The sequence below is a fragment of the Cupressus sempervirens genome, chromosome 3, assembly GCF_028749045.1.
Source record: "Cupressus sempervirens isolate cs-2001-9-10 chromosome 3, ASM2874904v1, whole genome shotgun sequence".
Classification (NCBI taxonomy): Eukaryota; Viridiplantae; Streptophyta; class Pinopsida; order Cupressales; family Cupressaceae; genus Cupressus; species Cupressus sempervirens.
The window spans coordinates 19,755,047-19,827,135 of NC_143120.1; the positions used below are offsets into that span (position 1 = coordinate 19,755,047).

Below are 72,089 nucleotides of genomic sequence, written 5' to 3' on the forward strand. Positions count from 1 at the left end.
ATTCCTTCATAAAATAACAAATGCTAACACTTAGTCAGTGTCATGTTCCTTAGCCTTATTCATCACTAGATAACTCAATCTTCACTAAATGTCTTTCTTGACTTACAATCTCTGTGCTTGATCTTTTATTGGTGCTTGATCGATACTATATTTTCTTGACTTCTATTGTTTACTCAATTGACACTAGCACAACTTGGCTTCAATTATAAGTTCCTTAATCTTTTTCTTTAAAGCTCAATTATCCTATATATTTTTTTCTTTATTGATCATCTCTTGTAGGCTTTAACTCAACTATCTTCTTTACTTAGTGTTATGATTAAATAATACATTATCTTGTCAAAGTTCAACTAATCAAGTGTTTATGGAAGTTGCACATAACTCAATGTTTCCACTAGATCTTCTTGTTATCTCTTCCTATCAAATCATCTTCATCAATCAGCTTGATATGACACTTTACTTTGGTAGAAACTGTCTAACCATTAACATTTGACATCAATGACAACATAGAAGTTATTACAATTTGTAGTTTCCAGCAACCTCCCTCTTTGGCATTGATGGGAACACCTCTAGTTACCATGCAATCCAAAGAGTCATTCGAGTTCCACTTGATTTTCTTCAATTAACTCCCTCTATGTTTAGTGTTGTCACAAAATTTTTCACCCATGTCCAAAGTTTTTACCTAAGGACAACCTTGTGAAACATGGAAACAACCTCCAAGCTGTGGGACTTGAACTATGAGGTTGAGTCTTTAGAGAAGGCCGACTTCCTTTACTATTACGGTGTACCTAATTACTCTTGGAGAGGAAAAGGGAGAAAGAATGCATTAAAGAAAATCTACCTGCTCTAACCTAAGGTGGTGATGCACCAAAATAGAGTGTTCAAACCAATATCTTCCCATACATGCACTATTGAACCATCATCCCTTGCCCTTTTTTGTGAATTGTAATCTATCCCTGGCCCTTTTTTGTGAATTGTAATCTTAGTAAATTTTATTAATTGAAAAGGACTATTCATCAAAAAAAAAAAAAAAAACCCAAATGAATGACACAAGGAAAGAGAGGATTCACTTATATACCATTCATAGGCCAAAAGAGATACATTCATGCAAGATTGTAGATCTCTACAATACACCAATGAGAGGCAAATAATTCTTGCACTTTACATCAATGGCTGGAGGAGATAAAGCAGAATGTCATACAATTCAAAGGCAAAGGGAATTTACACTGAAGTTGCAAAGCAATATCAAAGAAACAGAGAAGAGTCGACCAGAATAAAATCTACAAAAATTGCCTTTATAATTCAAGCATAACTGAGATGTCCTCTAACTAAAGTTACTCCACAACCACTGCCATTAAGTCTTGATAAAGATCTGGAGAAAATTTGATCTAGGCACAGATTCAGATACAATGAAATTTGATAATTTGTTAAAGTAGGACCCTAACAAAAATGATGCCATTAATCCATTCTAACCAAGTAGATGGATAAACTGGGGCGGTGGAGTGTTCTCCTTCATTTACCAAGTGCAGCATTCACTCGAGAGTGGTTGGAATCGATCATGAAGATCAAATTGTGGAAGGAAACCTAATTCCCCTTGCTTCTGGCTCATTAGTCAGCAAAGTCAAAAAGTCACCAGAATATTGCAACAAAAATGGGCCATGTGGGCCAATAGTCTTTTATTTTTCTACCACGTCGCAAGGTCTTCCCAAGTTTGACCACATCTTCAACTAACTGCACCACCTCCCAACTTAATCATGACAGTCTCATAACTAGCAGTCTTAACTATTAATGCCTTAGTCGGGTCTGCTGGGACACGTGTCCATCAAACACTTTCCTGCAATGTTTAATTTCCTTGCAACTTCATCTTGCGGGAAAGCATCGATCGTTGATCTTTGAAAGATCAATGATCATGAAGATCCTCATTACACTGCGCTTGCCCACTAAAGTTTCTGGGCCCACGAACACACTCAACACAACCTGCCATTCGATTGGCACCACCTTGGCAACCCACATAAGAAACGGGTCCCATAGAGACATGTGGCAGTGAGGCGCTTGCCCACATTGCTTAATATCCTTGCAACTTCATCTTGTGGGAAAGTGCCAACCCTTAATCTGATTGCATTAGATGGTGTATATAACATGTACCCTTTTGAACCTACATGAATATCCTCCATGACATTGCTAGGAAATGTGTCACCAGGGTGCTTGCCCGCATTGTCAGGAAGTCTGACAAAACCAGAATGCGAGAAAGTAGGCACCAATCAAAATGCCAACTCACCTCTACCACCTTGTCCACCCTGTCCACGGCGGCGTACTGAAAAGGTTGGACCCATGAAACCACATGGCAGAAAAGCACTTTCCCCACTTTACGTAAAGATAGTTTGTTTTGAGAAAGTGGGAAAGTGCCTGTCGTAGATCTATGCAAGATTTGACAGCGGGGAAAGTTATGGGCCATCAGAAAACAACTTAGGAAAGAAAAGGAATACCATAAGGTTTTAATTGTTTTTTTTAAATATTTCCATGAAATTTATAGGAAGTGATCGTTGGGTGGGCTTTCCTTTGAATTCAAATTTTTGGCTAGAGGCAAATATGGTAACATTTCTGGCGACCCAGAGGGGATGCAAGCCAGCTATGCGTATGACCAATGACCTTATGCATCCATTAGGCCATAGAGTCATACAAGATTTGGATCAGTGTATTATGAAACCCTAACCTTACCTTTGTGGGAGAAGAACGCTGAAAACTATATCTTTGCAAATCTGCAAACTCAGCAAAACACATGTGCTTGTGCACTTCTTGGAAAGCTGGAAAACAACAGGAAGAAAACTAAGCTACCTATGTACATGAAACCTCAACTCTTGTTAGAAACATGGTTTTAGATAGATCTCATTAATTGGGATAGGCAAAATTTCACCACTAGGCTTGCTTAATTGAAAAGCATTGGCCTGCTTGCAACTGACAATCACATAGGGACCACTCCATAGTGCATCAAGTTTTGGGTGTCTCCCTGGTTTGGTTTTGTCTGCATCCCATTTCAAAACCAAATCACCCTCTCTGAAGATTCTGACCCTAGCCTTCTTGTCAAAGCTCCCTTTCACTTGCTACTAATGTGTTTCTAGGGTCCACATGGCCTGACTTCTTTTCTCTTCCAGCTCCATCAACTCTGTCATTCTTACTGTCATGGCATCATCTTCAATTAGCTCCAGGTGATGAGCTAGTTCTAGGGATGGAAATTCTAATGAAATCGAAAGCCTTGCTTCTTTGCCATATACCAACATAAATGGTGAATTTCCTATTGACCTCTTAGGTGTTATTATGTTAGCCCATAGTGCAGTCCTCAACTTTTGGTGCCAACACCTCTAGTTATCTTCTATAGTTCTTTCCATAATCCTAATTAGATTTTTGTTGGATGACTCAACCAAACCATTGCCTTGAAGATAGTAGTTTGAGGAGGTGCTCAAGTAGATATTATGGTCAACTGCCCATGCACAAATCTAAGCTTCCACAAAAGATTTTGCATTATCTAAAATAATGGTTGAAGGGGCACCAAACCTAGTCACAATTCCGTCAAGGAACTCAACAACTAAAGATTCTGTGGCATCCTTCAATGCAACTGCCTCTATCCATCTGGTGAAGTAATCTGTAGCAGCTAAAATCCATTTGTGACCAGAACTAGAAGAAGGATTGATAGGGCCTATGAAATCAAATCCCCATTGAGTGAAAGGCTGGTCCACCTGAATGGGATGAAGAGGAAGAGCTGCAAGCTTTTTCTTACCAAAGAAGAAGGCACATTTTTCACACTTCCTCATATACTTATGACAATCATAGAATAGGGATGGCTAGTAGTAACCAGCCCTCATGATCTTCATTGCAGTTTTCCTTGTTGAGAAGTGACCACCATTAGAACCATCATGAAGCTCTTTGATCATTCTTTCAACTTGATCCATGCCAATGCATCTTAATAGGGCTCCATTAAAATCTTTCCTGAAAAGGATACCATCAACTATGCCATAAGGAATCAACTGTAATCTATAGTGTCTCCTTTTAGTTCTATCTAATCCTTGAGGATATCCATTACCCAATAAAAAATTCTTCATATCATCCATCCAATTCCTTGGGTCATCATTTCTCATCTCTTGTTGTTTTGCTAGTATCATAGTGACTTCCTCATCCAATTCTTGATATGATATCATCTATTTACACAACCCCCTCCCTCTTACTAGCTTGGTGATCTAGATGTCAACTTTATATTCCATTACTTTAGTAATCCAACCAGCTCTCTTCTCACTAATATCTTTGCGCAAAATAAAATCTTTCACACTTGCATCATGGGGTGCTAACAGATGAATTTTATTATGAGACAGGAGGTGTCTAAATTTCTTTAAAGCTATGATGATTGCAAGGGCTTGCTTTTCTACATAGATGTATTTGTCTTCATACTCTTTAAGACCTTCACTAAAGAAGGTTATGGGTTGCTCTTCATCTTTATTAGTTGTTTGAGTCAAGACAACATAAATTCTTGACTCACCACCTAGGGTATAAAGGATGAAATCTTTTTCAAAATTTGGATTAATGAGAATAGGGGCTGAGGCTATTGCTACCTTGATCTCTTCAAAACTTTCCTTCCCCTCCTTGGTCCATGAAAAGGTCGTACTTTTCTTGAGCATAGCCGTAAGGGGTTTTGCCATGGTAGCAAGATTAGGGATTAATCTTCTCACAAAATTTATCCTACCAAGGAAACTTTGCAACCCTTTCTTATGTTTAGGAAGAGGGAGAGCAAATATTGCTTTCATTCTTCCTGGATCAATGGTTAAACCATCCTTAGATACAATGTGTCCTAATAATTTTTCTTGATTGGTAGCAAAGACATGCTTGCTTGAGTTAAGGGATACCCCAAACTCTCTACACCTTAAGAACACCTGTCTTAAATGATCAAAATGATCTTCTACACTCTTTGAATACACTATGATATTGTCAAGGTAAATTAATACAAACTTTTCAATCACATTTTTGAAGGCCATCTCCATTGCCTTCTGAAATGTAGCACCTACATTGGTTAGCCCAAATGGCATCTTACAATAAGCATAGATACTCCATTTGGTGGTAAATGCAGTCTTGTACCTATCATACTCCTTGACCAGCACTTGATCGTAGCCAGAAAATCCATCAAGAAATGAAAACCTCTTTGAACTACTGAACTTGGACAAAATCTACTCCATGGAAGGGAGAGGATGGTGATCTTTAAGGGAAGCTTGGTTAAGGTCCCTAAAGTCCACACACAATCTAATTTCTCTATTCTTCTTCCTAACAGGGACAAGGTTTGCTACCCATGATGAGTGCTTGATGGGGAAGATTATATTGGCCTCAATCAATTTGGATAGGTCTTTTCTCATTAAGGGTTCAATTTTGGGATTCACTAGCCTCTGTTTTTGTCTTACTGGTTTGACATTATCAATTAAATCTATGGTATGCTGAAACAACCTTGGGTCAAAACCTTTTAAATCATCATACATCCAAGCAAATACATCATTAAATTCTTGACATACATGATTAAAACTTTCGTGCTCAATCTTAGAACATACCTTCTCCATGTTTAAGGATTTTCCCTTAGCAACCATGACTAGGATGTGATTATCTTTGTCAGTAGTTAGGTTCATGACTCTGCCTCTTGCTTGGTCACCAGGATTGAAAACACTCTCTAAAGTAATGAGACCCTTAGGCAATCTGTTGGAACTGAGGTTAATGATTTGATCACCATACTAATCCTACAATGTCGACTAGTTTCTATTTGAAAATTCTGCTTCATTCTGCAAGAATCTTACAATTTGTTTATGAGATTCAAACACTTGCCAATGGATGTTGTTATCAGGGATGGCAGACCTTACTACCATCTTGATTTGCTGTTTCTTCTTCTCCTCAAGATTCCTTGGCACGTTATGAGATGCACCTATTGTTGCAAGTCTATCAGCATATCTATTTTCTTTTCTAGGGATGTTTTGAATATTAAATGCATCAAAACCCTCAAGCAAATCCCATACCCTATGTTTATAGGACTTGATCAAACTGTTCTTCGTGATATTATGATTTCTCAATTGATTAACCACCAACTCACCATCTCTGTATACACTTAAGGCTTGAATTCCTCTTTTTTGAGCAAGTAGGAGACCCTGAATCAAGGATTCATATTCGGCCATATTATTAGTGCAACTGAATTGGAGCCTAAAGGAGAAGTAGTACCTTACTCATGCAGGAGAAATCAACATCACACCAGCCCGTAATCCATTCTTATTCATTGTTCCATCAAAGTACATACTCCATATCCCACTCACATCTTCTTTAGTCTCTACAAGATTGGGAATTAGAGCATCCTTCTCTAATATACAATATGTATTATGGCCTGTCTCAAGGGTTTCTGACATAGGATCAAATTGATACGCATTAGCCCATTCATCTAAGAGAAAATCAAGTATCTCTGCTAGGGAAGTAGTAGGCTCATTCATTATTTCATTCTCATCCATTTCTAGGATAGTGCAATTCATGTTGATGAGATTAGGGGTGTAGGGTTCAGTATGATGGAGGGCTAGAGGCTATACTCTGATTGAAGCTTTGGTCCCATACCTTGTCCTAAAAGACATATATGACCAATCAAAAGATATGTAACCACCTATTTGGGCAGTGAAGTCTCTTGATAGGCAGATGGCAAAATGTGGCTTGACTTTAGCAACAGATATATCTTGAGTTACAGTACAACAAGGACATGCATGTAGGACCATTTCCACATTCCTAAGGATCCCTACAGTCTTGGTAGTTCTACCATCCAATTGTAATACATCATTAACAATGGGCTCATATTTCATTTCCAAAGCATCAGCAACACACCTAGGCATCACTGAACTACTAGCCCTTGAATCAATCATGCAATTGTGGACTAGTAGTTTACCCCCTATAATGGAGGGAGTCTAACCTTTTTACTTGTTTCTTCCTCCCTTGATGGTTGTACTAGGCTTGCGACACTTTCCATGTTGGGTGGTTGATCCTTTGGTTCAATACTTTCCAATTCTTGTTGCAGCAACCTCTTTTGCATGGGTATAATAGTAATAGCATCCCACATGGAAATATTCACATTTGTCTTCTTCATTTTCTCTACCACACTAAATGATGTAGTGGGTACTTTGTTAGAAGCCTTAGGAGCTTGGCTTAAGCATCTGGGTATTCCTGATCCACAGTGTCCATTTTGCAGACAACCTAAGTCTTTCTTACACATCTTTTGGTTTTGTTGCAGAGCTCAACAATATTGGCTCTGGATACATGACTTTTTCAGGCCCTTTAGGCCAGAGCTATTTTCTTGGCACATGACCTTGCTTGGGGATTCCACTAGGATACCTTTCAAATTCTCTTAGATTTGGCATGCTTTCAAATTGGAGACTATGTTTTCTTTATGGAAAGATAGAAATGCGATGTTTTTTTACTCATACTTTTTTTGATATTAATGTGTCTATGTATACTAAAGCTTGCATTTGCAATAATGTACTACTACGAATTCAAGTATACACCAACAAGGTGGCCCACCTATAGGAGTTGCTCAATCATTGGGGCAATGTTTTGTGTACGATTCCTTGGGTGTCGTCAGATTCCACTTTGGTGGACTAGACTCCACCCTTGGTCATTGCCACAGGTGTGGCTCCTCAGCCTGTTGCTCGCAGACACCTCGGTCCTATGCCCCACATTGCTCTCCTAGTGGCTGGGATGTTCAACACTGCCACTTTGCCTCTCTGCGACGTGGCTTTGAGTAGTCCTCGATTGCTCCTCCTGCTTCTGTTGGCTGGCCGATTCCTCCTGCCTCTGACCTCAAGTGGTCATTCCTCTGCTTGGACCTGGCCATTTTGCCTCCCCGAGTGGAGGGAGAAGAAGAGGAACAAGCTTCTATTGTTGCTGACGACGAGTGGGCTCCTCCTGAACCTTCTTCCAACCCTGCAAACAACTGGGGTTTTCATGATAGACAAAATCCTCCACCCTCGGCTGGCGCTGCTTTGGCTACCTGAGGGCAATTCTTATAAATTTTTTCAGTGAATAATTGTTAAGTGTTTCTGACTATGCGCTGCGTGAACTTTCACGGGGTCCCTGACTCCTGTTTTGTGAATATGTAACTTTAATATTTTATTAATAAAAAAGAACTATATATACAAAATTTTGCCTTAATTTTCCCTCCGACTCAATAAATTGGAATTTGGACTTTAATTATTTGATTCTCCTTGTTAACTTGGAGAGTACTTCCTGGGATTGTTGAGTATGAAAAATCCTCTTCAGTAACCACTCTCGTGGGTTGTTCATTGCAGTTTGAGTTTTTAATGATTGCTTGAGTTTGTTGATAAAGGTTCGAAGAAAATGTGAATATTTATAAGGTATTATGATTTGGGTTTCTTTGTTTTTTTTTCTTGTTTCTTGTTTTTGCTGTGGTTTATTTAATTTTTGAGCGCTGCTCAAATTTCAAGGATTTTTGGAAATATTTAGCACTGTTGGCTGTGCCATTCTATCTACCCTAAGATTCACATTTTGGCTCGTATCTCCGAAAATAAGACAAATATTTTTCTATTTGTTTTCTCGAAGGTTTACTTATGGCTAGACGATGAAGGTGCATATATAACATGTCGATTTTGATTTGGCATTTATATTTTTAGCCCAAATTCTTCCAGGCAGTGCCCAGCTTAGGCAGTGGCACGTGGGAATTTGTGAGACTGTCTGCAAAATCATCTTTTGGAGGTATCCAAGGGTTCCTAGCTGATCTGAACGAGTTTGGATTGTAAAATAAGTGAGTGGAATTTCTTATTTCAATCGCGCTTGGTGTATGAGGATTGTGGAATTGCTGCAGCAGAGTTTTCTGAAGGTATTTCTGAACTCAGGGAGACATTAAATTCTTCTAGTGTTTGTGCTGTTCACACATCTCAGTCAAATATGCATTCTACAGGTCTTCAATATGTGTAGTCAATCTATCTTTTGATGTTAGGTAACATGAATTTGATGAAACCATATGTTTATTGGCGATTCTATGCACTTGCTCTTTTACTATGCTATATTTTGAATGCTTTCAAATGTCATCGCAATGAGAACGCGAATGAGAACTGAAAACAATGAAGATAATCAGAAAATAGTGCGTTTCCTTTCCTTATGATCTTTCAAATCGGAAAACAACTTTCACAAAAGAAATCAGGGGTATGCATAACAGATTCACAAATCCAGGAGACATACTGGATTGGATTCGACTGCAGGTGGAAGCACACTAATAACTTATTTTAACAAATATACAAGAGACTGCAAATAGGACGGAATTTATTGATGAGGATAATGTTGGTCATATTTATAATCTCATACTAACATTAAGCACGAGAGAGAGCCCCAAACCCCCGCTCCCACGCCGCCCAAAATTCTCATGGACCCCTGCCTAAGGGCCACTGGCCAATCCTTTACGTGTCGAGACTTAATCATCAACACACAATAGATAACATAAAATTAAGAAATAAAGAAATTTACAATGGCGAATTCTTGAAAATGTGAAGATCTATTGTCATATCCAACTGTTTATTCCCATTACAACATAAGGATGCTTTTATATTCTAACTTGTTTTAAAGGGCATTATCACGAACATGTCTTTACCCAATATTAAAACATGTCCATCATTCGTAATAGTGTTTGACGAGTTAATTAAAACCTTCGGAAGACTTTTAAAATTTAAATAGAAGGTAACATGGAAAATGCTTGTTGCTAACTAGAAGGGTTGCAATATTGTCTTATTGGACATACAGATTCTTCAAAATATATTATGATACAAATACTCGTAGTAACAAATTTCAATAGTTTCATCACAGGAGAGAGTAGTGTTAACCTTATAAATTGTATCATCCTTCATAGGAGGGACCATTCTATTAGGTTTTTGAATTTTTCAGTAATTTGCAACTTAAAAATAAAATTTTTCAAAGTTAGTTCGTGTTTAGGGCTTGAACTAATATAACGAAGGCTTAAGAACCACAAATCTAATTCCTCTTAATTAGATTATACTCTTTAATTATAAAAGACATCTAATTGCTCCATTGTTATTTTAAAGTTTAAACAACAAGAAAATTAACCTCCAATTTGCGTGCCCAGTATACTTCTTAGAGCTCAAAGACGGACAATATTTGTATTTTCATTCAAATTTATTATAATCTCATCCTATACATCATCATCACTGAAATCTTAGGAAACCCTCATTTTTACAAAACAAATCAACTTTTACATTGGGTTGAAAGAGCTAAATCAAGCAAATCTTGGTCATCCCAAGAATCTCGAAATGTCTCTAGGTTAGACTCAGCATTAGCCAGAGTTGCCAAGCAAATTTGTTTCTTCCATTCCTCTAGGCGAGGATAGCAACATTGATCTGCCAACCAATCGCAATACTGCACAAAGAGTTCAAGAATTATAACAGAGGTTAACATAAACCTTTTTTGAAGCCAATGCTTGGGATTACATGCCAAATAGAAAAGAAAATATTAAAGAAGGTCTTTTTACGGTTAGCAATTTAGCTACTAGTCTGAAAGTCATGCTACGTTAGATCATGTGTAGCATTTTTATTTCTATCTACAAGGTGTTTTTTTTTGTTTCATGACTCATCATTGATATTGTAGCTTACCTTGATGTGATGTGAACTTCAACACAAGTCACATTTAGTGCAAACAGTGCATCAATTGGCAAATATAATAGCCAAGTAAGAAGATTCTTTCTTGGGTATGAAGACTTTTCAAAATCAAAATTTAAAGAAGAAAATAGAAGGTGAAGACGAGGAAATTGACATGTTAAGGATTATCATGCTAACTGAGAAGCAGAATTGCAAGATGTTGATAGAGCTGACAGAAAATCATAAGAATGCCATGTATAATCAATACCAAAATATACATGGTGCTGCAATCAACAAAGTTATTGATTGTTCCATGTCTAACATCAACACATGGCTTCAAGGAAGCACTAAAGAAAACTTTATAAGACTCTCATGCATCATGAATAACATAAATTTGATGAATTTCAAAATGGCAATTTTCAGAAAGTGGCTGACATGAAGAAGTTGGAAGTAAATGGTAATCTGAGGAAGTCATTGCCAATTAGCAGGTGCCATCAATCAATGGTCACAAGCTACCTTTAGGAGGATCTTCTAGTAATTTCTATGATTTCAACAAGATTCAGCTTTGTGACTAAAGAGAAATACTGATGTTATGCAATTTATATGATCTGGGATTTTGGCCAGAAATCAACATAAATTTTGGAGAGGTTGGTGATTTAGATGTAAGACTTGGAAGCAGAGATATTCTTTGAGATGTCAGATAGAGCTTATAATTCTTGTTCTTAATCCTGCTTATTGATGGTTAAGTAGTTGTTTCAATTATATATTTTTTTTCTTCTTCACTAAGACAGGAAACTCAATATATTCTATGATGGTTAGATGTAGAAGAAGGATGGTAGAAAGACAAGAGGCACTTTTATATTATAGAGTAAACGTATTCATTATACTTAAAAAGTTATTACTTGTGATGTGGGATGTGGGCAGTTGTATGTCAAAGTGTCTTCCATTGTGAATTATCACATTTTAAAATTATGCAAAGGCCATGTATAGATACTCATGATAGAATTGACTAGGATTACATTCAATTGAGTGAATATATCACCTCTTGCTTTCTATTTTATCAAGTAACTATGTTTGGTGCAAAATGCCATTATCATCATGTGAAAATGCATTGACTGTATTGCAAAGCCAAATTTAGTCACATAACATGTTGCTCAACACAATATTGGAAGTCAACATCTTCAAATTTTCGACTCATTTCCATAAAATATTCCTCTATACTTTATGGTGAAAACTAAACTAGATTAGTTTTTGATGAGACATTAATGCACGAAAAAATCAATGCACTTTGGAAAAATTGTGAATAATTAAAAAAAAAATCAAGGTTTGGAGAGTGACCTCAAAGTCAGAAATATCATGAGTATAATGTTTGGGCATGCCAGCAATGTCCTTAAGCTCATAGTAGTCCTCCACAGATTTATTCATGTCCTTTATTGATGGAAGAACTTCCTTGCCTGACAATATTTGTGCTATCCACTTTGATTGTGACTCAAAGAATGGAAAAGCTATGATCTGTAATGAGCCAGAAAATATGGTTATGAAATTTAAGAAGCACATATGCAGAAGAATTCAAGATCACTGTATGGAGATAAATACACACTCGGTTTCTTATGAGGGAGAAGAATGGAATCAATCTGGCATTCCCCATAACTGAACCTATTGTAAGGATCATACAATGAACATTCAAATATTTCAGTCTTACAAACCTTGCGTGGAATTCCAACAAATGAAAGAGATGGAGCTAACAAAGGTGGAAAAATATGTTCATATAATGGTCCTACACGATCATCATCCACTGTAACAATGCCCTTTGTATCAAGAAATGGGAAAGAATAAGAATACCTGTAAAAAAGAGATACTGTGAGCACAACTGTGGGTGTAGCTGTAAGTACTCTAAAGAATACAATTAATTGCAGACACAACAGACAGAGGACATAATGTACTGCCCAAACCATTTGTGTTAAGTGCTAACAATAAGACAGTGCATGACGAAAACTGTTCTCATTGCTTGCAGACACAACAGACAGGACATAGTGTACTGCCCAAACCATTTGTGCTAACAATAAGATAGTGCATGATGAAAAGTGCTCTGGAAGGAACATAGCAACTGGACCAGCCTGTCTTACCCGGTACAATGTATAATAGAGTCTGCAATAATAAAGGAACCATCCTGAAAAGCCACAAGTCCATTGTCATGAAGAGATTTCACCTGGATTGTGAGCAAGCACACATCAGTAGGCTGTTTGGCATCAAGTATATTGATTGTACATTAAAATTTTCCATGGTGTTTGAGAGTTATGGTAGAAAAAGGATTTGTATTTACATGTTGGTAACTTGTGATATTGCTATCAAGATTCAATTGTGTAATATTTGAAGTTAAACTCATTGACCCATGCTTCATGAGTAGTGGTTCACACGAACCCATCTCTCATGAGAATGAATGAAACACTTAGCACTCGCTAGATCCAATGAGTGCTAAGTGTTCCATTCATTATCATGAAAGATGGGTTCATGTGAACCATGACTATAGATCCAATGTGTGCAAGTGTTCCATTCATTCTCATGAGAGATGGGTTCGTGTGAGCCACTACTCATGAAACACAGGTCAATGAGTTTGACTCAAAAAACTACACAATTGAATCCTGAGAGCAATATCACAATTTGACTTACTTTGGAAAATATCACCTACTTATCAATGTTGGTAACTCTCAAAAATGAATTTGTTTATTAATTTTTTGTTTCATTCCACCACATTTAGTACATCCATTTCTATCTGAATGAGTTGGAAAAGTTAAGAATATTGTACCACAGGTTTTAGATAAAAATTTGGATGATTAGCCTGGATTTTTCGTATTCCCTCTGTGACATCCAACGACTTTGAAGACAAGTGCACTTCTTTGGCCACAACAAGCAACTCCAATGAGATATCTTGACCACTTTGTGAATTTCCTATAATCACTACAACCTGCATTCATGCCATCAAGAATATATCTCAAACATTTGCATTCAAGTAAATTATTGCTCCGCCTCTTCAATTGAATAGTAAAAGAATAATTTTATATTGTGATATTCACGTGCATATATTGGAGGAGGATATCTCTAAACACCAAAAAGAATATCCATGATGGCCATCAATGAGAAAATGTTTTTGGAAACATGAAAATATTATAGGAAACAGCTTATGTGAAAGAATTGTTTTTTAGCTAGAAATGTTATGAATGTAAATAACATAGAAGGAACATTTGCTAAGTAAAATCAAATCCAAAATTATAATGCATACTATCAATATTATGGCTTTATTGATAAGGCTATCCATTCCAAAGAGAACAAATGAATTCCAAAATAGCCTTGCTGAATTATTTCTACATGCTAGAGAACAAATTGAACTAAATGGATTATTTCTACATGCTAGAGAACAAATTGAACTAAATGACATAAACTTATCTTTCAATCTCAAATTCAGAAAGAGAAAAGAAAGGCTTGTTACTACTAGAGAATGGGACAGCAGTGAGACAAAAAACTAGCCAAACACTGTGTGTTGCAGATGGAAAGGGAATATTGTATTGCAACATCACATGTCAAAAATTGCATTTCCTATATTCATAAATGAAGAGCCCATTGCTACCAAAAATGTAACGATGTCTTTCTGTTGTTAGGGAGTAGTTTCTTCCTGATAAGTAAAGATTTTTTTTTCGGTTGTAAAATGCTATAGCCTTAATGCACACCAAGATTAGATAACAAGATATCAACTTGTAGTATAGCTGCTGTAATGTTAAGTATGCTTAAGCATATGCAAAGCATTTAGAAACATTTCTTTTGGAAAACAACTATATAAATGTTTTCGAGTCAACTTTTTGAATCATTCTTTGTGATTCATCATCAGAGCTTTCCCACCCTTCATCATGTTTTCAAACTCAATGGTTATTATAACAAGCAAATCCTTAGAGGCTAGAGCCTTTAAATGTGCTAAAATGGTACTAATCCTATTACTAAATTGCATGGTACCTCCAAAATCATGACCATCCCCTTATTGTAGGCCTCTCCAATAAGATCTCCAAGTTTCTTTGGTAAAACAGAATCACTTGCGCTTTTAAACCCATCTCAATTGCTGATAGACTAATCCCCTCTGTTAAAGATCAACTACCTCCTTTTCTCCACTCAGGCGTCTACAAGATTGAGTGCTTGATTGAAACCCTTTATATCAGAGAAACCAGGCAATTCAGTAGCATTACAATAAAAGAGTATAGTGTGTATATCAGGATGTATCCCATCTCCAAGACTGCCCTAGCCAAGGTTGCATGGGTACTTGCACCCCAAGTCACAAGATACACCGAATTTCATCCATGAAGTTTGAATTTCAGCGAATTTTTACTCTTTCCAAAATTTATCCGAATTTTATGATATTTGATATAATATTGTTATTTATAATAATATTATTTTATTTTAAAATAATATTGAGTTATTTAGTTTAATTATTTACCAATGTCAAACTATTTTGATATTTTTGTGGATATATTACTTATATTTAAAAATAAATAAATTTATATAAGTTAAATTTAATGTCAATTTTCCCCCAAATTTTACCCTTGCTGAATTTCATCCGAATTTTATGATTGATGAACTCGTATTTGAATTCAAACTTTGTGACTTAGCTTGTACCCACACCCCTAGTACTTGTACCCATATACCGAAGTACTGGGTACATGTATCACAAGTACCGGGTAGTTAGTGGAGAGCCTCATATCTAAGAACCTTGATTAAGATTTCTGATTTTTTGGGTTTTTTTTTGTTTGTGTATCAGCTTGTTGTTTATCAAGCTTAATTCAATACCTAATCAGTTTGAAACATTGATACAATATTGATCAACAATTAACTTTATTACTGTTCAAGTAAGAAGTTTATCATTTGCAATATGTCATTGTCATACGATTTATGATCTTCTTGTTCATGTTTAAAGTCCGCCTTCTCTATGCATCTAAACATCTTTCATAGATTATTATTACAAAGTCAAACATATAGCAAATCTGAAACTGAAAACAATACATTACATTCGTAAACTATCACTGTTCTTCTTTTGAAAAACCATTGTTATGACTCATAATTTCAGATTTTCTATACATTTAAAAGTATAATTAAAAATAAAGTTTGACATATCCAAGTACCCCTGTGTAATGATCCCATCTTTTAGCTGTCACGTTCCCCAAAGTCTAAGTGGAGGATAAGAAAATTAAAGTCTAATTAAAATTAAAAGGTGACTTTGTATTAATAGTTTTTAGGGTATGTATTAATTATTGGAAGGACGGAAGCCTCTCGTGATTTAATTAATTATTGCCAGAGAGGAATTTCTAGGGTATGCATTAATTATTGGAAGGAGGAAGCTTGTAGCTCTTGCAATTAATTAATGTTTTGGTTCCTTCCAGAAGGGTGAAGAAAAGGATAAATAGGGCTGAAAGTCTCATTGCTGAGCATCGGATTATTGTATCGGATGATTATGATTTGCATTTGATAAGAGCTTGGATGTGTGAATAACACTCCTTTTTTGGCAGTAGAGAACGTTCATTCTCTGTTGTAACATTCTAGACGTCATTCCCTTAGGGTTTGGCCTTTGGAATACATCTCTTTGTACTTGATTGCAGCATTTTTAGAATTAATATAATTTCAGCAATTGATTCAACTTTTGGGCATTCCTGGGTGTCCATTACAGTGGTATCAGAGCTATAAGTCCTGCCATCCTGTGGAGATCATATAGATAGCTGGATAAAGGGAAAAGTGTTTGAAAAAATGTATATTAGTCCAGATCAAGAGGTGATGTTTAGACAGTTATTGGGTACATTAGAGAAGGGGCAACGTATGCAACAGGAGCAGAATAGGATGCAACAGGAGTAGAATAGGCAAATGGATATGATGTTGCAGCTTATGGCTAGACAGATGGGCATCAACATTGACGATTTGTATGTTGCTCCAGAGCAGAAGGTAGTTGATTCCTCAAGTGGGATTGAGACACGTATAGAGCCAGCTAGTTATGATGTTGGTGATATGAGTGTTTCGGTGGAATCAGTAGAAACATGTGTGCAAAGTCAGGAGACCACATATGAAGCTTTGTCGGGATATGGTGCTGCAGTAATAGCGGGATTAGGAGAACATGATGATACTATCATATCAGCAACCACTTACGTGTCAGTTGAACCATCCAATGAGGAGTTTAATGGTATAAATGCAGTGGTTGATGTATTTTCTAATGAAGCCACACATGTTGATGATTATGAGTTTTCATCAACTACAAATTCGGTTCAATTTTCTGTTGCAGCAGTTAATGTTGTTCATATAGATAGCTGGATAAAGGGAAAAGTGTTTGAAAAAATGTATATTAGTCCAGATCAAGAGGTGATGTTTAGACAGTTATTGGGTACATTAGAGAAGGGGCAACATATGCAACAGGAGCAGAATAGGATGCAACAGGAGTAGAATAGGCAAATGGATATGATGTTGTAGCTTATGGCTAGACAGATGGGCATCAACATTGACGATTTGTATGTTGCTCCAGAGCAGAAGGTAGTTGATTCCTCAAGTGGGATTGAGACACGTATAGAGCCAGCTAGTTATGATGTTGGTGATATGAGTGTTTCGGCGGAATCAGTAGAAACATGTGTGCAAAGTCAGGAGACCACATATGAAGCTTTGTCGGGATATGGTGCTGCAATAATAGCGGGATTAGGAGAACATGAGGATACTATCATATCAGCAACCACTTATGTGTCAGTTGAACCATCCAATGAGGAGTTTAATTGTATAAATGCAGTGGTTGATGTATTTTCTAATGAAGCCACACATGTTGATGATTATGAGTTTTCATCAACTACAAATTCGGTTCAATTTTCTGTTGCAGCAGTTAATGTTGTTCCTATGTCCATATATTTTGATGCGACAACACCTATTGTTGATACAATTAGCATGAGTACATATGGTTCACCTGTAGCTACATCTTTTTCAATGCATGATGGTGATAATATGCATTCTAGTCCAATATATATTATGTGGATGGATACAGGGAAGAAAACATTTCATAGATCTTCTATGGAGTTTCCTTATGGTGACATTTTGACTTCATCAGCACAAGTTTTGAATGCTAGGCTACAAGGGTTGGTCCTGATGATGCGGGTTTGCAGTTGGTTTAACTTCCATATGGATATCACACATTACTTCAATTGGGATCCAGGTGGAGGTTGGAGTTCATTATGTTACTTAATTGATTGAGGACAAGCAATTTCAAGGAGGGCGGATTTGTAATGATCCCATCTTTTAGCTGTCACGTTCCCCAAAGTTTAAGTGGAGGATAAGAAAATTAAAGTCTAATTAAAATTAAAAGGTGACTTTGTATTAATAGTTTCTAGGGTATGTATTAATTATTGGAAGGACGGAAGCCTCTTGTGATTTAATTAATTATTGCCAGGGAGGAATTTCTAGGGTATGCATTAATTATTGGAAGGAGGAAGCTTCTAGCTCTTGTAATTAATTAATGTTTTAGTTCCTTCCAGAAGGATGAAGAAAAGGATAAATAGGGCTGAAAGTCTCATTGCTGAGCATTGGATTATTGTATCGGATGATTATGATTTGCATTTGATAAGAGCTTGGATGTGTGAATAACACTCCTTTTTTGGCAATAGAGGACGTTCATTCTCTATTGTAACATTCTAGACGTCATTCCCTTAGGGTTTGGCCTTTGGAATACATCTCTTTGTACTTGATTGCAGCATTTTTAGAATTAATATAATTTCAGCAATTGATCCAGCTTTTGGGCATTCCTGGGTGTCCATTACACCCTGCCCCCTATTACGAAAAATAGCCTTACTCATAATTACCCCAAGTATCCCTGTCCCCATGCAACCTTTTTAGAATTAATATAATTTGATTGCAACATTTTTAGAATTAATATAATTTCAGCAATTGATTCAGCTTTTGGGCATTCCTAGGTGTCCATTACACCCTGCCCCCTATTACAAAAAATAGCCTTACTCGTAATTACCCCAAGTATCCCTGTCCCCATGCAACCTTGGCCCTAGCTAAACACTCCCACAAATGCAAACACCACATTTGCCTGGAAAACCAAGGTCATTGTCAGAAGATATCTTTTGAAGTGTAAATACTTGGAAGCCATTACTATTTTTTTTGTGTTCAATCTTAATTGAGACGAGCAATGGAGATTAACCTCCCTTGGCAACCCCTCCTGAACTCCCTCTTCTTTGATTTGCTTGCATGACGCCTTTTCATTCTCCTCCTTGCCCTCTTTTTTGTCTCTTTGTCATATCTTTTTTCTCTTATGGTTGCTCTCACCCTCCGGTTTCTTTGCTTCTTATCCTTCCCCCTCCCACTTTCCATGCTTATCCTTTCCCCTCCCTCTTTGCATCCTTATCCTCTCCTTCTTGGTCCTTATTCTCCCTTCTCCATTTCTTCTTTTTTCCATTATCTCTTTCATTTTGTCCCTAGTTTTCCTTTATAATAGATATTTACTTTAGCCAAATTTTAGTTTGAATTGGTTTTTGTTCCTTTTTGTTTGTTTGGAGTTCTCCTTTTTTTCTATTTTGTATACTTTTCTTTTTCTTTTATTTACTTTTAATTGTTTTCAGCCACCACCAAAAATACCTCAGCCATGAATTATTGATGACGATAGTTTCCAATGATGATGAGGCCTTTTTGGCCCAAGCTGGCAAGATCACTAGGTCTTATGCTTCTAGATCCCATAATGCAGCCAAGTCCTTCGAATTCAGGGATCCCAGGATGGAAGAATGAGTTCTAACTCAAGATATCTATGCTGCCTCTGCTCTGGAAGAAGGAAGGGGTACTCAAGTTCCCATCCTTCTTCAAGAAGAACAAGTTTTTAACTTGGGAGGAGGGAATATGAATATAGATCCTGATGACCCTAGCATGAACCTAAGTTCAGAAGATCAAGATAATTTAATCAGATAATTAGAAGAATGGAAGAAGAAAAAGATGGAAGCAAACAAATTGCAGCTTGAAGAGCAACAAAGGAAACAAAAGGATATGTTAGATAAGCTGCAAAAAGAAGAGAAAGAAAGGAAGGAAAGGGAAAAAATGGAGATGTTGCAAGAAGAAGAGAAGAAACGAAAAGAAGAGCTGGAGAAGTCATAGAGGGAGGCAGAGAAGGAAGTTGAGAAAGTAGATGACAGGATGAGACCTCCTATGAGGAGCACACTCCCAAGGTTGAAGGAGAAGGCACAGATCAATTAGGAGCTGGAGTGTTACATCCCAATTTTCAGCCAAATTTAAAATGTTCTTATAGCCATTGAGGTTTACATGAAGTTAGTTGATAGTTAAATTTGTTATAATCCTGCGAAATTGTAATATGGGTAGTCATTATAATTTCATATGAAGATAACATGCTGGTTAATTATTTATCATCAATTCATGGAATTGAAAAGGCAGTTAGCCGTTATGATTATTTATGATTAATAACTTGTTATGGTAATATGATATAACTGCAGAGAATTTCCTTGTAGGGAGCACGTTGAAGGGGTGGAAGCCCTGTCAGAAAAGAATTGGGCACAGGAGCATCACCATCACCACCATGGTTGAGGACCTAATGACTGCATAATAGGATACACACATTAGACATACATGAGCTATTAAATAAACATTTAAAACATCAATTATTCTAATTAAAAATAATACGTACCTCAAAAGGTTTTTGATTGATCTTTCCTCCACATAGATATAGGGATAAAGTGACACTATAATATTATTTTTATAAATAATATGATGCCACCTCATAAGTATATCTACGTGCAAGTAGATAGATATAAATTATATTTATCCTCGATTTAAAAGCTTCAAATCTTTTTCCATATTTATTCATATCTTCTTGCTTAAACCGAAATGAACATTTGGCATATTTTATTGGCAATCAAGAACCAAGTCTCTTCTTGGTAGGTTACGGCTTCTTGGAAGCCAAAGAGACTTCCGAAGCCAAGTGAGTCGGAAGACAATATAACTCATCACCTGACTTCTTTTTTAGCACTCGACTTCTTGTTATTGCACTCGATTTCTTCTCCATACCATCCAACTTCCTCTTTTTGGCACCCGTCTTTTTCCTATATTACGAATACCTCTGCAGATATAGTACGATATCTTCGAATTTTACCATTGTTATTCATTGTATATTTCATTCACCAATTGCCATTGATGATTTACTGAAGACGTGATTGTTAATCACACTGGAGTTTGCATTTCTTCCGTGAAGGGTAGGGGCTGATTAATAGCATCCAGCAAGACACCATTCTAATTCCAGATTTAACCAGGTTATGTGGTGTTTATATTCCAAGCATTGCAATATGTTTTATTATCAGATATTGCTGCATTCCAATTTACTATAACAGTAAGATACAGTGTTGTATCATGATGCAAATTATCTTGCTTAAATATCATCAGTTAGACCTTCTCTAAGATAGAGCTGTTTATGATAAATAAAAGCCAAGTATCCACGACATGCTATCATATTTTATTTATACCATTGAAAGACAGAATTAAATAATATTTATTTGGCAAGTCTTAAAGATTACATTTCTTGGAATCATAGATTTGATGAGCCAGAAACATATAATATTCTTATATCAGCTGAGGATCAACAGAAAGAGCTGGTTCCTCCAAGATTCAATCACTTGGGATTCACTTGGCTGTATAGCCGAGGAAAAGGGTGAAGAGGTGAGAGAGAGGAATCTGCATTAGCATGAAAACAAAATTTAGATGTGACAACAATTATTTATTTTTCTATAAGGAATCATTTGATAGCTCATGCATGTCCAATTCATTCTCTGTTGTCAAGTCGAGTGGTTTGATCATGTACCGGGATGTTCAGTGGCTGACAATGTGTTCTATGTCTATTCCGGATAGGGAGGGCCTTTCCGGTTAGAGAAAGTGTGGGGGATAAGTTTGAGGTCCGTGGTTGGGTGGTTAAGCCCCTGACAATGTTTCCCCTCTCCATGAGGTGTTAGGATGTGCAACAGTTAAAGATAAGTTGAGCATTCAAATCTTTATTGGTAATATGTATTTTTACTTTTATGATATTTATACAAGTAGAAGATATGATGGATTAATTTATTTCATTGACTTCAAGTATTTCCTTTAATGAAAGCAACCCTTCTCGTCAATGTAATTGGTAACCATTTAGATTGGTTGACCTTCCAATTGAATATGGAATATATCTATATGATTGTTATTTCGATCTTTCATTTATAAGAGTAATGATTACGAGCATATCTTCTAATCTTATGTTATTGCCACAGTTAGCATTAGGAAGAAAAGAAATGAAACACAGGTATCTGATGCCCCGAATGATACAACAATATTTGATGTCCAAAATGATACAGTAGTATTTGATCCTCTAAGTGATACAGTGGTATTTGACGCCCTAAATGATATAATGGTATGTGATGCTCTAAATGATCCAATGGTAATTGATGCTCTAATTAATACAGTGGTATGTGATGCCCTAAATAATCCAATGGTAATTGATGCTCTAATTGATACAGTGGTATGTGATGCCCTAAATGATCCATTGGTAATCGATGTCTAATTGATATAAGTGGTATTTAATGGTAATCATCATTTGATCCTAAGTGGTATTTATGGACTAACTCGAGTGTTTGCAGAAGCATCTCTAGATTGATTTTAGTTTCGAATTCCATGGTATGTAGATTTTAATTTCCATAGTAAATTCATTGATGGTGTTTTCAATTGTTAGTTATGAAATTTTGTTTAACTGATTGTAACCGTTAATCTCATTCACTTGAACATAACTGATATAACTGTCTTCCTATGAAAATGAAGTAATAACTGCGTTTCTTTGATATGTTAGTTGTTAGTTAAGACCCAGGAAAAGTGGTTGTTACATGGAGGAACACAGGGAAATGCAATATCAACAGACCTTCTACATAAGGTGGTAATAGTCCTAGTGCTCCACAATGGCTTCAAACCAATTTTGAGAGGAAGAAGACTGTCTTGAAGAAAATAAATTTTAGGATATGATAGCAAAGTTAGAGACCTCTAGGAAATGAAAAAGGCCTAGAACCATATTTGACCTCAAGGAATGTACTAAGAGAAGTGGTTGTAGAAATTGGTGATCCACAGGCAGATAAAGAGATGGAGATGATTATTACTGATAATCAGGTACCAAATAAAGTTGGGGAAATAGACCAAATAGGGAGAGATGTCCACATTGGATGAGGACGTTGAAATAATAAAGCAGAGGATTCAGAAGTAGCATAAATCCAAGCAAGAATTAAAGGCTCATTTGGCCCAATAATAAATATGGGAAATTCATCAAGAGCTGGCTTCTCCTCTCGCTTTTTAGGCTGTAGGTACATTAGAACCTGCAATAATTCCCTAGACTGATATTGATTCTTTATATACTATGAAAAATAATGCAACAACTATTGATTCTTGTATTTCCAAACAAATGGATAATACTAGATTATTTTAATAGTTTGTTCAAGGTATATGAAGAAACAATGGCAGTAGAAGGGGTAATATGTGTTGATACAAACTGATGGGATAGAGCATCCAGCAAGTTTAAAAAACAGATCAATTTGTTGAAAGAGATAGAAGCTTTGGGGGAAGAAGACACAAGTCCTGACATTTTGGGAGATGAAAGATAGGACTTCATACAAGCTACTTGGAAAAATTACATTTCAAGGTGCTTATTAATAGAACAGTACAGGGCTGAAATTATATTGTGTCAATATTCATTACTGAAGGAACTCCGAGCTTATGAATCATTCAGACTCAAATATAGGCATTTCTCTTTCCTGGGCAGGCAGCTTGGAAAGCATTGACACCATGCTCCCCAAGTGGAATAAATTGGTAGAAGATAAATCTAGCCCAAGCTGTAAATTTTCTGAGCAGGTGCTCAATGATTGCATAGACTTGGTTTTAAACAGCCAACATAACTACTAAAGGAATTGAGGACTTAGAAGAAGTGCTAGATAAGTTGAAGAGAGCACTGAAGACAGCACAATCCAGGATAGAATGGGTGGATGAACCTGATGGAGTTTTTGACACATGTCTAGATAACTCTAACGAGTATAAGAAGAATTCTGAGCAGCTATCTCCCCAGTAAATTCTTTATTTTTGCATTAATTCATACTTTCATCCCAGAATCAGGGGAAGGGGATATATCTAGTCAACTCCCAGTTATGACATTGCACTGCACATTGGCCTTTCTAGGAATGCCACCTCTTACACAGTCAACTGTAGTTACTAAAAGAAGTTTCCTCCAATAGTGCAGTTCAGTTGTGTTCTTGTCTGCAAGTACATGTATCAACTTCAGCTTAGTGAAGTTCTCTCTGACAAGATGCAGCATCAACTACTAGTTCTAGCACATAACACCTCATATTTTTCAAGTGCCAAACTACTTCCCTTCTTAATGGGTAGTTAACTCATAGTCTCTTTGGCTGGTAACTTGCCTGTTAACTGGATTGCCTGGAACATAGAAGATTTTGGGCGAGAACTAGTTCCTTGTTTTGTGGAGCTCACCTCCTATAAATGGAAACTGAGGCCATTTTTATGGTCTGTAAATTGATGATTTGAGGTCCTAGCTAGTTATATGATTTAATTTATGTTTTTCAAGCTTTCTTAGTTTTAGAATATCATTTTTGTGAAGATTGTGAACTATGTGCTAGTGCATTTTGGAGAATTAATTCAAGAACAGCTTTTTGATTCATCGTCTCATGGGCTTTCTGTTTGGATGGTATATTTTAAAGTTACATCTTCTCTTAATTCAAGTATGTTCGTTAATGAATCACTCTCTGTATTTCAATGGTGTTTGAGGATTAAAATGGGAAGTGTGAAAAGTTAGTAGTAGTTGTGTGTAATTTTGTCTTCAGTGATGCATTTTGATTGATAATCTAGTGTATTAATGGATAAATCCATTTAATGCCTCCACGTATTCAATTGATAATGTAAGTTAGATTAAAATTTAACACTAACACTCATTTTATTTGTCACCCTGATCTATCTTTTCCTTTTTATTTCAACATGTAGTAGATTTAGGAAAATCTAAACTCTCAGCATGTACCCAGCATGCCTCTTTGTATAACACCCTAATGCACACTTGGCTGTTTCAATAATGTTGTGACCCAACCAAAGAGACCTTGGGAGGTCCGTATTCCCATTCCTTACCTCTTTCTGGAGAAGTTAGGTGGCAACACCTAGCCTGGGTTGAGTGTGTCAAAAGGTCCATCAATAGGAAGGAAATATGGCCAAAGTGCCCTTAATTGACTAAAACTTCTGGCTGCAGATTCTAATGTTCTCAATTTTTCTGTGAGTTATATCAGTACCCCTGTATATCTCGCGGGAGAGGTGTTACAATGGTGGTAATATAAAATAGTATGATGGTGGTAATAAGAAATGTTCTGGTCACTGTAGAAACTGAATCTCTGTTATATGCAAGATTTAGGAAATGGAGATGGGATTGTGTATGTTTTTCATGAGAAACATGGTGCCCTGCTATTTCTATTACCTACTGGTTCATTAAAATTTAAACCATATTGTCAGGATTTCATAAACACTGACAGAACCTTTTGTACCGGCTTTACCTCACAGGGTGAAAGCCCATGTATTGTATCCTTCAGTATAACTGTGTGTAATTGAAGTAAGCAATTTTTAATAATCTGGTTTATATTGAATATGATCAGTTTGTGCTATCATAAGACAACCTAATCTATTTAGTGTGTAATTAATTTTGAAGGTTTTGAATTTGAAGTTAAACTATGTAGTAATATTCCCTGTGTACACCGCGATCAGTCATCTCAAGATTGGGGAAAATCCTTTTTTTGGTCTACTGATGGTATACATTCTCATTTGCTTTCCTTCTTTCACTCTCTATGCAATGAAGATGGCTTTATATGTTATTTTTTCCCCTGCATTTTTGGCTTTCCCAATATTGCCCTCGTTTTTCTCTGACAAATATCTTAAGAAAATCAAAATATTCATTTATGCAGAGGAAACATTAAAGAGACAAATTGAGTCACTAGGCTAATGCCGAGTCATGGTGAGATACATGCTTATGAGGATAACAAGCGACAAAACATAGAAAATCTGTAATGATGAGTTGTTATACAGAGCATGTATGGGCTCTGCAAAATGTTTCCATTTCTTCAATCGATGATTTTACATTTCTAAGTGCAGTTATTTAACCCAAGATGGGCTACTTCATATAGATAATAGATTCTATTTCAAATGTGAATGAGTTATTAGTTTCCTGCATCATGTCTACTTTTTCATTGCTACAATGCCTCTGAATTAAAGAGAATTGGTTTATTTCGTATAACTTGGGCAAAGCCAAGAAAAAATAAGAGAAGAGAAAAATAATTCAAAACATGTCAACAGTTTTTAAGTCTAGGTAGTGAATTGATTTAGCCTGCAGAAAAGAGAATTAATTACTCAACTATAAAATTAAAAACACCTATATGAATTGATATTGAATTGTTCAGCTTGAAGAAGCCTTCACAATTTTAGATTATTGATGTAAACCATGCCTATAACATGTTGAGGAAAGAAACAATACCTCATTGTAGAATGGATCTGGAACACGATAATTATGACTATGTATTTGCTTTCCTGGCCATGTGTGCATTCCTACACATTTGTTTGAACAATGAAATCAGAAGCACAAGAACTTTTTTAAACAAAAAACAAATCCCAGGCAAACTGGTAGTTATTTCTTTAACTTGCTTTAAATAAGTGGGGCACCACAACTCAAATAACATGAACTAAAAACATAATACATAATCACTTCCAAGTAATTGAACAGAATAAAAGAGAAAATTAGAGTTCCATGTCTCGTATTTTCCTTCTATTCCGATGAACTGGAAAACAATTTATCTGTTTTCAAAACATTACTACAAACCCAAATAGTTGATGAGGAATGTACTACACACACCTCTAATATTGCACAGATATTATTAATAACTTATATTTTACCTTGGATAAATCCACATTGGGATAAACTAGACTGAATAACTGTAACAAAAAAGAAGCATCATATTTGATATCCTAAAGAATTGCATTCTAGGAAAGAGTATTCATCTTAAAAGTATGAACAATCCTCAAAGTAAACCATAGGGAGAGTATTAGATAAAAGTTTCTACCCTCCCCATTCAAAATCTAGATCGCAGGGATAGGAACATTTTATGCTACCCTGTATCTCAGGTCTAGGCTCTTATCCTAAGCCTTGTGGTTGTGCCTTTCTACCACACTCCTCTTGTGAATACTGTACTATTTTCTCTTAAAAAGTGCAACACTAAATGGGGTATATTCATTTAAAAAAAAAAATCTAGACTATTGGGACAGATGTTGATTATCATGTTTTTCTCTACATTTATAGGACTATCAACCTTGGCTGTTAGGAGCCTCATTAGGAGAAGCATCATGCTTTCGCCCACCTCTGCTTACCAAGCTTCTTTTCACAAACGTAGTTTTTCTGAGGACATCAAGAGACCAAACAACAGCCTTTTCAAGGTGATTGAAGATGAGGTTGTTCATTCAGCTTCCATTATGATTGGTTGATAGTATTAAAATATTTAGTATTAAGAATTTAAGGATTTCAGTGGACAGAAATATACAGAGGCTTTTGGAAAAGCCTGAGGAAAAGATGTTTTTAACAAAAAATTTGGATTATACTGCTTGATCCATACTTGGATAACAATAATGAGTTGGTCACAGAGAATTAAGATAGTGATATAGAGTAGCGTGGATGGCTCAATTTTGGTATTGGAACTTGAAAGATTTCTTGGAATGATTTTTTAACGAGTAATTTGTTAGTGTGACCCTACCTCGAAGGTTTCCTTTCGAGCAGTTCAATATTTTGATGCATTAGTACCTTTCACACAAGTCTTGCAGCTTGTATTTCTGCATATTTCCGCGAGTGGATGTTGACTCACATCAGTAAATAGGATGATAAAAATTGGGTATTGATCAATATTCACAACCAATATTCAAAATAGTGCAAGTGAAGTATGTTATTGTTGTGATGGCTGCTGAATGAGAAATCCACTGCCATAATGTGGGTATGGTCTTAATGAGATCCAATGGTTCAAACAGATTCATATATAAGAAATCCAATAAGACACAACATAGGTATGGCCTTAACAGATATACAGAGAGTTACAATGTACAACTATATACCATAATTATCCCTAAGAAGTATATGCCATACAAGGTGAGTATGGTTTACGGGGAAGCACAGAAAATGGACTCCATAATGTAAAATAGTGCAGAGGAGAGAGGCTGAAATTAACAACAAATGCGATTATACACATTGGTATATGGCATGTGCAAACAAATAAACATCAAAATATACGAGTGTATGTATGTGTAGCAAGAAAACTGACAATTAATAAGAATAATAAGATACAATGTGAGTATGTCGTGAACAGATTGCCAAGTATAAATATTGTCAACACAGTGCAGAGAAAGGGTGCTAAACAGAATTACAGTGAAAGACAAGTGGTAATCGAATAAAATTTTCTATCATAATATCCAGATAAAAATATCAAAATACAATGACTCGATCTGTGTATGGTCTCAGCCATCCTACCAGATAGGCAGTGTGAGTATAGAATCAATACACCCAATAAGTACGTGGGCTAAGTTCCACCATAGACAGGTTAAATGCTGCGACAATTAATTACATTGAGACAATGTAGGATGGTCTAAACCATGTAACTAGCAATGGATCGACCTATGAATATGATCTTCAGAGATATGGGTAGTTGTAGATGTCGACATACAAAATGTGTACGTGCTACGATTCCAATATTTTGCAGAGCAAGGATATTTAATAAACTGAAATTAGAACAGGATACAACAATAACGTGGCCTACATTCGAGAGGTTTGATTCAATGTGAGCACGGACCAAACAAGTCGACAATGCACATGTATGGTTAAGCGTGGTCTGACATGGTTCAGAGTAAGATGTTTCAGAAATACAATAAAGAACAATGAGCGTATGTCCTAAACAGACAAAATATTAGCATACCAACATTGTGCAGAGGATAGATACGATAAAAAGGGACTACCATATGGGTGTGACGTAAGCCATCCTATGACTCAAACATGCAAAAAAAAAACCAGAAGTAATTACCTGGAATTTGAGCTATGCGGGGCTGAGTGTAATGCCCATTGCACACAACCACACCATCAAAAACCTGCTCAATCATCTCGTCTGATTCAAATTTTTCCCGGCACACCAACTTCCTCTTGGATCGCACCATCCATTTCACATTCTTTCCATTCATCTTCCCTCCTTCAGGCCTCTGCAACCTTCGATCCCCATTCTCATCCTCCTCACACAGCATACCCACATACTCCACCCAAGTATTAAAGCTTATCATGGGCAACAGATTGAAATCCCTTGCAAAATCCTTCAGATACAAGAACAGCTCTCTGTGACCAGGAAATCTCCTCCCATCCCTGTCTTCTTTGACAACAAATGGATAATCAGAAAAGCCCATCGTCTCTCTGGAGGAATTCAAGCGAAGAGAAGCGTATAAACTGCTATGGACCTTTCTTATCGGATTCAATCCAAGCGGGTCATCGTCTTCAACATTGGGATCATACAACCATATGCCACCCACATCATGATTTTGCTCATAGACAGTCACAGAATGCCCCTCTCTGCTCAGCTCCCTTGCCGCTATGAGCCCGGCAGGCCCTGCTCCTATAACGCACAGCTTCCATTTCTTGAACTTGCATGTCTTTTGCGACACCATTTTGACAATTCAATAGATTGAGAAGTTTCTGCATGCATTGAATTGCTTCCATTGTACGCTTATATAACATGCATGTCATTGGAAGATTGTACCGTTAATTCCATAGCTGTGAATCTAGGTTCTTTCCAGACATATCTGTCTTCTTTTACCATGCGTACAATGAGCTGGCTGTGCTTTGATGGCAAGGCCATGTGGGGACATTCTTCTGCTGCGATTGACAGTAATCTGGCCGAATTTTTTAGTTATACAGAGTCAACTTCATTGTAGTCTTAAGAAAAGCTTACACCTGTCTAATAAAGATCGTAAAGAAAGATGGTAAATATGGTTTTGCCCACTTTGTGATCTGTGGCGAAAGTTGAGCAAGATCGTAATTTGTATAGGGTGACAGCAGGTTTACATTTATTATAGCGTTCCTCTTTATTTTATTTTAATTCCAACATAGTTTTGCTTTGTGCAGCGGGAACAAGACTTGATGTTGTGGTAGTGATATATATTCTCTGGAGTCTGAAACAAATGATTGAACATCTTTACAGCAACTGTAACTTTTATTTTAGCAAATTTGGTAATAATAGGGTCTGAAACGTACTCTGCACGTTTTGTAATAGTTTTTGTTATAATCGCTCAAAGCCATTGAGTCATAGCACAGTACTAAGGAGTCGGTTTGTTCATAATTTTATGAGTGGGTCATTATTCCATACGGTCCTGTTGCTTGCAGCCTGGATGAAATATGCCCACTTTTTAATAAATTTAACTTTGAGAAGTGTCCAACCATTTTGAATCGTCATTTTTTGGTTGTTTTAGATTGATTTTCAATTTCCGGCACGTTAAATATAAAGTACGCCACATGATCTGGATGGCTGCATCTAAATCCGTGTTGAAGGTTAAGAATAGGGACGGTGAGTGGGGGGACTGCATTCAATGTTGTTGGATTCAGTCTTATTTGTTTTTCAATTTTTATTGCTGCAAAAATTGCACGTCCTTGGAAAGACAGTTGAACACGTTTAAGTTAAAGAACGGCTAGATGAGTGGGACAATATTCAATCCTGTTGGATTTAGTGTTTGTTTTTAGTCTTTCATTTTTTAAAACATTGGATGTCATTAAAAGGCATTTAATTACTTACTGAAACCTTAAAAGAGATGAGTAGGTAAAATTGGGACAACATTCAATACTGTCCAATTTAGTGTTAATTCGTAGGAAGGTAGGATTGAGACAACGCTAAATTTTGTTGGATTTAGCGGGTTTAAAAAATCAAAGATCCAATATCACAAATGCATTAAAAACATCCAAAATTTAAAGGCGTGTTTTCATACTTGTCTTTTTCAATTGTAAATTGTACTTTTATATTTTTAAATTACTAAAGACAAAGAAGTATAATTAAAGACAAAGAAGTATAATTTAAAGAGGAATATTAAAAAACAAAGTAATTCTATTACTTTATTTATATTTAGATATTACATTTGATTATTTATTGTTTGATAAAACATAATTTTTAGAGTTTTTAAATTATTATATTAAGTTTTGATATGTAAGAGATATTTTCTACAAGTTAAATTGTGATATCTCTATCAACAATTTTGTAGTTTTGAGGGCATTGGGCTTTCGGTAGCTATTTGCAAAATCTTCAACAAGTGTTGTGTCTTATAAAGCATACTTTATAGAGTCTTTTAGCTCATTGATTGATAGTTAGGAGATATTTCGTACGCTAGTCAAATTGTAAAATTGCTATCAATATTTAACTATGTAGTTTTTGAGTTTAGCTCATTGATTTATATTTGAAAAATAATGATATACAATAATCAGATTCTTTAAAAAATGAATGAAAAATTTAACTCCCATTACATCTAAATAATTTTCATAAAGACAAAACATCACAATATATCTTAATATTAGATAGTAATTAACCTATAAAAATATAATAAATAAATAAATAGTATTAGCATTAAAATATATTCAAACTACATAGCCTCCAAATTAAAAATCGACTAATCGGCTCTAAAAGAACGCTCTTGCAATATCATATTTAGGACATAAACTTAGTATTATTCAATTTAAGCACATTACATCATTTTTCTTTTCAAATTAATAACAATTATATTATTCATTTGACTTAAAGTTTCAGTTAAAATTGAAATTTTAATGTCCAAATTATAATGATCAAAGACACAAGATTCCAAACTTCAATTTTTCAGATTTTTAATGAACCTAATCTTTGCCCTTTTAAAATCTAGAAGATTTATTATTTTGAGAACCCAACGTTGCCCTTTGAAGTCTCGAAGATTCATTACTTTTAGTTGGGAAATAGGTGGTATCAGATGTCTTGAAGTCGTCTTTTTATTTAAACATTTTTAGCTGGCGAAAAGTATACCATATTTTTAAGAGAATAATTTGTACGAAGAATTGTTCAATTTGACTGGTTGCTGGAATAGTATAATACATCTTCTCTATCTTCCAAAAGGTAATATCTTTTCATATCTAACTTCAAGCTTTTGAAGTGTTAGGAACATGTAGTTGGGAATAGGTGTGAGAGGAAATATATGTCCTAAATTAAATAAAAGGTTTATAAATTGAAATATTTTAAATCAAATAAATTCATGTTGTTGTACTTATACAATGCATTTTACATTAAGTTTATCTAGGTTTTTAATTTGTTCATGTAAATTAAGAGATTATGATATATTGTTAGCTTTTGAAATTAATGAATGTTATGTTATCAATTATTTCAATTAAGGGTTAATATAAGTGAATAGATTTTTTTTTTCCCCTTTTTTTCAAAAGAAAAGATAAAGATTTATGTCATTATATATATATATATAAGAGGGGGGACAAAATGTATTAATATAACATTAATCTTTTACTTTTTCAAATTGTTTGTTTATGTATTTTTAAATTAATTTTGATCAAATTTTATTTTTCTAAATGTTTATATTATATTTTGAGGTAGATTTTCTTTCGTTATGTTAAGATTTTTTATTTTTTATTCTTGATTGTTCTCATTATCTATTTTATTTATTTTTTATTTAATTTTACATTTGTTCATTTAGCTTAATTTATAGATATTTTCATATATATATTTTTATATGTTTTCATGATTATTGGTAAGTTGTTATTGATAAATTTTTATTTAAGATTTTTATTACATTTGGATTATTTTCTATTAAGTACTTTACATTGGTGCAACAACTCAATGTACACACTTAATGGGACACCAAATTCCAATAAGTAACCTCTTATCATGGAAGGTATTACCAATGAAGCATAAACATGTAAAATTTTTGCACTAAATGTACACTACAAGAAACTTCAAGTTATTCTATCAATTGCATAAAGGAAACTAAATTGAAAGAAACAACCAAACTAAAAATATAAAAATGTTGGAATAAAATCTTAATAGACAACAATACTTATTGATAGATTGTGTAATGACACAACAATTTCTACAGGTAGATTGGTTAGTTGATTTAGTAATAGCTATAGATTGTGCAAAACTATTAGAATTAGTTATATTGTAACATGACTCATCCCAAACAACACATGACTAATACTTAAGAATCTTAACTATAACTTAAATTACTATAGAGCCATAATACCTCAAGTGACCATTTCTTGAGTGATTGCAATCATAGTTATTAGTATCCATTCTTTAACTTATAAGATTCATTGTTGAAGTATTCTTCTTATTGCAAATCAAAGATATTGCATAGATTGATAACAATCTTGTTGATTCAACAAATACATAACTAACAAAAATCAACTCTTGAGTGGTTATTATATTCTCAAATCATAGAGTCTCAAATTTATACATGAGCCCTAAGAGTTGGATTAATTAAAATTCTAAATAGATTGTAAAAAATGTCAATTCTCCCACAATAGAAAGGAGATGACTTATCCTTGACAAATTGGTAATAAAAACATAACAAGAGTTGATGACATCACAATGTAAATTGAACTCTCACAACATCATGAGTTGTTACAACAAAAAATGTGTGTAAATATGGAAAAATAATTTATGAGTCATGACTTGTTATTTCCACAAGGCCCACTATCATTGTCTAGCTTCAATAACTCCAAATCTATGAGATCAAAAAGAGGTGGAAGAGTTGAACTGATTTCAAATACTTTCCTTAACCATTGTTTCCAATCTTGCCACTTTTAGTTTAGTCAATTTTTTTTTGTGAATGTTGCTCCTTTACTATTGTAAATTAGTTCAAAATTACTCACCATATTTACTTTTCAAATCATTTTGAAAATCTAAATTTCATTTAGATATGACAGAGACATGCATTTTTATTGAACTTTCCAATTGCATGAAAAAGTCAAATTTTTTTAACAAACATGTTATCCTTCCAAAATAATTGACTTATAATAACCATTCACCATAATATATTTTATAATTTAATATATATTAAGCTTGTACAAGTAAAGGAGTTGCTATGGGCATTGGGTTTGCTCCCTAGTGGTCTCATATTTGACTCGAAATCCCATAATCACTTGATGCACCTAACTTAAAGGTGACTTAATACATCTCACCCTTTCTCAACCCCAATTTAGTAGCAAGACCAAGCTAAGGCAATCTGGGTAGTAGGCTAGGTCATAGAGATACTTCTATCACAACAAAAACATTAATTAGTTAAACATACAAAATTTTAATCAATAATTATAATTTATAATGAATGCTCCATGAAATCAAAGTAAAACTCAATAAATGCAATGGAATGATATTATAATTAATGGGGTTGAATTGCAAATCATGTTATACAAAAAAAATTGTAGGCTAAACACTTCCCCTAGCTAAAATCATGCTTGTCCTCAAGAAAAAGATGGATATTAGTTAATCATGATGATTAACGACATAAAATATTGTGACTCTCGTAGCCTTCTTCTTCATCAAGATAGAAACATTATTATTTCCCCATATTCTCTTAATCCATTATTTAGACAACATGATTAAAACTATAATGTCATTTTATATACATGGTATGATTGTCCATTATCACACTCACAAATTATTGATTGTTATGAACATACATCTACCCTTTAAATTTGTATCAAGTTACCCTTACTACATCCAATTTGAATCATTCTTTTCATTGTCATAATATATTCTCTTTCTTATCTCTTCATGGGATAGTCCATTTCATTGTTCTTTCCTTTGTCGATTCCTATCTTGAAACATTTATAATAAAAAATTCTATTGCAATTGATTATACTTCGTCGATTTTGAATTTATTCATCTCTTTTCTTGTTGTTTGCACTTGTGTTATGTTTTTATTACTTTTCCACTAAGGCTCTTAGATTTTTTTGCTTTATTACTCCTTTCCATTGTATGTAAGTGGTAAGGAAGCTTTTGGTCATACTAATAAGGGGACATAATTTCTATTTTGTCACTTTGAGTTAATAATGGAAACGGAAATCAATACAATAACTTGTCAATGAGTAAAATGCATTCACAAACATAGGTATTAAAATGTACAAGTAAGGTCACCCACCTTATGGTCTAAGAGAAAAATGCAAGGTATGCATACTTCTCCCTAAGTGAATGATCATTGCTAGATAACAAATGTATAAAATAGAGTGGTAAAATAAATCAACCAAAAAATATGTAATTAGAAAAATGATAATTGATTAACATATTATAATACATTAATAAGATTCTTCTTTGGGTTTGGCTGTTGAACCTCCCCCTTCACTTTTGGCTGGATTCAATCTTGGAGATTGTGAGAGACGCCCTTGGGGATTTCTTGATGGTTAGTGTAGCTTCCTCCAACATGTATAGGACAACGTATGCCCGCATCTTGGTGGGGATTGATGTCTCTAGGGGGCTTCCAGAAAAGATAAAGTTGGCTTCTCCTCTTGGGTCTTGGATTCAACTTCTTGATTATGAGGGTATCCCCTTTAGATGCAGGAAATGTAATATGACCGACTATCTAGTGGCACATTGTTCCTCTAACAAAGTTTGTTCGAAGAAATCACCTTCTTGGTGGTGGGGGGTTTCAAATGATCACTATATGGTTAAGAAAGTGTCCATGGTGGTAGATGAGTGAGACTTCTCTTTTCTTGCTGATTTAGATGAGGTTCCAGTTGCTGTCTATGGCGATTTGAATGCTGTCCCTTTGACTGCTGACACTTCTCTTGCTAAGGGCTCTTCTCCTACTGCTAACTCTGTTGATTCAATTATTGTTCCTTTGGTAGATTTGAGTTAGAAGGTTGATGTTAGCCCTTTTTTTGGCATTGACTCTAGCTAGAACTCTGTTGTTGGTGCTTTTCCTGTAGCTAGGGTTTTGGGGGTTAGTGGGGATTGGCAAAAGGCTACTGGGAAGGTGGAGGATGGTTGGACATTAGTTAAAGGAAAAAAAGACAAGTCCACCAAACCCTCATTTGATATGGCTTTACATTCTCATAAGTCGGGACCAAAATGTAAATCTTGATGGACTTTGGTTTCTTGGGTTGTTTGCCCTCTTGTAGGGAACTTGAGTGTGTCCCTCTAGTTTGTCGAGTAGTTTTCCACAGTTGTATTATGGTCCTCATTGTTATATCTTTCTTCTCCCTTTGTACAAGGTTTCGGGTCCTTTCAAAACTTGTTTTTACTTAATCAAAACATATTATAATACATAGATATAATCAATTAACAAAAAATGATAAATGATACCAATTAATGAGATCCATAATTTAAGTACCATTTGTGGATGTATTGAAAAGCTATGAAATTGGTGAATAGCTAACAAAATAGGTTCCTCTAAGAGTGGTACATATCTAACATAAATAATTATTATAGGTTTCCTAGTCGTTGGTGTGGGTTAATTGTTTGCTCACACACTTATTTTTGTAAGTTGACTATTCAATCACACAATAATTACTATTCAATTACATAGTAATTTTGTGCTAGTTATTCAACCAAACAATATTGTCGTGGGAAACTTGGGTAGTTGGTGCAATCTCTTTGGGTATTCAATGCCATTTTTTTCTTTATTTAACAAATTTCACTACAATTTTAAAAGGTGTCCATTTTCTATTAAATAAAATTTGATTAGACCAACTATTTAAATCCATTTCAATGATATTTTTTGAACTCATAAAGATCAAACAACCTAATGGATTTTTCTTTGAAAATATAATCTTAGAATCTCTTTCAAAGCAAAATACACGACATAGAACCTTGGCATATAAATAAATTGAAATATGACTAGCCAATCAACTATGAATAGCTTTGAAACTAAGGAAATAAATCACACTAGACAATTACAAGCTTTAGTTGGAAACTACAATTGGAACAATTGTTATGTTGTCATTGATGTCAAACCTATTGGAGAGACATTTACTAACAGTGTAGAGTGTCATATCATTTGATTGATGAAAGATGATTTGAAAAGAGGAGTTAGCAAGGTGAGCTTGTCAAGTTGTTGAGGAGAGAAGTTAAGTATCATGTAATTGCAATGTGCACTTGATAAGTTAGTCCTTGACAAGATAATATGTTGTTTAATCAATACATGAAGTCAAGAAGACAAGTGAATTGTTGTATAAGTGAAATGACAAGAAGTTGAGTAACACTCTAAGCTTGATCGAGTACTAGTGTTGGTTGGTCAAGCTAGGAGCTGAAATAAAAGATTAAGGAACTTAAGAAGAAGTCGAAAAAATAGTATAAGTCGAGTGATAGTTATGGTCGAGCAAGTTGGAGAAGGGAATGTTAGTATTGACCGAGCGTCAGCAATGACCAAGCAAGATAGTGAATGTTGAGAAAGACAAAACAGTGCATGTTGAGCTACACAATGATGACCGAGCAAAAGAAAGTAGTGATCGCCGAGTGACAACAAAAGTTACAGTTTGTAAAAGAATTAAGTTTGAGGTTGAAATAGTTGATTTTTTGGATTAGTCAAAATGTGTGGATGAGATGGCATATTTAATGCATGATGAGTGTTTTTAAACTGATCTATGGCAAGGATTTAAAGAGATGTTTCTAGAAGTATCAAGAAGGGAGAAGGAGAAAAAAATGATGGAAGGATTCAATGAATCTAACACAAGGAGGGATATGAATAACTAGGGCTAGAGGCTCACCTAACTATCCAACCATCTCGCTGAGTAAACACAACAGAAGAAAACAAAATCGAGAACAACACCAAGGAGAGAGGAAACAACAATTACTTTATTGATTCATCAAATCATCAACATAAATGCCCAAGTTTAAGGTCTTCTAGGTTACGTCCTACAAGATTTTATGAAATCCTAGACTTAAAAATTTAATAGGTCCTTAATTCAGACTTCCAGCTCTTCTACTTTGCATTCCCATCCGAAATCTCTAAGTGATTGTTAACCTAAACTTAAACACCCCTATTTACACTTGTCAAAATGTCTTACAGAAGATTCTAGATCATTATATAATAGAAGGCCAACCTAAAAAATGATTTGCACACATCCCAAGACAAGATCTTTACATTAAATTCATGATCCAAATTAAATACACAAGTCAATTCAAACTAAAAACCAATCACATAAAAACTCAGTCAAAGAAGGAACCGAACATCAACCAACATCAGGTTCACTCAACACATGAAGGAACCCTCGACCAACACTGAACAACTTGACGCATACAAAAATGCGTGACCAACACTGGACAACTTGACACGTATAGGAACTCGGCAATGACTGCCACTTAGAAACCATTGGAACTCAACATTAACTTTCATAATGAAAAAAATGAGTAGGATTATGAAGCAACCTAGGATGCTCATGCATTTGTCAACCGAGGTTGAGAGAAATGATTCTCCCACTTCATGCTTGTGTCACAACCTGAGTTGAATCCAACTCAGATTGAGAAATCCATGTAACATCTTTAATTGGTCCACTCTTCCACTTCACCATATATTCATATAAATCTTTTCTTCTTGTGCTTTTACCAACTCTCTGATCCAGTATCTATTCAACCTCTTCAATATGCTTTTTAGGTAATCATCTGGGACAACAACTTCATCATCTGACTCATGATACTTATGAAAATCAGCAACATTGAATATAGGAGATATATCCATGTCATCAGGTAACTAAACTTCATAAGCATTACCACTTTCAAAATTCCTCAAGATCTTAAAAGCTCCAAACTTCTTCATTTTCAGCTTACTGTATGTTCCAATAGGAAATCTTCATTTCTTCAAATAAACCATCGCCTTATCACCAACTTCAAATACATGATGTCTACTACACTTATCATCATTCTCCTTATAATTCTGATTACTTTGTTCCTACTTCAACTTTTCTTCCTTATGCAAAGACTTCATAAACTCAACAAAGACTTCAAAGGCTGCATTCTAGTAACAATCTCAAAAGGTGTTTTCCCTATACTCCTATTTAAAGAATTATTATATGGAAACTCATCTTGTGCCAATATCATATCTCAATTACTCAGCTTATCTCCAATTGAACATCTCACAAAATTACCCAAACTTCTATTCACAACCTCTATTTGTTCATATGTTTGTGGGTGGATTGCAAAATTAAATTTCAACTCAGTGTCCATCTTCTTCCACAAAGTCCTCCAAATATAACAAACAAACTATTGGAAACATGAATGCTGATGATATTCCTACGGGAGAGTATTGTAGATATGTTACATTCATGATTGAGTTTGTCATTGATGTCAACATAGTAGTCTTTTGTGGTATTTGACAAAAGAACAACAGAAAGATCAAGTTGGTACAAATGGCTAGTTGAGTATTCTCACTATCCAAGGTTATGAGAGATATTTATGAGTATCTAGTATATGCAGTTAACATTGGATGAAGAAATGTTAAGTTTGGAAGAAGTTATGTAAGTTTTTGTGATGTCTGTTCTGAGATAGAGTTTACAAAGGCATGTTCTGGTAAACTTGTTATATCTCTTAGAAGAATTGTTATTTTGAGAATTGAGGTTGAGGCTATGAAGAAGACATGTTGATGATGATGTGGCTAAGATCACTTGTCATAATACTACGTGTATGGAAAGATATTCAAGAGCCAAGGTAGAAGATTAATGTTATCACTAAATGTAACATGTTCTTAATGTGGTCCTATAATGATTAATTGAGAAGGTCTAACAACCAACTTAGGGAATTGTTTTATAGACTTGGTATAAAGGAAGGTCATTTTCCTTTATCATATGAGATGGAATTGCATCGATCAAAAGTAATTGTTAGCAGTAGAGAGCGAAATGTGAAGTTGAGCAGAGTAGAGTGAAAGTGAAGGAAACTTCATTGCTAAGGTTCTATTGTGTGATCTAAGGTTTGGTATTTAGATTCAAGGTTCATGACCTAGTCTATAAGGTCTGCCATTGATTGGTTCGGTTGACAAAATAGAGTAAAGAGGAACATAATAATAAATTGCATGTTTGAGAAGTGAGCTCTTCTTGTAGTTGAAATTGCATGTTTGGGTAGTGGGCTCTTCTTGCATACATTGTACTACAACTCCTAATAGGGTTGGAATCTCTTAAAAGAGATTCAAAGTCTCCTAATAAGGACTCTTATGTACTAAATGTTTTAATAGACTCCTAACAGGGTCCATCCTCTAACAAGGAATATTTATATTAGTACATCATCTTATGGGCATCATTCCCACTGGGGTTTCCCCTCTTATCAAGGATTTTCCTAGTTAACATATCTGGTGTAATTGTCTATGTGCACCTTATTATGGTTGCTTTTTACTTTGGTTGAATGGTTAAGTTTATTTAAGGAAGATAAATGTTTTAATTGTTGGACAACTGATTCACCCTCCCCTCCCCTCTTAGTTATCTTGGTGGACTATTGTTTCTAACACAAAATTACTGTCTTTGTCAAAAATAATACTTCTTGGCAATCCATGCAATCTAACAATCTATTTGAAGAAAAAATCAGCAAAATGCACAACATCTGATGTCTTTTTACATGGTATGAAATGTGCCATCTTAGAAAATCTATCCACAACAATAAATGTGGAATCATATCCTCTTATTGTCTTAGGTAATCCAAGAACGAAATCCATACTGATGTCACTCCAAGGTTTCTTAGGAATAGAAATAGGTGTATACAATCCAATATTTTGACTTACTCCTTTTGCAACCTGACAAACTCCACATCTCTTTACAAACTTCTAAACATCCTTATACATATGTGGCCAATAATACTTATCCTTAAGAAAAATTAGTATCTTATCGATTCCAAAATGTCCAACCAATCCTCGACAATGCTTTTCCTTAATAAAATTATCTCTCATAGAACTTCTTGGTATACACAACTAAATTCCTTTGAACAACATACCTTCTTGAATGAAATATTCATCATACTTACTCATTTGGCTTGATAGATTTGGCGCTCTGCACTCTCTCTATGCCTTAGAGAAATTAGGGTCAATATCATACAACTCCTTCATTTCATCAAAACCAAGAACTTCAACCTTCATCTCAGTCAACAAAGAATGTCTTCTTCTTAATGCATCAACAACTTAGTTAGTAACTCTACTCTTATTCTTGATCACAAATGTGAAACTCTGCAAGTATTCAACCCACTTCATATGTCTCTGATTCAACTTATGTTGACTTCCCAAATACTATAAAGCTTGATCAGTATACAACACAAACTCTTTAGTAATCAAATAATGTCTCCACTTCTTCAAGGCTTGAACAATAACATAAAACTCTTGATCATATACATAATACTTTGTTTTAGCATCATTCAACTTCTCACTGTAGAAAGCAATAGGTTTACCTTCTTAAATCAACACAACTCCTATTGCACTACCACTTGCATCACATTGAACTTTAAATACCTAATTGAAATAAGGAAAAACCAATATAGGTAACTCAACAACCTTTTGTTTCAGAGTCACAAAACTCTTATCAGCTCCATGTGTCCACTTGAAATATTTTTATCTTCTCTCATAGTCTTAGCCATAACATTACAAACATAACTAGAATTCTTTATAAACTTTCTAAAAAAACTACCCAAACCATGAAATAATCTTACCTCATCTACATTCTCAGTTGTAGGCCATCCAAAATAGCTTTAACCTTCTCAGGATCCATTCTCAAACCATAAGCTAAAATTACAAATCCCAAATACACAATTTCCTCATGCATGAAAGAACACTTTTTCAAATTAATCAATAAATTCTTCTCTTTCAATCTCTGCAATACTTGTCTAACATGCTTAAGATGCTCTTCCTTAGTCTTACTGAGTATCAAAATATCACCCAAGTAAACAATCACAAACTTACCTAAGAATCCCTTGATAACTTTATTCATCAACCTCATGAAAGTACTAAGTGAATTAGTTAAACTAAAGTCATAAACAACTATTCATACAAACCATCTTTTGTCTTGAAAGAAGTCTTCCATTCATCACCTTCTTTGATTCTTATCCAATGATAACCACTCTTCAAATCAATCTTAGTAAAATACTTTGCTCCACTCAAACAATCCATTATGTCATCCATCCTTGTCATATCAAAACCTTTATTTCACTTTGATCTTGTTAATGGCTTTGGAATCGGTACACATTGTCCATTCTCCATTTTTCTTAGGTGCCAATACAAAAAGTGCAACACATGGACTCAAACTTTCTCTAATCAAACCTTTTTGCAACAATTCTTGCACTTGTATATTAAGTTCTTAATTCTCTATAGTTGTCAACCTATATGGTGTTTTGTTTGAAAAACTAGCTCCAGGAATCAAATCCATACAATGACTTATACTCCTTAATAGTGGTAAACCATCAGATATCTCTTCAACACAAAGCTCCTTATACTCATTCAAAAAGATTTCAAATTCTGCTGGCACTCGGTTAAAACTATCAATTTCTGCTATCACTCAGCCTCTACCATTTTCTGCTACTTAACAACTATCTATTGCTTAGTCATTACTATATTCTGTCACTCGACCATTACTAGAAAAATTTGACCGTCTAGGAATTATAGAAAAATAGACTTGGTTCTTTTGTATTTCCTTCTCAATTTGCTTGCCACTAACCATGCAAAATCTTACAGTAGTACAATCGATCTCCTCAGGAGACTTGATCAAAGGCATTAATGTATCCATAAGTCATTCATCCAAATAGTATATTGATTGAATCTTCCATCATACACAACATGTTTATCATATTTTCAAGGTCTACCCAACACAATATGACAATAATCCATAGGCATAATATCACACAAAACTTCACTAGAGCAATATCAAATTTTTAATTTCACAACACATTGTTTACTTACGAATATCTTATGCTCATCCTTGATCCATGAAACATGATACAGTTTAGGATGCTTTAGCTTCTATAAGTGCAACTTTATAACCAACTCCTTTGATGTCAAAATTTTTAAACTTCCACTGCCAATGATCACTTTGCAAAATTTCTAAGCTATCTTACATTTGGTCTTAAACAGAATTTTCCTATAAATAGGTTCTTTATCCTTAATTTTCTTACTGCACAGTGTTGTCCTCAACATCAAATTTTCTCCAACCTTAGGATTACTCTAAGGGTGCATAGATTCACCTTGTATCACAACATTCCTACTACCACTTTCATTTTCACCAAAGTATCTACATGCAAAGTATCTATGCCCTTCTTTGCCACATCTAAAACACTTACCATGAAATCCTCCTCTAGAATAAAAATTACCTGTTTCTTGATATGAACTAGTACCTCCTCGATAATAATTACTACATTTCTATTTTATCTTTCATTTGTATCACTCTTTCACTCTTTTTTTTCCCTTATCTTGCACCAAATTAGATCTGCCACTTTCTCCATAAGATCTACCTCTGACTCTCTAAAATCTACCATCTCTACCTCTTTTTCTTTGTTCATGCTTCTTTGTCAACATCTCCTCAACTTTCAAGGCATATTGATATGCTTCTTTCACACTTTCCAATTTCACAAAACCTATTTCATCTTGAATTTTCTAGATTTCAATTCATTTAGGTACCTTGCAACTTTTTCAACCTCATCATCTACATATCTAGATTTGATATCCAATCTATAGAATTCCTCAGTATACTCCTTCACAGTCATGTTCTTTTGTCTCAAATATTATATCTTTCTCAACAATCTAACTTGGTAATCAACATGAAGGAATTTATTTGTTACATTGTTCACCATTTTTAGCTAGGTCATGAACTTCTCTTTTCCTCCTCTCTATCTATTAGTCTGCAAATGCTCCCACCATAGTGAGGCATGACCTTTTAACCTAGTGTCTGCAATCTTCACCTTCCTATTATTAGGAGTGCCTTCAAACTCAAAGAACTTCTCCATATCATAGATCCAATCCAATACAACATTAGTGTCCAATTTACCATCATAAGTAACAACTTCCACATCAGGATTTGAATGTTCCCTATACAAAACTCTCTATAGTCTTTCCTCATCTTGATCTTCCTTAGATTTTGAATTAGGATTTGGTGTCATTGCTTCATCATCACCCACATCATCTGGATGGGATCCTCTCCTCTAGGATGTCTCCATAGCTTCTAATCTACTGTAATTTGTCTCAACATGTCCATAATAGCAATGCCAACATTTCCTTTGCCTCAAACCATCTTTACAAATAACATCCTGTAATATCATAACCCTCAACAAGTTATAAGTCAAATCCATAGATCTTCTACCCTACAACCAAATCCAACATAGGGTTCTACATGATCCAATCTCCTCAAGGATGAACCTCAAGCTTTGATACCACCTAATGCAAGGAGATATATGAATAGATAGGGCTAGAGGCTTGCATAACTATCCAACCACCTTGCTGAGTAAACAAAAAGAAAGAGAAAAACATAGAGAATAACACCAAGGAGAGATGGAACAAAAATTAATTTATTAATTTATCAAATTACCAACATACATTCCCAACTATAAGGCCTTCTAGGTTACAACCAACAAGATTTTATGAAATCCTAGACTTAGAATTTTTACAGGTCCTTAATTCAGACTTCTAGCTCTTCTACTTCCATTCCAATCTCAACTCTCTAAGTGATTGTTAACCTAAACCTAAACACCCCTATTTATATTTTTCTAAATGAGTTACAAGATATTATAGATCATTGCATAATAGAAGGCCAACCTCAAAAATGGCCTATACACATCCCAAGACAAGATCTTTATATGAAATTCATGATCCAAACTAAATACATAAGTCATCTCAAACCAAGAACCAATCATAGAAAAAATCAGTCAATGAAGGAACCAAATATCATTTGACATCAGGTTCACTTGGCATATGAAGGAACACTCGGCTAACACCAAACAACTTGACACATACAGAAATGCATGGCCAACACTGAACAACTTGACACATACAAGAACTCAATAATGACTTGACAACCACTAGAAGTCAACATAATTAAAAGAATGAACAAAATGAGAAGGATTACAAGGAAACCCATGATTCTCCTACACCAAAAAGGATACCAAGTGAAAAATGAAAATAAAAAGGTAAACTCCTTATAATTAGTTTTACATGCAACAAGGTTGTGTTAGCATGAACACTAATGATACTACTTTGGGGGAGTATCCTAAACATTGGAGAGTATTGACATGTTGCATTCATGACTATGTTTTTCAATAATGTCAACATATCATGGTTCTTGTAAAGACTGGCTGAGTAGCAAACAAAGATCTTAATGGTATGCACAATGGTTTGATTGTTTGGTGATGCACAGTTATGGACATGTTCTACACTATGTCTTGATGATGTGGTCAAGTGTACAGAGTCTAAGTTGAAGACATACAAAATTTGTACCTGATTTACAAAGAGTAGTTCAAATACAAAGTATTGAGAAAGCAATTCCAAGTTTTTTTAATGTTGATCTCAGATTGGTTTTGACAAGTGAGTGTCAACACAATTAAAGTTATTTACTTAGTTCATGCCTAACAAGGAACATATGTTGAGGAAACCATAGACCATACTGAGTCAGAGTGAGTGTTGAGTCACTCATGTGCTGAGTTACTCAAGTGCCGAGCAGACATTATATGCCAAGTGACATGTTGGTAAATAGATTTGTTCTTTGTTGATTATGACTCTTGAATGCCCAAATTATAAACAATATTTGGTTACAAATAGTTGAAAAGCCACTTATGGATAGACTGGCTTTCTCTGAATTGATAGGTACTACTCCCTATGGTAGATTTGTAGTGAATTATGTTTTATTTCTAAACTAATATGGGGTGTGTTCTTGACCCGAGAACAGAAAAGGTAAAACCAAGCCAGACCCAAACAAGATCTAACTCAGGAAGGAAAAGACTTCTGAATAATTGATTAAGCTTATGAACCGACACATCTTATGAACTCATAAAGCTTAATAGCATAACTACTAATAGTGAACTGAATCAATTAGAATCTAAACTACAGAGAAGAAGAAGTTAGCTAAAGGGGAAAAATGTTTAAGGGATTCCTCTTGGAACATGCAATGACACTACTTATCACATCTGTTCGCTACCTTAAAACAGGGGAATGAAACTCTATTCTTTCCTTGCTTCAATCCAGATTAAAGAGAAAACATATAGCTACAACTAAAAGAAATGGAATAGAAAATAATTGATACAAAATACCATTCAATTGACCCTACAACATCAAGTACTTCACAGAACAAATTCGTCGACCTTTTATTAATCTTTCAATTTTATACATATAGGATTTTGAGATGACCATTACAATAGAAGTTCAATCAATTCATCTTCTCAAAAAAATGACAAATAGAAAGAAACCAGTTTGTCGTATTAAAATAATTACATGAGAAAGTAAAAGGGGGAAAAATGTGAATCACTTCATCTTCTTCCCCTTTTTTGCTTTTGTTCTATAGGCCTTAGTAGCAACTATGATTGGGATTAGCTCTTCATTCTTAGGCATGTGTATATTGGTGTATCTCAAGAGCCACTTAGAATGCTCCCTGGCCAACTCCTTCACGACATTCAATTGATTTGGCAATTCCTCCATGGCCACGTGTATACATCTACTAAGTTTTTGGAGCTCCACAACTCTATTTCGATCACCAGAAGAAATATTAGTCAAACTATCTAAGAATTTGGAGAAATTATCCTTTATGATGTTTACCCAATGAGTGCTTTCCCTTGGCTACTTGCCTCTGAATCTATCTGTAGCCCCTTCATGAGTTTGAATCCTCTATCTTAGATCTTCTACACTTTATTCTCTATTTCCTTAAGTCCTATTTCTACTAATAGGATCATTTCTATTTTGAACTGCATGCTCTGAAGCCATTTCAATAGAGGTTCATCTCCTTTTGGTAATATTTTTGCTTCAACGACTTCCTTTACCTTCATTTGAATGATCGTCTGCAGAAGAGAGATACAATCATCACACTTCATTCTTTCTCCTACCAGAGTACTGCTATTTGCTAAAATGTTACCTTTCTCTATCTCTAATCTTAAGATAACATTGCTAATCTATTCTATAATAGCAACTCCCTCTACTTTGAGCTTTCCAATCCAGTCTTTGCCAATTTGGCCAAAGTGCCTATCTTCCTAAAGTTGAGAAATAAGAGCTTAAACTTTAGTAGTACTAGGATTTCTTGTTACTGACACTCCAGAGATAGTTGCCAATGGAGTAACCAATTGTTTGATGAATCTATTCAACTCTTCTATCTCAACCTTCATCCTAACTTTTGACAATTTTAGGCTTTCCAATTGTCCCTCAATTACTTCATTAGTTGGCTTCCACAAGCCAACCCTAGTGTCATGTCTGGCTTCTCCAAGGTCCACTGAGTGCATAGTAAAATAATTAGGAGTCATATCTTCAACTCTTCCTTCTTTATTGGGTTTGGCTATCTCCATTGTTAGGTACCCTATTTCTGGATCTTGCCCAAGTATAGACAAAGTTTTTTGCATCTTTACCTTGGTTAATGAAGATCCAGAACGAACTACAAGGGATATAGTATATTTGGTAGGGGCACTTTCATCTTTCCTTTTTTTCTTCCTCTCTAGAGTAGCCTCTAATAAGGAATCAATGCCTATCACTTTGGAGGCTGTCCCAACTAATTCTATGCTAAACATCTTCTCAACTGGAGTGATTGTCATCACAATTGAAGAGAAGGGTTTCTTTGGGACCTGAGAAATAAGCTTGGAAGAGCTCTCACCTTTCTCCACCTCGAAGGTCTTCTTTGTTGCCTCATTAGATTCAGTAGATTCACTATTACTGCTCTTTCCATCTCCCAAATCTAGTGTCTATATTAGGGAGCCACTTGGTTGCAGAAGTGTAGCACTTCCTGGCGGAACCAGGTTATGATGGGGAGAAGAAATTTGGGTGACATGGGGAGAAGGAACTGGTGTAACATGAGGAGAGGGAACTGATGTAACAACACTATCCTTTGGCTCTTCAATCTTCCTCTCTTCAACACCAGTTTGGGTTCCAATAACTAGGAGGGGGCCATCATGACATGTCTTAGCTATGGGAATGCTCTTGTCTAGAGGTTTGTCACCTCCTCCTAAGGGTTGAGTTGGTCCTTGAGTGGTAGCTAGTGTTACGCCAGGTGTAGTATTCTTGGAGGAAGAGGGAATTGTAGCTATTGGAGAAGCTTGAGTGGCTGTGCCTTTACTCTGACTTCTTTTAGGTATCCATTCAACCCACTTCCTAGTTCTTTTAATGATTCGGGCCATCATAATGTCTAAATCTTCCTCAACATCCTCATAGGGCTCCGAATTGATAGGAGTGTTCCTTAACTTAGTCAAATATGTATTACCATACATATTTTTCCCATCATCCTCCAATCCTTCAATATCAAGATTGATATTATATCTTTTTATTTTCTCCACTATGAGCCTGGTGAAAGCATGATCTCAACTTTCAAACTCATCTTTAGAATCCACCCAATAGTCTTCAATAGTGGTAATGTGTTTGATCACACTTCCAATCTGCAATACCTCCCTAGCATATCCATTTGGATCAAACATAGGTCTCAAGACCTCATACATCTCCAATTTGTATTTCATCTTGAACACTTTGAGCATATTCTTTGCATCAGAGAAAGACTCACAACTATAACCTCCTACTTTCATAGGGAACTCATATCCCTTCTTTTTTAAGCTTTCGCTTAGCACATTCACTTGGATCGCTTGCCTCATGATCTCTATTAGCACGATCATGTCACTTGGATACTTGGTGAGCTTCAAGGGGAATCCATCAAAGCTACAAGATGAAAATATGAGAAAGATGAGAACTGGATAAAATAGCTTTCGAATTGACTAATAGCTGCCATTGCCTCTGGACTAAAAGTCCTCTCCAGGCATCCTTGGAGTTCCTCGAAAATTCTCATTGTGAATGTGTCATTAATTTTGACATACTTTGCATAACTATTTTGCAATTGTTAACATGGATAGAACTCATAGCACTTCACATCATCAGGAAAGTTTTCTATTCTTGGAAGGCCTAGCCATAACTGTAGGGATGCTAGCATATACATTAAAAAGGAAGACATATAGAAGGTGTTGTAGAACTTCATGACACTGAGAGCTTTGGAAAGATTTTTTCTTACCTTATGAGCCCAATCAATATATTGCATATCTAAACAAATAACTTTTACTAGAAAGAAATACTGTTCAATAAAATTTAGAGCCTCTACCTCACCTTTCAATCTGTGCAAGAGAACCAGAATGTCTACAATCTTAGATTTGAGGTTAGTACCAAATAGAGTTTTGGGGACCTTACTATTGGCACTCCATGGCTTTTGAAACTAGTTTTGCATAATTTCCTTCCTCCACACCATCTTCTTCATGGAGAACTTAGAGATTGCTCCTCCTACTGTCAAGTCTGAAAACTCCTCTCATTCTAGAACATAGAAGAAATTCACCATAGTTTGTCTAGTAATGGAGATTAATAGTGTATGATCATTTAACACAATCTCTCTAAAATCTGGATTGTAGTGATTTATGCATTCATAAATCAATTTTGGAGCCTGGACTACCATTGGGAAACCAACTGCCTCTATTAGTCCACTTCCTTGGAGCTTCTTAGTTATGGGATGAATCGGCTCTGACTTTAGCCTCCTTTGAAAATCTTGCATGTCATAAAAATGGAGTGAAGTATCTGTGAAATTCTACAATGTGCACTTGATTCCATTTAGCCCATCTAACCTCACAAATCTGGTTGCTATTCTGTCTAAGAATGATTAAAATACAATCTCAAATCTAGATGAAGAACATGATATTGAATTCGCAAATACAAACTATTTGAAAGCATCGTGCAATTTAATAGAATGATAGTTCAAGAAAAAGCTGTAGTTTGAATAACTGTTATGTTTCCATCTATATAGGAGTCTCAATTCATCTGTTGATCTTTAGGATTCATGCCACATGAATGAATTAAATGATAAATCCATTGAAACAGTAAATGCGGGAGCTCTAACGGATATTTTGGTGTTGTTCCACTATTTTCCTTGGTCTAACAGTAACTTTCCTTTCTTTCATACTTACTTTTTCGTTTCCCATTAAGTTTTAGAGAATTAGGAATAGAGTACCCCATAAGGAAATGTTTGCCCAATTGAATTTTGCTTAGAATACCTTTCTTGCAATGGCTAGATTATTTTCATTACCATCTTAAAATGTTTTGTGTGTAATTTGTGGGTCCAATCCACTTACAAAGTTGATTTTCTCTTGAATGTGGAAAATCGTCCTCATGGGTTGAAAACCAGTCGAGGAGAAGACGATTTCCATTTTTCTACCCAAACTTTTCTTTAAACTTTATCCTTTAAGTTAATATTTCCTTTGGGTTCAAAAAATCTTGAGAGGACTGCGAAAGTCTTAAATGGGCCCACTTCCTTGTTCTTTCCTGTACAATTGCCTTTGGTAGAAAACGAACTTCATGTGTCAAAAGCTCACTAAGGAGAAGTCATTTTTGAGTTTTCCACTTAAGATGATTCTGAGTGCTATGATAAATATGGAATGCTTCCCAAGGTAGAATATTATATTGAAAATAAGGAATTTCTATAAAATAGCTCATTATCTTCTTATATATAGGCCCGTAAGCATCATCTATTGCTCTTCACAAAAAATAACCTTCATGGGTTGAAAAATTGTCAAGGAGAAGGCGATGCTCGATTTTTTGCAAGCTTCCATATGTCACTAAAAACATGATAAGATGCGAACAAGCCCCAGCTTTGTGAATGACTTTTGCATGTTGTAAGAACCTCCATCAAATTAGGTACTAAGCTACCCATAAACTCACAACATCAAGGGAAACCACCTGGCCATGAAATGTGGGAGAAGGAAAAGATGGAAAATTTGATGGAGACTCTTTTCACCTAAGGGAAATTAAAACTAGACCTAGACATACGTAGGCTTAACTAAGACACAAAATTTCCACTTTTTGCAAAATGGTCACATGGAAAAAAGTGGGGCAACAGCTAGCTTTGACTGTGCACTTGGGTAGACTATACCCAAGCAAGGAACTCAAAATCTCTAGTTTTGAAAAAATAAAAGGTGGCGACACAACAAAACTAAAATAGGGAAGCAAAGGCAAGGAAGGAAAACTAACTAGGAAAACATGGAAAGGTACTAAATGTAACTATAATACAATACATGGGTTACCTGTTTTCAGTTTGAAATTTGATAAAGCTTCAGATCCTGACCATCATAGGTTAGAGGTAGCACTTCACCATCTTGATAAGCCAATTTGAAAGAATTATTCTCGAACGCTTGATGAATTATGAATGGACCTTTCCACAAGGTGTCAAACTTTTTATGCATACCCTTTGGAGCACTTTGCTTATCCCAGAGTAACACACTGTCTCCTAACATGAATTTTTGTGGTCTTGCTTTCTTATTGAACATATTATTTACTTGCATTTGATGTTGTGTGATGTGATCCACAATTTCTTCTCTTTCCTCTACAAGCTTGCTCAAGTACAAAATCCACTTTTTCAAACCATCTTTATAGATATCATCTTCAATCACTATTCTAAGTTTTTTTGTAGCCAATTCCAAAGGTAATGGGAGATTAGCTTTAGTTCCATAGACTAATTCAAAAGGAGATATGCCAATTTCCCTCTTAGGTGTTACTCTATCTGTCCATAGCGCCTCATAAATTTTCTTGTGCCAAGTCTTTTGATTATCTAATACCAATTTCTTCACAATATTTATCAAATTCTTGTTACTGGATTCAACTTGACCATTTTCTTGAGGGAAATAATAAAACGAATGACTGACTATGATTCCATACTCAAAGAAAAAATTGGTAATCTCAATTGAATAGAAATAGGCTGTGTTTTCCATCACTAATTTGATGGGAACACTAAACCTAACCAGTATGTTTTCCTTAATGAATTTGCATACTACTTTAGAAGTAGTTTTCTTAGTTGCTTTGGCTTCCACCCACTTAGTGAAGTAATTAGTTGTAGTTATCACATACTAGTGACCAACACTGGATTTTGGATTAATCAGACCAATGAAATCAAGACCCCATTTTTGAAAGGGTCCCTCGATGATGATAGGTCTTAATGGAAGAGAAGCTAATTGAGGATGCCCAATGAACATCTTGCATTTCTTGCATTTTGCCACCCAGGAATATGCATCCTTGAACATTTCGGGCTAGTAATAACACTGTCTTGATATTTTGAAAATTGTGACTGAGGATGAAAAATGGAAGAAATGCAAGATGTTTTCCTTAATGAATTCGCATACTACTTCAGAAGTAGTTTTCTTAGTTGCTTTGGCTTCCACCCACTTAGTGAAGTAATTAGTCGCAATTATCATGAAATATTTCCAACAGCTTTTCCTACTGTTGTTTGTCTACACACTTGAGGAAAGTGCCATCTATGGCTTTTTAAAACAATTTTCCATCCCAAATTATATACTTAGTTGCTTTCAATCTAAGATCCATCCTTTGTCTTGCAATTAGGTCTTCTAGACATTCTCCATATGTTAGTAGATAAATAATGTTCTCAAACCACGAATCATGAAATCCTATAGCCAAAACTAGTTGTTTTTCTCCCAAATCTTCTAATTCTTCAGTGATTTTGTTTTCTATAATTGCCTTGCACAAGGCATTACCCTTAACTAGCTTGGTAGGTTTAATTTCTATATCATACTCTTGTGTCTTTGCTGTCCATGTTCCTCTGACATTACACCCTACATCTTGCTGTGTTAACACACTTTTTACTAATGCATCTGGGACATAAACAATAGAATGTGAATGCAAGCTGTAAAATTGAAAGTTTTTAAGTGCTTTGACCACTACAAAAGCATGTTTCTCAATTTGTGTGTATTTCAATTCATGATTTTTCAGGGATATGCTCATAAAAGCTATTAGGGCTTGTATCCCTTCATTATTTTCTTGCATAAGTATTGCCAATAAAGTGTATTTAGAAGCTTAATAGTAGATGATGAAATCTCACTCATGATTTGGATGACATAATACTGGAGCATTGGCAATAGCAATTTTTATATTCTGAAAGGCCTATTTTCCTGCCTCATTCCATTTGAAATTCGAATTTCCCTTCATCATATCCACAATACACTTTGTGGTTTTTGCAAAGTCTGGTACAAACCCTCTAAGGAAATTCACTTGCCTGAAGAATGATTTAACTCCTATTTTGTTTGATGGCAAGCTCAATCTTCGAATGGCTTCAATTCGTTCAAGATCAATTCTAATGCCCTCTTGAGAAACTATATGGCCAAGGAGCTTCCCCGCTATCACATAGAAAATAGATTTTTTGTGATTAAGTGAGATTCCATGTTCCCGACACTTTTGCAATACTTTTCTCAAATCTTCTATGTGATCTTTTCTCCTTTTTGAGAACACAGTGAGATCATCTAGACATATAACTATAATATGGTCCTTTAGATCAGCAAACATTTTACTCATACACCTTTGAAAGGTGGTGCCAACATTAATGAGCCCAAAGGGAATTCTGTGATATGCAAACGTACCCCAAGGAGTGGTGAATGCTATCTTATGCTGGTCCTTCTCTTCAACTTCAACTTGGTTATGACTTGAGAACTCGTCAAGCATGGAAATCATTTTAGATCTAGCCACTATTTTTAGTAAGTGATCCATATTGGGGAGAGAAAAATTATCCTTTAGAGATGCTTGGTTCAAATTATGGAAATCAATGCAGATCCTTATTTCTGTATTCTTCTTTCTGACTGGTACTATATTAGCTACCCAGGTGGAATGATGGATGAGATAGACAATTCTTGCTTTTAACATTTTATCTACTTCCTGAAATATGGCATATACCACCTTAGGATTATAATTCCTTTATTTTTTTCGAAAAGGGAAAACATCAGGTTTGAGGGGAATTTGATGTTTTATCTTCCCACCTCAATAGCTTTTCAAGTCTTCATAACTCTAGGGAAAAACATTCTGCTATTTTATGAAGAGTTGTTTTGCAGCTTCTTTCTCTTCAGGTGAGCAACATTTCCCAATATTAATCATTTTGGGATCATGGAAATCTCCAATATTTATTCCTTCGTACTAGCTAGTGGTAGGTCCATTTTTTGCCCTCTTTTGCTTTATGTAGGCATCATGTCTATTAAACAAATTTTCCAAAGCCACAAAATATGGAGGAATGATATTACCTTGCAATTGAACTTCACCATTTTGATTCTGTTTCCTCTTGACATTAGAGTTTTCATGATTATCATCATTGAATTCATGTTTAGAACTAGATTTGTCATTTTCTAGGAACAACTGCAAGCTCTTGTCATCTTCAAAGACTTGCCAGGATTCTATATTATCTAGAATAGAGGCTCGATACACAATTTCAATCTAGTATTTCTTATCCTTGAATTCTAAATAAGGTAACAATAGAGAAGAAGAAACCACTAAGGAATCAACTTTGGAGTTCATCTCCCTTGGTACTACTTCAATAGAAAAAGCATCTAGGCCTTCTATTTCATCCCAAACTTTGTTTCTATAATTCTTCAACTTGTGATTCTTCACAGAGTATTGCCCTTTAATTTTTCTTACAATGAGCTTTGCATCACCTCGAGCTTTCAGGATCTTTACTCCTTTTTGTTTCACTGCCACTATCCCTAGAAGCAGGGCTTCATACTCTGTAGTGTTATTTGTGTTCCCAAACTCCAATTTGATAGCCGTGGGTTTAGGTTCTCCTTTAGGGTGATTTAAAGGGAAGGTGGTGGACTCAAATGCACAATAAGTTTTAGAAACTTGAGAGGTTTAGGCACTGTGGCCTATCCAACCCTTTAATTGCTTTCAAAAACCTAATTTAACAAGGCTATGACAAAGGCCACTAAAGGATGATTTTAAGTTTAGGGTTTTTTAGTTACTTGGTTTCAAGGAACTCCAAGGCTCTGGTATAGTCCCAAATTCCCAATCCACAAAATCCTCACCTCACAACTATTACAAAGACTAACACAATAGTCTATTAGCCTACAACAGACTTAAAATGACAATAGTTTGTCCAATTCTCAGACACTAGACAAGACAATGATATTTTCGAATACCCTTTTAGAGCTTATCAACATCTCAAAAGTTTTTGTATAGTCACTTTAGACAATCACCCCAAAAAATGACTGATACTTAGTTTCAGTATATAAAAATGTTCCAATTTCACAAAGGAACCACTCCTTATAGAATCCTTCTTGACTCCAATCTCTAGTTACAATGGTACACTCTGCATATCGATTTAATGAACAAATTTTCAGCAAATAAACATTACAAAACTTCTCGAAGTATAGAGGTTACCCTTAGATTACTCACTATTTTAACATTCCATCCATAGTCTTACCAGAATGTATCCTTGCTCCAAATCTAGTTTTGCATACATTTGGTGATCGGATCACCATTCATTCATCATGTAAACATGTTTCCAAACCTAAAATCCACTCTTCATTGGATAAAACAACCAATACTATACTTCAACCTTCTATTTCAATGCACTTTCCCATTGTTCTCTCTCAACCCGCACGATTTTGCATGTACATTGTTATTGTTATATCATACATGTTAGATAAGTTCTTTCCATGAGGATCAAGCCCTCATTCTCATGGAAAGATCTCCATTACTCTAAAACTTGACTGCAGTAAATGACTGTTAAAGAAAATCTATTGATTTTACGACTATTGTAACAACAAACTCGATATGATATGAAGTTCATCAAAAGGAAACACAGATAATAAAGAACCCTGTCAATGCATATAGGAATTGAACAAATCAAATTTAAATGCTAGTAAATGAAATAGTCTATAGGAAAACTAAAAGTTTTATTGGTTAATGGTTTGCTAATTGTACACCAGTCTTCATTTAAACACACCGGTCTTTCCCTTGTCCCATAACAGAGGCCCAAACATGAATAAAATGACTCTAAGACAACTTCCTAAACTAACTATAACCAAATCCCCTCATTGAGTTGAAGGCTTAATTTCATTAAAATAGTAACAAACTCCCTAACTAGCCGTTTGTTCAAATTTTGAATATTTGAATCAGTGAACTTTAAAAAACTAACTTGAGTATTAAAACTTAAAAGGTTCTCATAGACCTTGGTTATTATTGTAAACACTCCTATTGCCTAAATAACTTCTTGACCCCTTTGGATACTGACTCCTAAAACATTATAAAAAGCATTATTAAAACTTGGACATTACTAGTCCATTACAACCCGATTCTTAGTCCTTTGTGGACATTACAAACACATTTGATTCATTACATCAATTTGATCAATTAATACCCATTATAAAATTTATTCCTATTCTTCTAATTTCCTTTAGATTTCTTTGTGGTCTTCATAGTCATCAACCTGGAATTGAATGTATGAGGTGCTCCTGCACCAAACTCCCCACTACGAAAAGAACTCTTGCCCCAAGAGTTAGTGTGCTTGTGCCCATTGTATTCGCTAATAGCAATCTGATGTGTAGGGATGACACATTCCCCAAAAATGACCTGCTACTATTCCAGACTCCCTGCATTCATACACAAAAAGTTAGATAAAAACTTATGTGTAGGGGATTGTCCTACTTCGGGATAGTGTTGCTGCTACACTTTAGGCCTCTGAACTTTAGTCATTAGTCCCTATCCTACTGTGCCTTGATCTTCCTGCCCTCTTAGAGGACATTTGACTATCCCAACAAATAGAAAAGGTTCCTCAATTAGTCTTGTTTTTCTTGGACCGTTCTACCCTACCTTATCCTGCAACCATTTTGCTTTCTTCCAGCTAGTATCAACTGGTTTCCTTTGGTCGTGTACTAAGATATCTTTGCCAAAACACATAATCACTATTTTTATTCCACTGTCAATAAGTGGAGTCAATTTATATCTAACCCTGCCCTTATGTACTATATAAGTATTTGTGAAACCATCATGTACAGTTCTCCTAGACCATTGCCAAGGCCTACCCAAGATAACATGTCCACAACTCATCTTCATTACATCACATAAAATAATATCAAAATATTACCCAATTGAAAAATTTAGAATAACTTGCTCATTCACAAGTAGGTTTTGATCCTTATTCACCCAAGTTAGCATATTATGGATTTGGATGCAAAAAAGTTTGTAGATGTAACTTGTTGATGACCTCCTTTGAAACCAAATTATGTGAAGCGCTTGAATCAATAAGAAAACTAAAAACCTTACCTTGGATTAGAGATTTGGTTTTTAGAATGCTGGTTCCTTGCACTGGCTGTCCGCTTCCAACCAACAAATGTTCACCTTCTTCTGGATAAATTTCAATGGGTTGTCACTGCTCATCCTTTCTTGGCTCTTCATCAACCAAGTACACTCTTCTGTCTCTCCCTTTGTCTTCCTTCCATTTAGGACACCTAAAGGATTGATGGCCTACTTCATTGCAATTGAAGCATCTCCCTATGAATACTCCACTTCCTCTTGCTCCACTTCTTCCACCTCTATAACCCCCTCTTGATTCTAAAAATGTTTTATCCTTGTTCGTATCATTGCTGCTCTAAAAATTAGTAGTACCTCTTCCCCCTCTTCCTCTCATGGAAGATCCACCTGTATTGCTACTTTTCTTTTCTTGTCTCCTTCTTATCTTCTCTTCAACCTTCAAGGCTAACTGATAACATTCATCAACCAACCTCAGGCTAGAAAGACTAAGCTCATCCTGAACGTTGAGCCTCAATCCCCCCATATACCTTACAATATTTTCTTCCATCTCTTCATCATGATCCACTCTGATATCAAGCTTGTGGAATTCCTTTGTATACTTTTATGCATTCAACTCGTTCTGCTTGAAATCTCTCATTTTCTTGTACAACTATACTCTATAATCCTTTGGTAAAAATTTTGCCTTCATTTTTCCCATCATAGTATACCAAGATGTGATCTTGGGTCTATTATTCTTCCATCTATCTACCTGGATACAATCCCACCACAACAAAGCATGTCCCTTCAACCTAGACTTTGCTATCTTCACTTTGTCCTTCTCTTCTATCCCTTCACACTCAAAGCAATTTTCAATTGCTCCAAACCAATCTATCAGTTCTTCATCATCCATCTCTCCTCCATACATAGGCAAGTTTGTACTTACCCTTACATCTCCACTCTTTATGCCCTTCACTAGATTGGCCATCCTTGCATCATCAAGGTCTATTGGTTCCTCTACTTGGGGTCTTTCTTCTTTTTCTTCTTTAGGTCCCCCTTCCTCTTCTTCATCTTTGATTCATTAATCCAATTTGATGCTCTTATCCTTCTTCTCTAGTGTTGACAACCTCTCCAACATAGACTTTATCAATCTATCCTTTTCAACATTCTCTTTGTCCCTTTGTTCTAAGGATGCCCTTAATTTTTTGTTATCTGCCACTTGTTCTTTCACTATCTTTGCCAACTCCATATTTGTCAACCTTGCAGAAATCTCTTCTCCTCCTTCAGACATGGTTGCCTGATCAACTTGGTACAAGAATCTACTCTAGAGCTACTCCTCCTAGGATAATTCAACTGTAAGGGCTTGCTAAAGGATTCAAGGACCAACTTCACAAGATCAATGCAATTTCCATAAAACCTTTCCCCTCTCTGATACCACTTGATGTAGAGGGAAGGTGGTGGACTCAAATGCACAATAAGTTTTAGAAACTTGAGAGGTTTAGGCACTATGGCCTATCCAACCCTTTAATTGCTTTCAAAAACCTAATTTAACAAGGGTATGATAAAGGACACTAAAGGATGATTTTAGGTTCAGGGTCTTTTAGTTACTTGGTTACAAGGAACTCCAAGGCTCTGGTATAGTCCCAAATTCCCAATCCACAAAATCCTCACCTCACAACTATTACAAAGACTAACATAGTAGTCTATTAGCCTGTAGCAGACTTAAAAATGACAATAGTTTGTCCAATTCTTAGGAACTAGACAAGACAATGATATTTTTGAATAATCTTTTAGAGCTTATTAACATATCAAAAGTTTTTGTATAGTCATTTTAGACAATCACCCCAGACAATGATTGATACTTAGTTTTAGTATATAAAAATGTTCCAATTTCGGAAAGGAACAACTCCTTACAGAATCCTTCTCGACTCCAATCTCTGGTTACAATAGTACACTTTGTGTATCAATTTAATGAACATTTTTTCAGCAAATAAATGTTACAAAACTTCTCAAAGTATAGAGGTTACCCTTAGATTACTCACTATTTTAACATTCCATCCACAGTCTTCCCACAATGTATCCTTGCTCCACATCTAGTTTTGCATACATTTTGTGATTGGATCACCATTCATTCATCATATAAACACGTTTCCAAACCTAAAATCCACTCTTCATTGGATAAAACTACCAATACTATACTTCAACCTTATGTTTCAATGTACTTTCCCACTGTTCTCACTCAACCTACATGGTTATGCATGTACACTGTTATTTTTATATCATACATGTTAGATAAGTTCTTTCCATGAGTATTTGGCCTTCATTCTCATGGAAAGACCTCCATTACTCTAAAACTTGACTACAATAAATAACTATTAAAGAAAATCTATTGATTTTACAACTAGTGTAACAACAAACTCAATATGATACGAAGTTAATCAAAAGGAAAAATAGATAATAAAGAACCTTGTCAATGCATATAGGAATTGTAAAAATCAAATTGAAATGCTAGTAAATGAAACAGTTTGCAAGAAAGCCAAAAGTTTTATTGCTTAATGGTTCGCTAATTGTACACCAGTCTTCATTGAAACACACCAGTCTTTCCCTTGTCCCATAACAGAGACCCAAACATGAATAAAATGACTCTAAGACAACTTCCTAAACTAACTCCAACCAAATCTCCTCATTGAGTTGAAGGCTTAATTTCATTAAAACAATAACAAACTCCCTAACTAGCTGTTTGTTCAAATTTTGAATATTTGAATTAGTTAAGTTTAAAAAATTGACTTGAGTATTAAAACTTAAAAGGTTCTCATAGACCTTGGTTATTATTGTAAACACTCCTATTGCCTAAATAACTTCTTGACTCCATTGGATACTAAATCCTAAAACATTATAAAAAGCATTATTAAAGCTTGGACATCACTAGTCCATTACAACCCGATTCTTAGTCCTTTGTGGACATTACAAACACATTTGATTCATTATATCAATTTGATCAATTAAAAACCATCATAAACTTGATTCTCATTCTTTTGATTTCCTTTAGATTTCTTTTTGGTCTTCATAGTCCTCAACCCAAAATTGAATGTATGAGGTGCTCCTACATCACAAGGGGTATTAACACTACACCTACATCGGATCTTGACAAGGAACAACTTTTGTCAAACTCCAATGTCCATAAAGATGATAACTCTTGTTCTTCACTTAAGGCTCCTATTTTTGAACCTTTGGTTTCTTGCTCATTCATAATGTTTTTAGTAAATAACATGTAATTTCCGCACTCTAGCACTTGGTAAAGGATCTGAGCTTTAGGATCATCTGATTTTAAGATAGTAAATTTTGCCTTTTCTTTAGGTTCTAATTTAACCTTTTTATTCCCTATGGGTATGACTTCTTGAGACCAATCTAGTTTTATTTCTCCTCCTAGGTCTTGGAAAAACCTCCTACTTAAGAGAAGCCCATAGCTTGTTGGAATATTTGCCACTAGAATGGTCAATAAGAGTTTCTTTTCTAGATGAGAAGCTAAGGCTACATGAACATCTTTAATCTATCTGAGAAAAGGAACCTATTTAGCATCCATAGAATAACATCTTCCATGTACCTTGGTGAGGTTGAGACTTAGGGCCTTAGCTACAGAATAAGGCATAATGTTGTCTGACGCACCTAAATCTATTATACAATTGCTTAGTTTACATCCATTTATATATAGCGAAATATAGAATAGGTCGAGTTTTTTCCCAGGAGAGGTTGCTAGAACAGTAGAATCCTCTTTATTAAACAAGTTAGATGTCAAGGTTTCATCCCCTTCTTCAACAGTCACATTGTGATTTAAGTCTATAGCATTTCCTTTGCAATGATCTACCAACCTTTTCAACTCAGAGGGATGAGAATTCAAATAATCTATGGGGGAAATTTGGATTTTTGATTCTTCACAGACTTGAATGAAATCAAAGGGCATTTTTTCCTTACCTATCTAAAATGAGGATACTCCTTGGTCAGCATGAACATTACTCGCTAAAGGACTAAGATCATTCTTGTGAGCATGACTCGAGGATTGATTCTTTTTCCTTTGACCTTGAGTCAATACTGAGTATGATGTTTCATCAATAGTTGCATAGCATTCACATTTTGGTTCAAAATCTGACTCATATTCCAAAAATAAATTTCCAAAGTCACCATTTGAGTATGAATCTAATTCAAAACAAGGAGTTGTAGTGTTCAACTTGTTGGATAATAATTGCATCATACAAGTAGTTTTCGGACAACTTTCACTATCATGATTTGTTGTCAAATGAAAGACACACATATTTCCTTTCTTTGGTGCTGCTTCAATTTGTAACCTAGGTTGTGAGCTAGTGAGCTATGGATATTTTACGTCATTGTTCCTTCCAAGAAAATTTTGATAATTCCACTGGTAGGAATTATTGAATCTGGGTAATTGCCTTTTTACTGCTATCAATTCATTTGATAGTTTCTGAATCATTTCATCAGATGATGTGGTATTACTGAAACTTCCTTTAGTTTGAAGTTCTCACTTCCATCTTCCCCTGGAAATAAAATCATCCTCAAATTAATTTCATTCTTTTGTGCGTCTGCTAAATTCATGAGATGTGCTCTTCTCAAGTCATAATTAACATCTAGGGGCATCACACTTATGAAGAAGGTTTCTAGATTACGGTTGTGGATCTATCAGCAGTTGGAATTCTACTAATAATCTTATTGAACTTAGCAATGAAATCCCTCATACTTATGGTAGGTTTCTTTTTAATAGAAGTCAACTATGTTAACAAGGCATGTTCATCTTCTGCAGTCTTAAATCTTGTCTCAAAGGCTATTCTCATTGTATCCCAATCAGTGATCGAGCCATCATCTAGATGATAGAACTAGTCTAATGCATTTTCTATCAATGTTTCCACAAATAATCTTACAACAACATCCTCATGTCCAACTCCTAAAATGTGAGTAGTTGCAAAGAAGGCCTTAATGTGTTCATCTATAGTGACCTTCCCATCACTTGAAAATTTAGGGAAATTCTTCCTTGAACCAGCTAGGAGTGGATGATAAGCTATTAGTGTTAATGGTCTTGTTGCTACAGCCCATGGAGAAACCATAATTGTTTTGGCAAGGTATGGCAGGATATTGACAACTGGGGGAGTAGTGATTTTGTGTAGGGCCAATGCTTGGCACGTAGTATGTCGAGCACTTTAATTCCTAATAGGGGAAGGTGGTCTACTTCAGCTTTTCTTTTCACCTTTCCATTTTGGAATGTCTAGGATGGGAAAGCCAAGCTCTATAAGTTTATCAAAAATAGGGTCTTGCCCAACCTGTTCCTTGGTACTTTTGAGGAACCTTGCTTTTTCAAGGGTGCTAGGTTAGTTTTTTCTTTGAGCTTCTCATCTCAATTGTCTTTCTGCTCTTCAGATGTCCCTCCTTTGAACAAATCTTTCTAAAGCTTTGGCTCTTCTTTCTTCCTCTTCCAATACTTGGCTGGCATTCCTATAATGTTCAACATTCCTCCTATGTCTCCAAAAAAATGTAACAAGGGATGAAATTATGTCTTCTTGGTCATCCTAAAAACCAAGGTTACGTTGGAGCATTGGAAAAATGTTCTCATGAGGTAGTACCATTTTCCCTCATGATATAGGCTTATTAATCAAGAAAATATTAATTTCCCTAGTAAAGTCACCAAAAATCTATTGGTAAACAGATTTTTTCTTTGTTGATTATGACTCTTGAATGCCCAAATTGTAAATAATATCTGATTAAAAATAGTTGAAAAGCCACTTATGGATACACTGGCTTTTCTTTGAATTGATAGGTACAACCCCCTATGGTATATTTGTAGTGAATTATGTTTCATTTCTAAACTAATATGGGGTGTGTTCTTGACTCGAGAATAGAAGAAGTAAAACCAAGCTAGATCTAAACAGGATCTAACTTAGGTAGGAAAAGACTTCTAAAGAATTGATTAAGTTTATGAACTCACACGTCTTATGAACTCATAAAGCTTAATATCATAACTACTAATACTGAACTGAATCAATTAGAATCTAAACTACAGAGAAGAAGAAGTTAGCTAAAGGGGAAAAACATTTAAGGGATTCCTCTTCGAACATGCAATGACACTACTTATCACATCTGTTCATTGCCTTGAAACAGGGAATGAAACTCTGTTCGTTTCTTGCTTCAATCCAAATTAAAGAGAAAAAATATAGCTATAACTAAAAGAAATGGAACAAAAAAAATTGATAAAAAATACCATTCAATTGACTCTGCAACATCAAGTACTTCACACCAAAAATTCACCGACCTTTTATTAGTTTTTCAATTTCATACATATAAGATTTTGAGATGATCGTTACAATAGAAGTTCAATCAGTTCATCTTCTCAAAAAAATGACAAATGACAAGAAACTAGTTTGTTGTATTACAATAATTACATGAGAAACTAAAAGGGGGTGGAATTTGAATCACTTTGTCTTCTTCCCATTTTTTGCTTTTGTTCTATAGGCCTTAGCAGCAACTATGATTGGGATTAGCTCTTCATGCTTTGGTATGTGTATATTGGTGTATCTCAAGAGCCACTTAGAATGCTCCCTAGCCAACTCCTTCACAACATTCAATTGATTTGGCAAATCGTCCATGGCCACATGTATGCATCTGCTAAGTTTTTGGAGCTCTACAACTCTATTTTGATCACCAAAAGACATATCAATCAAACTATCTAAGAATTTGGAGAAATTCTCCTTCATGGCATTTATCACAATGTGTGCTTTCCCTTAGCCACTTGCCTTTGAATATGTATGTAACCCCTTCATGAGTACAAATCCTTTATGTTGGGTCTTCTTCACTTTATCCTCTATTTCCTTAAGTCCTTTTTCTAGTAATAGGATCATTTTTGTCTTGAACTACATGCTCTAAAGCTATTCAAATAGAGTTTCATCTCCTTTTGGCAAGATTTTTGCTTTAACGACTTCCTTTACCTTCATTTGAATGATAATCTTCAGAAGAGAGATACAATCATCACACTTTTTTCTTTCTCCCACCAAAGTATTGCTATTTACTAAAATGTTATCCTTCTCTGTCTCTAATCTTAAGATAAAATTGCCAATCTATTCTATAATAGTGACTCCCTCTACTTTGAGCTTTCCAATCTAGTCTTTACCAATTTGGCCAAAGTGCTTATCTTCCTGAAGTTGAGAAATAAGAGCTTGAACTTCAGTAGTAGTAGGATTTCTTGTTACTAACACTCCATAGATAGTTGCCAATGGAGTAACCAATTGTCTGATGAATCTATTCAAATCTTCTATCTTAGCCTTCATCCTAACTTTTGACAATTTTAGGAATTCCAATTGTCCCTCAATTACTTCAATTGTTGACTTCTATAAGCCAACCTTAGTGTCATGTTTGGCTTCTCCAAGGTCCACTGAGTGGATAGTAAAATCATTTGGAGTCATATCTTCAATTCTTCCTTCTTTATTGGGCTTGGCTACTTCCATTGTTAGGTGCCCTATTTTTGGATCTTGCCTAAGTATAGACAAAGTTTTCAGCTTCTTTACCTTGGTTAATGCAGATCCAGAACAAATTGCAAGGGATATGGTATCTTTGGTAGGGGTGCTTTCATCTTTCCTTTTTTTCTTCCTCTCTAGAGTATTCTCTAACCAAAAATTAGTGCTTGTCACTTTGGAGGCTATCCCAAGTAATTCTATGCTAAACATCTTCTTCTTAATTGGAGTGATTATCATCACAGTTGAAGAGAAAGGATTCTTTGGGGCCTAAGAAATAAGCTTGGAAGAGCTCTAGCTTTTCTCCACCTCTGAGGTCTTCTTTGTTGCCTCATTAGATTCAATAGATTCACTAGTATTGCTCTTTCCATCTCCCAAATCTACTATCTGTATTGGGGAGCCACTTGGTTGCAAAAGTATAGCACTTTCTAGTGAAACTGGGCTATGATGGGGAGAGGAAATTGGGGTGACATGGGGAGAAGGCATTGGTGTAACTTGAGGAGAGGAAACTGATTGAACAACACTATCCTTTGGCTCCTCCGTCTTCTTCTCTTCAACACTAGTTTGGGTTCCAATAACTAGGAGGGAGCCATCATAACATGTCTTAGCTATGGGAATGCTCTTTTTTGGAGGTTGGTCACCTCCTCCCAAGGGTTGAGCCAGTCCTTGAGTGGTAGCTATTGTTAGGCCAGGTGTAGCACTCTAGGAGGAGAGAGAGTTATAGCTGTTGGAGAAGCTTGAGTGGTTGCACCTTTACTCCAAATTCTTTTAGCTGTCCATTCAACCCACTTCCTAGTTCTTTTGATGATTTAGGTCATCATAATGTCTAAATCTTCCTCAACATCCTCATAGGGCTCTGAATTGATAGGAGTGTTCCTTAACTTAGTCAATATGTATTACTATACATATTTTGCCTATCATCCTCTAATCCTTGAACATCAAGATTGATATTATATGTTTTTATTTACTTCACTGTGAGCTTGGTGAAAGCAGGATCTCAGCTTTCAAACTCATCTTTACAATCCACCCTATAGTCTTTAATAGTGGTAATGTGTTTGATCACACTTCCAATCTGTAACACCTCCCTAGCATATCCATTTGGATCAAACATAGGTCTCAAGACCTCATACATCTCCACTTTGTATTTCATCTCGAACACTTTGAGCATATTCTTTGCATTAGAGTGGGACTCACAATTGTAAGCTCCTACTTTCATAGGGAACTCATATCCCTTCTTCTTCAAGCTTCCACTTAGCATATTCACCTAGATCGCCTACCTCACGATCTCTATCAGCACGATCATGTCACTTGGATACCTGGACAACTTCAAGGGGAATCCATCAAAAGATGCAAGAAACAAATATGAGAAAGATGAGAACTAGATAAAATAGCTTCCAAATTGAGTAATAGCCACCATTGCCTCTGGACTAAATTTTCTCTCCGAGCATCCTTGGAGTTCCCTACAAATTCTCATTGTGAATGCATCATTAAATTTGACATACTCTGCATAACTATTTTGCAATTGTAAACATGGATAGAACTCATAGTACTTCACATCATTAGGAAAGTTTTCCATTCTTGGAAGGCCTGACCATAACTGTAGGGATGCTAACATATAAATTAAAAAGGAAGACATATAGAAAGTGTTGTAGAACTTCATGGCGCTGAAATCTTTGGAAAGATTTTTGCTTACCTCGTGAGCCCAATCTATATATTGTATATCTAAACAAATAACTTGTAGCAGAAAGAAATACTGTTCAACAAAATTTAGAGCCTCGACCCCACCTTTCAATCTGTGCAGGAGAACTAGAATGTCTACAATCTCAGGTTTGATGTTAGTACCAAATAGAGTTTTGGGGACTATACTCTTGATCCTGCACGACTTTTGAAACCAAGATTTCATAATTTCCTTCCTCCACACCATTTTCTTCATAGAGAACTTAGAGATTGCTCCTCCTACTATCAAGTCCAAAAAATTCTCTTGTTTTGGAACCCGAAAACAATTCACCACAATTTTTCTATCAATAGAGATTAATACTGTATGATCAGGTAAAAAAATCTATCTAGTATCCATATTGTAGTGATTTATGCATTCATAAATCAATTTTGAAACTTGGACTACCACCGGGAAACAAGTTGCCTCTACTAGTCCACTTCCTCAGAGCTTCTTAGTTATGGGATGAATTAGCTCTGACTTTAGCCTCCTTTGGAAATATTGCATGCCAGAAAAATGGAGTGAAGTATCTATGAAATTTTGCAATGTATACTTGATTCTATTTAGCCCATCAAACCTCGCAAATCTGGTTGCCATTCTGTCTGAGAATGAAGTAAATTGCAATCTCTAATCTAGCTAAAGAACAAAATATTGAATTTTCAAATACAGACTATTTGAAAGCATTATACAATTTAACATAATTCTAATTCAAGAAAAATTCATAGTTTGAATAACTGTTATGTTTCCATCTATATAGGAGTCTTAATTCATCCCTTGATCTTTAGCATTGAAGCCACACGAATGAATTAAAGGATAAATCCATTGAAACAATAAATGTAGGAGCTCTAATGGATATTTTGGTGTCTTTTCACTATTTTTGTTGTTGCAACAGTAATTTTCCTTTCTTTCATACTTAATTTTCCATTTACCATTAAGTTTCAGAGAATTAGGAATAGAGTACCTCATAAGGAAATGTTCGCCCAATTGAATTCTTCTTAGAATACCTTTCCCTCAATGGCTAGATTGTTTCCATTATCATCTTAAGATGTTTCATGTGTAATTCATGGGTCCAATCCACTTGCAAAGTTTATTTTCTCTTGAATGCGAAAAATCATCCTCATGGGTTGAAAACCTGCAGAGGAGAAGACAATTTCCATTTTTTCGCCTAGATTTTCCTTTAAACTTTATCCTTTAAGTTAATATTTCCTTTGGCTCTAGAAAATCTTGAGAGGACTGCGAAAGTCTAAAAGGGTCCCACTTCCGTGTTTCTTTCCTGTACAATTTCCTTTGGTGGAAAATAGATTTCATGGGTCAAAAGCCCATCAAATAGAAGTCATTTTTGAGTTTTCCACTTAAGATGATTCTGAGTGCTATGATAAATTTGGAGTGCTTCCCAAGGTAGAATATTGTAATGAAAATAAGGAATTTCGATAAAATAGCTCATTATCTTCTTATATAGGCCCATAAGCATCATCTATTGCTCTTCACAAAAAAATGGCTTCATGGATTTAAAACCCGCAAAGGAGAAGGCAATGCTTTATTTTTTGCAAGCTTCCATATGTCATTGAAAACATGATAAGCTGCAAACAAGCCCCAACTTTGTGAATGAATTTTGCATGTTGTAAGAACCTCCATTGAATTAGGTACTTAGCTACCCATAAACTCAAAACATCAAGGTAAATCACCTGGTCATGAAATGTGTGAGAAGGGAAAGATGGAAAATCTAATGGAGACTCTTTTTACCTAAGGGATACTAAAACTAGACCTAGACATACCTAGGCTTAACTAAGACACAAAATTTCCACTTTTTGCAAAGTGGTTACAAGGTGAAAAGTGGGGCAACATGACACAAGAGCCAAGTAAATAGTGGATGCCGAGCAATATAGGTGTTGAGCTACAACAGAAAGTTTAGTGTATGCTAAGTATCAAAGAATTTAGATGCTGAGTGACACAATTTTGACATATTTTTTTGTAAAGGAACAAACAACTCTGTAAACCATTTTTGAGTGGAATTGAGATTGAATTTTAATATTTTTGAGATAAGGATGAATCTCAAGTTGGATTCCCTATGCAATTACATGCAGCCAATCAGAAAATGGGAAGGATTAAGTGACAAAATGAATGAATCTCAACTGTAGATTCATACCTAACTCTAAGTCACTAAGTCTTCTTAAGGAGGACACAACCCTAAAATCTTTGTGTTGACATATCAGTCAAGTGTTTTATTACTGACATACACTTATTCAGTTTGTAAGTATCTACCGAGCTTATTGTATAGTTAATAGTGTTTACCAAGCATTTTAGTTGTCAGCAAGTTCTGTAGTTGCTACCAAGTCCTTTGGACAAATTCTAGTGTTTACAAAGTGGTTACAACTATTGTGAAGATCAGCAATGTAAATCAAGCATCTTAGCGTATGTAAAGTTTACCAGTGCAAACCAAGTTGTGTAGTGGCTACTAAGTTCATAATTGATGTGATTCGAGTCTAGTGTTAATCGAGCTACTCAATGTTAAATAAGTGATTCATTTTATATGCTGAGTTTCATAGTATTCACTGAGTCACTAGTATAGACTGAGTTCAAGACTACTTGGAAATGATGAGTATGAACTGAGCTTCTATATCTATCGAGTGCATGACGATGCTGAGCATTGACAATGGATGCCAAGTACTAGAACCTCACTGAGTCATTCTTCAGAACCTGAGTGTCTACTTTTGTGGAAAACTTAGTAATATTTATGTAAACTTGTATTATGGCTGACTTTGTAATTGTATAATTAGATTGGTATATATGAAATATATTGTATCACATCCAATGTATGTGTGAAATGTATGGAATCGATAAAGAAATAATGTGATCATTATAGAAGAGTAGAAGTGTGGATTACAAATGCTACAACAGTATAAGGAGCAACAAAAATTCATTTATCACAACAAGGTGATCTATATGCTTAAAGGAATCTCATTTAGCAAATGAAGTTATAGATTAGAGATCAACTACTACTTCATCCTAATAGGTGGATCAATCAAATGTTCTTACAAGGTAGACCTAATAGTCTTTTGCAAATCTTTTTACTAAGTGCATACTTCATTATATGTTTGTAAATCCTCTAACAAGGTGGACCTAGCATTCCTTATTGCTCCTAATAGGGAAGATCATCAAAAGTGATCAATGTAAGCCTTAAAAGGAAAACTTTATACTGTAGTATTAAAGCTTGTGGGTATCATCCCCACCCTATTTTTTCTTTCTATTTGGACGGTTTCTAAGTCACCAAATCTTTGTGTCAAGGTGTTGTGTATGCTTTCATGATTTTAGTTTCTCATGCATGTAGTTAGATCAGTATTGGATTAAACTTTTATAAGTTTTAGAAGTTACTGATTCACCCCTCCCCTCTCAATAGCTTAGCCTTTAAGAACATTTCCAACAATTCCTATTAGAGCTTTGTGGTTCTTAGAGAAAATTTTAATAACTTGAGCAACGATCAAAGGCCATGGAGATATTTAGAGTTGACAAGGCTATTGACAATGAGAAGCTAGATTTGGAAATGGCTATTGCCCAACTCAAGAAAACAAAGTAGCAACTCTCTCAATCCATAAAAAGAAGAAAAGATATTGCAATTCAAATGAATGATCATCTCTACATTGAAGAAAGAATTGAAGACCTTCATTCAACAAGCAGCTTAGATGAAGCCAATGAAGCAATCAAAGAATGTCTAGAAAAGAAAGATTCACTACAAGAATAAGTAAGAAAACTAAGAAGAGAGCAAGAAATTCAATCGGCAAGATTATGTGAAGTTATGGAAGAGAAAAACAAGATAAGAGAAGAGATAGAAGGAAAGAACAATGAAATCCAACACCCATCCCTTCAGCAAGAAGACTTCATTGATCAGCTCTCGAATGCAAATGAAGAAATCATGAGCCTAATATTTGAAAATGAAAGATTGTAGAATGACCTAAACTGTGAAAGGCAAATCAATGAAAGAATGATGAAATCCAAAGTAGACATGAATTAGTTGAATGAGAAAAATCTCTATAGACAAAAAGGAAAAGTGGAAATTGGATATATAGAAGAAGAAGAATCATCCAAGCAAGGAGCTCAAAAGAATCAAAGACCTACTTGTAATCACTGTGGTAAGATAGGCCATAATTTAAACAAATGTTGGAGCAATGGAATGGAAAAATTCAATGGAAAATGTTACGATTGTAATCAAAATGGTCATAGAGAAAATGAATGCAAAGAGAAACCAAGATTTGAAGACAAATATCATAAATGTAAGAAGCATGGGCACAAATCATTAGAATGCAAAACCAAAATATTAAATCCAACAGAAAAAATTGTGAAATCTATATTGGTTGGGACTATAACACCTGATGTAAATGTCATTACTATGGAGAATTTAGACACATTGGAATCACTTATGTAAAGCATCATTTGAGGAAAAGAGATACTACTAAAAGCTGTTTCATTTGTATAGAACTTGGTCATCTTGCTAAGAATTACATGAATATTGGTAGAATTGAAGATGAAAAGAAGGAAAAGGCTGATAAAATTTGAAAATAGATGAAATAGAAATGGGTTCCAAAGTCTACCGAGAATGCAAGTCCAAACAATGATGAACAAGTCACTCAAGAATTATGTGGCTCCATGATTTCTACTTGACTTTTCAAAGGAGAACTAGGACTAGGCTACCAAAGAAGACATCCAAATAAGTTCTAGTTGAAAGGACAAAAAGATTCATATCTTTATTCAAGATACAAAGGGATCACTAAGTGAAAGGGTACCAGTTACTACTGAGTTACTTTCCTTACCGAGTGAGGTTGGGTCACAAACTCTACTAAGTGAGGTTGGGAGTAACTAAATTTCATATGGTTATTGAATGATGGAAGACTCTACTAAGTGATCAATGCAAGGAAGTGGATGATAGTCTATCACCTTGATCTACCATTTGTACCAAAAATTTATGGAAAAACTTGATAAAAGGAATGTAATCAAAGTTATTTTCATCATGAAATTTTAAGAGCTATTGCACAATACGATCTTCAAGAGCATCCAAGAAATTTGAGCTAATTGTTACTAAAATATTTTGAATTCTCTCAAACCCTATCAATTTTAGATGGCATCCAACAACAACAAGGAAAAGTGAGGTTTTGACATGCTAGTTCATGGTGTAGAATGGAAAGCTCTAGATTTCAAGCTCACTCTAGTAATCATTGAAACCCTAGATCTGAGTGGATAATAGTCACAAATCCCTCCAAAGGTACTATTGATAAATGACATTTTTCTTATTTTAAATGCATGATTCAAGATATTGGTACTTTGGAAATGGACGAAGCCCTAGAAAAGTTTTGTGTAAATGGTGTTTTAAAACTTGAACATCAACACCTGGAGACAAAAGGGTTAATCCATATTCCTCACATACCTCATGAATTTCAAGTGAAATGGATTAGGTTTATTCTTAGTCAGGTGCATAATAGATAGTTATGGTTGGAGAAACCAATTTTAATCACGAAGAAGATGATTCATAGAATTATTAGTCTTAGAATGTTGGCTAAAGCTAAGATGACCAAACCACTAGGTCAGGCTGAACTATAAAAGAAAATGAACAATAGATTCAGGATTCCAAAGAAATTAGTTGAAGATTATAAGGATGATGTGTGTTTCATGGTAGATAGTGATAAGGTATACATTTAGGCAGTAAGGCCTAGAATTGCATGGGTGAAACCTCTTGGATATGAGGTTAATATAGATGAAACTAAGGATATCATTGAGGCACTCATAAATGAACCAGTTGATCCAAGGATACATATTTTGGTACATATGACGAAGCTAAAGCCATGATAGAACTAGAGATCAAGCTCCCTCAGGAAGTAAACAAAGGCAAGAAAAGAATTGCGAAGTTGAAAACTAGTTCTACTCTTTATTGATCGAAGGAAAAGGTGAGGATTAAGA

At 35.1% G+C, this 72,089-nt stretch overlaps 1 protein-coding gene and 1 long non-coding RNA gene across 3 annotated transcripts; one reads left to right on the forward strand and one right to left on the reverse strand.

Annotated features, from left to right (window-relative positions):
• The first annotated feature begins 8,267 nt into the window (after window positions 1–8,267).
• On the forward strand, window positions 8,268–25,922 carry LOC149564526 (uncharacterized). 2 transcript variants are annotated; one of them, XR_016361847.1, is made up of 3 exons: window positions 8,268–8,399; window positions 8,605–8,881; window positions 25,658–25,922. It is a non-coding gene; the product is annotated as an uncharacterized LOC149564526 (long non-coding RNA). The 2 variants fall into 2 exon arrangements; XR_016361846.1 differs by lacking the exon at window positions 8,268–8,399 and having other exon boundaries at window positions 8,426–8,881.
• LOC149564527 (flavin-containing monooxygenase FMO GS-OX-like 9) lies at window positions 10,159–30,127 on the reverse strand. The gene is made up of 7 exons (XM_089818080.1): window positions 28,802–30,127; window positions 26,224–26,294; window positions 13,453–13,611; window positions 12,773–12,855; window positions 12,353–12,488; window positions 11,985–12,158; window positions 10,159–10,428 (listed from the first exon to the last, which is right to left on the reverse strand). Exons 1-7 carry the CDS (start codon window positions 29,427–29,429, stop codon window positions 10,258–10,260), a joined length of 1,422 nt encoding a protein of 473 aa, XP_089674206.1. The 5' UTR covers window positions 29,430–30,127; the 3' UTR covers window positions 10,159–10,257.
• Between the last annotated feature and the right edge of the window lie 41,962 nt (window positions 30,128–72,089).

Bases quoted from the DNA above. Each gene is read 5' to 3' on its own strand.
- LOC149564527 (XM_089818080.1), bottom strand. From the start codon at position 29,429: ATGGTGTCGCAAAAGACATGCAAGTTCAAGAAATGGAAGCTGTGCGTT. The intron at 13,612-26,223 runs GTATTGTTTCTT...GCATGAATGCAG, and splicing joins CAGATCCATTCTACAATGAG to GTTGTAGTGATTATAGGAAA. The intron at 12,489-12,772 runs GTAAGACAGGCT...TCTTTTTTACAG, and splicing joins TCTATTATACATTGTACCGG to GTATTCTTATTCTTTCCCAT.